Here is a 72,089-nt window from a genome sequence, read left to right as displayed (position 1 = left end):
AACTGCATTATCCCGTTTTCCACGATCAGTTTGAACATTTGTATTATTGTGATTATTTTTGTATATATACATTGAGTTTCATTCCTCATACCTTTTGTTTCCACAGCTGATGAGACATTTTCGCATATATATAATTGTGGAATAAAGGCCGTAGGGCCGCGCGTGTACTTCCTTCTGGTTAGTAGGTTTTAACATTAGGTTAAAGACCGTCGGTTCCTGGGAACTCCTGGGGGTTGACTACTGCTACACAGAACGAAGTGCGTCAAGAAACGTTGCGGACGGTCGTAGGGGATGGCGTTTTCAAAGCTGATGGACTTGGAAGAAGCTCAGGCGCAAAGGTTCAAGTTACAACAACTCAGTCGTACCAAATGTTTTATGTTCCAAATATTCGTATTGCTTTTGACTGTTTCTGCACTATTGGCGGGTGGGGTGCATTATATGATGTCTTGTTTCTTATCTCCTGTTATACCTACTCCTACCCCTGATCCTAAACTTACCACTATTGCATCTCCCCATTCTTTCCACATCTTACCCGAACACGAGCAGGCTAGACGTGCAGAATTCCGCAACAATTCCTTTATTCAGCTCCTTCACCAGCACCAGTTAGTGGTTAACACTACTAATTGTTGGGTGTGTGGGTTGATGCCACATACTACGGATAAGGGAATTCCATATCTGGTGTTACCGTATAGTTCCCAAGGGTCCGCTCGAGCATTTCAAACAATGTTTCGAAGCGCACTAGATTCTTACCCCAATCGAGAGCCACGTTCTCCCTACTCTGGCCCTGGTTCGTATCATAAGCCTTTGTCTATAGCGATAGAAGACTTGGATAGAGATATCTATGAGCCATCGCTCATTCCAGTGGAAGAGGTACAAGCCTATAGGGTCCTGAGTAAGGTCGAGTATAGTGCGCTCACGAGTGATAAACAGCTTAAAAGCTCACCTCCGATATGGGTCGTACCCCACATTGGTAATTTTTGTTTAATGGGTCGTGGCCGAAGACCGAAAGCCCGACTTGGAGAGAGTGCTTGCACCGAAAATTACATGCTGCCGATGATCTCGTCCCCTGTGTTTCTGGCTGCCAAGGGTACCTACTTTGTCTGTCATGATCGTGCGTATGCATGGTTGCCCTCTGACTTCATGGGCTCATGTTTTATCGCAAATTTGTTGCCTCCGATGTTCACTGTAGATGCAGATTATCACAAGACTAGAGTTGTGAGAGGCGTAATTAGCGAAGAGGATACTGCCGGTCAAGAGGCAGGAGACTTTTTCAAGGGTTTCCTCCCGTTTTGGGGACCTATGGTTAATAGTAGGAACCTGAGACAGTTGACTCGAGTGGTAGAATCGACAGCTAATATTACTGCCAGTGCCCTTGGTAATATCACCACAGAACTTCAGGCGGATAGGCTTATGACGTTACAAAACCGTATGGTTTTAGACGTGATCTTAGCAGATCGAGGTGGGGTATGTAAAGTGATCCATTCGAGCTGCTGTATTTTCATTCCTGATAATGCTCCGACCGTCTATCAAGCCATCTCGAAGTTGCATAAAATCTCCGAATCCATACACGTGGATGTAGGGGATTGGACGCTACTTGGGTGGTTTTGGGGCCTGATGTCGACTTGGGGTTGGAAGATTCTGATGATTATCGGAGTTGTTGTGGCGTTCCTGTTCACGTGTTGCCTTTGTGTGCAGTGCGGTCCTGCCTTATGTGGCCTCTGTGTTACAACGTGTATGAGACAGCCGCCTGTTACCAATGGAACTCGGTTGGACAGAGCTATGCTACAGCAACATCTAGATGGTCTGATGAATATCGAGTATGATTCTGACTAGTGCTTGCCTACATGAGGGCAAAAGGAGCGTCTGAGGTTCCGTGACAATTGTAAGTGGTGTTTTCGACTCGCACGAATATGGTCGAGTCTGGTATCTATGAACCGCAAATGACGAGTTTAGTGGGTGTACGCAGTTTCGCTGTGCTAACCTAAACCGTTCGTCTGTTACGTGGGTATTTCTATCTGTACCCACGGGTTCCATCTTAGATACGGCATCCATTTTGTCTCTTGCCCTCAAGTAGCCAGCGAACGGACGTTGTCCGCTTCGCGACCCTGGGACTCCCAAGATATTTGCCGAAGACACATGTCCTTTGTGAGTGTCTTTATGACGAGGGGGATGATACTGTAAGGCAGACGGCGCCGCTCGAGGCCCATCTTGCCGTGCCGGCTTATTGTCTCAGCCGTGCATCTCATTAGGCACGTCCCTTTGATGCCTGTAGCTCGTGTTTCTCGATACCTCCCCTTTTACACCCTTTCCAATCTCCCCACTGTTTCCGTCTTCCTCTGCACCTGTCCTTGTTCCTATTTCGATCTGTTTTACTGCCGATTGGAATGTACTAATGGCGGTAAGATGGGTTTTTACAGTTGGGAACCGCCAAATGTTTCCGCACTTATGTTCCGGACCTTGTGTGTATCAAGGTGACCAAAGCGACCCCTCTGGGGGATAATTGTGGGAACCGGGTCATAAACTTTTGTGTGCTATGCAACGCTATGGGAGAATTGTGTATAAAAGGAGCGATCCACAGAACCAATTTGAAGCAGTCTCCCCGAACTACATTCGTTGTACTTCCTGTGATTTCTGTGCTTCCCTGCAGCAAATAAACCTTGAATCTTTGACGCCTAAGGAAGTGTCCCGTGTCTCTGTGATTCGTACGCCGGAGCAGGTTACCCACGAAGGTTTCAGGTGTTGTCCCCTGGCACCGCTGGGTCCTAAATAACCCAGTCCTTCAGGACCATACGAATTGCCGCCGGTTGCTAATTTTGTTTGCTCGCCTCTGGGAGTGTTCCCCAAGAAGGACCCAGGGGAATTCAGGTTGATACATAACTTGTCAGCTCCGAGGGGTCTCTCGGTGAACGATGCGATTGACCCGGGAGTTTGTTCGGTGCGATACGCATCTTTTGATGAGGCTGTCGCCATGTTGAATCGCCTGGGGCCCGGAGCGCTGATGGCCAAATCAGACATCGAGTCAGCGTTCCGGTTGCTCCCGGTACACCCAGATGATCAGCGTCTCCTTGGTTGGGACGTTATTACATGGATAAATGTATGCCAATGAGTTGCTCCATATCTTGTGCGTATTTTGAGAAATTCAGTAGTTTTCTTCAATGGGCGTTCACAAGAATAACGGGGTTTACGCATGTTATGCACTATCTTGACGATTTTCTGTTCCTGGGGGCAGCTGGGGACTCGGAATGTGCACGGGCTTTGAATCAATTTTGTGATCTCATGAGACATTTTGGCGTGCCATTGGCACCAGGTAAGACGGTGGGGCCGTCTACTTCGCTCGAGTTTCTTGGAATAGAGCTCGATTCCGAAGAGGGGTGCTTCCGGTTGCCCAAGGAAAAGGTAATAAAATTCAAGGCCTCGCTGGAAACATGTATTAGCGAGACAAAGGTAAATTTGCATCAATTGCAACAGACTGTGGGTCAGCTGAATTTTGCCCTTAGAGTGATACCAATGGCTCGCCCTTTTTCCCGCTCGATTGCACAAGCCATGGTTGGCCTTAAAGAAGGGCACCACCACACAAGGCTCTCGGCAGAGGTTCGCCAGGACATGCGCATATGGTTGGCATTCCTGGCGGATTTCAACAGTCGTGTCGTGTGGAACAAACCGGCGGTGTCCTCCGAGGAGCTGGGGTTGTGGACAGACTCGGCAGGGAGTATCGGCTTTGGCGCCATATTTGGTAATCACTGGTCAGCCCGAACATGGCCGTCATGGTGGCATGAGAGTGGGCTTACAGGTAACATTGGGTTTCTTGAATTGTTCCCTATTCTGGTGGCCTTGAAAACATGGCCTGAGGGGTTTCGTGATCACTCTGTGGTGTTCTGGTCTGATAACATGACCGTGGTTGAGTGTATCAATAGTCAGGCAGCACGATGCAAATGAATTTTTGAGATTGCTTAAGGAAATTGTCCTGCTATGTTTGAGACTAAACGTCCATTTTAGGGCAAGACATGTGCCAGGGGTGCTGAATCAGGCAGCTGATGCGCTTTCTCGTTCCCGTATGCAGGCCTTCTGGGGTTTTCTGCCCACAGCGGACCCGGTGGCGGCACCATTTCCCGAAGCTCTCTGGTCTCTCGGTGCCCCGGACTACAAGACCTCGTGGGAGAGAGTCTAGCACCCAGGACAAGGAAGGCATACGAAGGGGCGTTCCGTTCCTATTGGTCCTTTTTGGGTTCTGCTAGGGGGGAGCTTTGGGGCGAAGAAGAGTATGTCCTGAAATTTTTGTTATCGTTACATCAGGCAGGCAAATCAGTAGCTACGGCCCATAGGCACCGGCCGCCATTTCTTTCATGGCACGGGATCATGGTATCCAGGACCCCACAGCGTCTTTTGTGGTACAGAAAGCGCTGCGTGGGTGGCAACGCCTTGAGGGTCGCAGAGTGGATGAAAGGCATCCGATAGGTCTGGAAAGGTTGGCCCTGTTACTGTCCGTACTCCCTGCAACATGTTCATCTCAATCAGAGACAGTGCTATTCCGGGCCGCTTTTGTATTAGCATTCCATGGGGCTATGCGGGTTAGCGAACTGGTAGCAAAGTACAAGCAGGATACGGGGGAGGTCTGTGCCGAGAGCACATACAAATTAAGGGGGAGACGATGGTAGTCTCGTTTGCCAGGTCCAAGACCGATCAGGGAGCGATCGGGGACAGTGTAGCAGTCCAGCGGATTCCCGGATCTCCCATGTGCCCGGTTGCATGCGTTGAGGAGTATTTGGCGCAAAGGGCGGCATCATGGGGGGGAACCTTGCCGAGGCACGCCGACGCCACCCCACTGACTAGGTTTTGGTTCCAGCGGGTGCTTGCAATGACGATTACAGCCGCGGGCTTGAACCCGTGCGAGTTTGGGACCCATTCCTTCCGGATAGGGGCTGCTACAGAGGCTACAGCCAGGGGTCTGAGTGTGGAAAAAGTGAAACAGTTGGGGCGTTGGTCCTCGAATTGTTACAAAAGGTATGTGCGGTTGCACATGTTGTGAAGCTGATATCATGCACTCACGCTTCTTGTTTTTGTTTGGTTTACAGTTTCGCAAGCTTACGAGGCGGGGCGGACTGTGCAGTCGACCCGACACCTGGGAACCAGCGGTCAAAGACCACCGGCTGAGGAGGAGCGTGCCGCGGACGTATGCAAAGCAGGTGACATGATTCACATGGCTGGGAAATACGGGTACAGGGTGACCTTCTACGGAAGGGGCGGGCTCTGTATTGACCAGTTTCAAACTTTTATGGAGGGTTTGTTAGGGCGGACAAGGTCACCGCCATCTATAATCATAGTGCATCTTGGGGGCAATGATTTGGTGACCACTGGTCGACGAGTACTTCTCGAATTGATGCTATCCACTGTAAGTTGGTTGGCGAGAAGGGTTCCGGGGTGCACGATTGCGTGGTCCCATATGATTCCACGGAAGGTGTGGCGAGGGGCTAATTCTGTGTCAGCTATAAATCATTCGGTAAAGAAAGTGAATAACAAGCTTGGTAGACTGTTTCGTACAAGTACATTGCATTCGATTCCTCATGGATGTATCAGGGGGGACCATATGTATCTGGAAGATGGGGTCCATTCGTCCCGGGTGGGGAATTCTTTACTCATAGGAGACCTCGTAGCCTGGTTAAAGAGTTTGCAGTCATGACCTTTAAGTAGGAGTCTTTGTGGGGGGTCCGGATAGCCGGTCAACTATCCGGCCTGTGGCGGTAAGGTCATGATCGGTGAGCAGTAATTGAAAGATCCCTAGGGGTGGGGCGTCACCCATTATGGATGGGAGCGCCCGGGGGAAGGCGGCCATTGGCCCCTCAACGGGGAGGCGGTCCCCTCTAAGGATGGGACGCCGAAAGGGAAGGCGGCCAAGGCCCCTCCCTGGGGAGGAGGGGGTACGGGCCCCTCCTGGGAATTTCCCGGGGCCAGGACATCTGCGACGGCAGATGTGGTAAGTTGTGTGGGGTGGGAGGGGGGGTCTACGCTACCTTCTAGACACCTCACACGAGTCCTCGGACGACCACTAAGATGGCGCCGAGTTAACATGGGGCCCCCGTCAAGACAAGGGAAATTGGAAATAGGCACAAAGGTGCAGTCCTCTGTGCGACCGCCCCTCACAAGTGAGGGGGGAGTTCTGGTTTAGGGATCTGACACCGGTTACGACCTTGCCGTTGGCCGGCCGTAATGTTAGGATGTACAATTTCAATTTTGAGAAAATGCATTTGCAGGATGTTTAGTATCGGCTAGGAGAACCTTTGTATTAGAGATGTGTTAAGGTCAGCCAAGAACATCGTAATGTGGAAATGAAATTGTACATGATATGAAACTGTTATTTTAATGTTTTAATTTTGTTTCATATTTAATAAATACGGCCGGGAGGGTAACTCCCTCCCGCCTTCCAAAAGTTCAGAACCGTTTCCGTATTCCCATTCTTGGGGATTGTGTTGAGAGGGGGTGGCGGGTATCTCAGCCATATGGAAAGGGGCGACCACTCGGTCCCCCCGAACGTATGGTGGAGTACCCCGATCCCCCCGGGAAGCCATCTTGGGCGGGGGGCGAGTCTCGGCTGGTATGCCCGAAGCGGCGTAGCCGGGGCGCGCCTTTTCCCGCCCAAGAGTCGGTTGTCCTAGACACTGAAGCCGCTAGCCACGCCCCGGAGGCGGATTGGAGGTGGGTCCACGCCCGCCCGAAGAAGGATAAAAGGAGCGACAAGCCAAGAAAGCATCCTCTTGTTCCTGTGCTCTGAAGCTGCACCTCCCCGTTGCACGTGAGCTCGAGACGGAAAGAAGAGCCAATTTTGACCCACCCACCAGCCCCTGAGGACAGCGAGTTGTTTTGAATAAAGTCATGCGACGTGGTATTGTTTTTCTTACAGGTTGTTCTGAATAAAGTTGGTGATTTGGTATGCAATAAAGTTGATAATTTTCTTTTTCAGCATGTTTTATTCAACAATGTAATTGCACCAGAGTTGAACAGTGATGTTCTGTAGAGTTTATACTTGGAATTGCTTAAGTATAATTGTATTTTCTCCTCTTTAGTCTTAGATTGTCGTATTTATTTTGGTCGGGCGGTAAGGTCATGATCGTTGAGCAGTAATTGGAAGATCCCTAGGGGTGGGGCGTCACCCATTATGGATGGGAGCGCCCGGGGGGAGGCGGCCATTGGCCCCTCAACAGGGAGGCGGTCCCCTCTAAGGATGGGACGCCGAAAGGGAAGGCGGCCAAGGCCCCTCCCTGGGGAGGAGGGGCTACGGGCCCCTCCTGGGAATTTCCCGGGGCCAGGACATCTGCGACGGCAGATGTGGTAAGTTGTGTGGGGTGGGAGGGGGGTCTACGCTACCTTCTAGACACTTCACACGAGTCCTCGGACGACCACTAAGATGGCGCCGAGTTAACATGGGGCCACCGTCAAGACAAGGGAAATTGGAAATAGGCACAAAGGTGCAGTCCTCTGTGCGACCGCCCCTCACAAGTGAGGGGGGAGTTCTGGTTTAGGGATCTGACACCGGTTACGACCTTGCCGTTGGCCCGTAATGTTAGGATGTACAATTTCAATTTTGAGAAAATGCATTTGCAGGATGTTTAGTATCGGCTAGGAGAACCTTTGTATTAGAGATGTGTTAAGGTCAGCCAAGAACATCGTAATGTGGAAATGAAATTGTACATGATATGAAACTGTTATTTTAATGTTTTAATTTTGTTTCATATTTAATAAATACGGCCGGGAGGGTAACTCCCTCCCGCCTTCCAAAAGTTCAGAACCGTTTCCGTATTCTCATTCTTGGGGATTGTGTTGAGAGGGGGTGGCGGGTATCTCAGCCATATGAACCTGCTGAATGCTTTTTTTGTGTTCGCAAGGATTTCTGCCAGTTCACAAAGATTTCTGCCAGTTCGGGAGGGTTTTGTGTAAGTTCGCAATTGCGAACTTACATGTTGGCTCGCAACGGTCATGATTATGTTGTTTCTACGTCTGGTTCATCATCACAGGTTCCCAGAACCCTCTGTTTCACCCCTGCCACCCTCTGTTTTACCCATGCCATCCTCTGGTGCATCAATGCCACCCTCTGGTTCATCATCACTGTAGATTATGGGGGGGGGGGAAAGCAAGCACACCTGCCTGCTTCAACTGACATGAATTAATTTGGGGTTGATTTATTAATGTGTCACTGTTTCAAAATTCCAGTCTGGCACCTGCTTCCTTATCTGTAATTTGCTTTCTGTTGCAGTGCAATTTTTTTTTCCAGGACCTTTGTGGCCTACTTGTAGCTATTCTATGAGCCTGCTGTGAGGGTCAGAGCAGGGTCATATAATTGTTGCAACTAGCAACTGAACTCTGGAGGGGCCCTTGTCAGGAAGCACTACAGGGAATGGTTACTAATGATGAGTTTGAACTTTTGATCCTGCTGAATGCTTTTTTTGTGTTCGCAAGGATTTCTGCCAGTTCGCAAGGATTTCTGCCAGTTCGCGAGGGTTTTGTGTAAGTTCGCAATTGCGAACTTACATGTCGGCTCGCAAGGGTCACGATTATGTTGTTTCTACGTCTGGTTCAGCAAAAAATCCGCTGCGTGCGAATTTGCGGATTTTGCGGGAAATTCACGGATCTCGCGGATTGCGAATTTACCGAAAATCCGCAAAATCCGCGAGCGTAACGGATTTTCCGCCCATGCTTACTATCTATCTATCTATCTATCTATCTATCTATCTATCTATCTATCTATCTATCTATCTATCTATCTATCTATCTATCTATCTATCTATCTATCTATCTATCTATCTCCTGATGGTTCCACATCTCAAGCCAGTCGAGACGGGCATCAAATGCACTTATCTGTATACTTCCTATACACCATGACCCATCTCCAGCGACAACACAGAAAATAGAGCTGATCTATGAAAAAATCATCTCGCCAGGAAACCAGCCCCTGATCCCAATGGCATTTTCCAATTAGAACAGACAACCCCCCGGTTGCTAGTGTGTTTTCCCACACTAACATCTGCAGAGGTTGAATCATTGATTTACAAGATAAAATCAGGGTCCCCTCTGGACCTTATTCCGGCCAAAGTCGCCACTTTCTTAGCCAACCAATTGTCTCCCTCGATCGAATCTCTCATTAATCTCTCCCTGAGAGGAGGCCATGTACCGTCAGAATGGAAATCCGCGGAGGTCAGGCCAATCCGCAAGAACACTAAAGTCCTTTGGACAGATTTTTCTAATCTCCGCCCCATTTTGCTCCTCCCGTTTCTGAGCAAACTATTGGAGAAACATATCAACAATCATCTCTTCAACCATGTCGAACTTACGGGTTGTTTAGATCCCTCCAAGTCCGGCTTTAGGCCCAAATACAGCATCGAATCAGCTCTGCTAGCGGTCACAGATAACATCAGGATGACCGTAGATAAGGGCCACTCTACGATTCTGGTGCTGTTGGACCTATTTGCCGCGTTCGACACGGTGTCACATCGGATACTGCTCAGAAGACTAAAGGAGATTGGACTACGAATTCGGCCTTGCAGTGGATGAAAAGCTTTCTATCTGCTCGCTCCCAGACCATCAACCTAGGCCTGTACCGTTCGGCCCCTATGGAACTGTCCAAGGCAGTACCTCAGGTCTCATGTTTGAGCCCCACACTGTTTAACATCTATGTTGCTCCCTTGGCCAATCTCCTGAGGGCGCATAGGTTTATCCCCATGTCCTATGCCGACGATACCCAGTTGCTCTTTCCATTTGACAAATTTACTCCATCTGTACAGTTGGCCTTCTCTTCTGGCATGAGAGCTATTTCACACTGGATGAAGAGTAATTTCCTCCAGTGCAATGTGGGGAAAACAGAGATTCTCCTTCTTGGAGAAGCCCCTTCTCTATGGACGCCTGAATGGTGGCCGATCCACTTAGGTCCACATCCTGCCCCCAAATCTACTATTAAGAACTTAGGTATCCATTTGGATCAAGCCCTTACTCTAAAAGAACATGCTGCCCAGACAACTGGCTCCTGCTTCCACACAATGGGCCGGTTGCGTTGAGTTTTTCCTTTGCTTCCTGACCCAACCCCGGAAACTCTGACTCAGGCACTTGTAATAAGCCGCCTGGACTACTGTAACGGTCTGCTGATCTCTGCCAATGATCATTGAAAACAATGGGGTGAACCCAAATAATCAATAGGACCTGGGTAACAGTATATATGTAAAAAGGTGGTCCTAGATATAAGTTTTAAACACAACAAGTGATGTGGATATTACTACTTCACAGTCAACAACAGATCAGACTAAATCTGAAAATACACACAAATGGAGATGTATTATTAGCTTAATTCAGCACAAAAAATGCAAAGAATGCAGGAAACCCAACACAACAGTAATTCAACAAATGCTACTGCAATTTATTTACAAATTCATAAAATTCAGCAAAAAGTAGAAATGAAAGAAAGGGAGTTGGTGCTCAAGTGAAGTAAAGTATAGGTATAGATTTGAAAGTGATTAAGTGCAACAGAAAGGTTATTTATACATTGCACATGTAAAGCCTACCCATTTACAATCTATATACAATATTATACAGGGGGACAAGGAAGGGTAGGTGTAGGCTTTGGAGAAAAAACGGGGGGGGGGGGGGATCGTCGACGTTTCGACCCTGGCGCAATATGGGGAAGTCACGACCTCTGCTACGGGTCTTCTTCAGGATGGTAGTGGGGACAGGGGACATGAAAGCACCTGTAATGGTAAGTATGAATATTTTACAATTTATAATATAGGGCTCCAATCTAAAAATATTAAAAAAGTGTTGGGTACATTACCAATTAAAATTCTCTGCCAATGAGGCCTCTCTCAGCAGACTGCAGGTAGTCCAGAACACGGAGGTGCAACTGGTCCTCAAATCTCCCCCTAGGACTGCTTCCCGCCCTCTCCTCTTGCAACTTCATTGGCTTCCTATCCGCTAACGGGTAAGATTTAAAATCTGCTGCATTGTCCATAAGGCGCTGTTCAATCTAGGTCCCACCTACCTCTCGGAGAAATTTGCACCATACCTACCGTCCAGATCCCTTCGCTCGGGCTTTAAACATCTTCTTGTAGTCCCTCGAGTAAAGAAGGCTAGATTAGGAGGAAAGGCCCTCTCTCATCTTGGCCCCCTTTATTGGAACGAACTCCCCATACCCCTGAGACAATGCACTAGTCCTTTGCTCAGGAAGCTGCTCAAGACTACTCTTTTCAGTCCCTGATTAAGCTGTAGCTGCAACATATTCTTGTGGACCGTCCCAAGCGCAGTTTGGGGCACTGTACCAGTAAATGAATAGGAGGGGAGCTGCTTTTCCTTCACTTGATGCCCATTTAAGAAGTCAATACAGTGTCTTATCCGCCAGCAGTGGTGCCAATTTGCCAGTTCGCTCTGAGTGACACAGCCCTGAAATTACGCAGAGATACAAACAATCCAAACTCATTAACACAATTGCATTAATGCATAACCTGGATCCAGACCAAGTAAAGTGTCAGCATACAGTTTTTTAACAGAAGAAAGTTATGCCACATATTTATTAAACAAGATAATGGGTTATCTTACTGGTGTTCCAAAAGTAGTCAGTGATGATGCAACCCAAAGTGACTACCAGTCTTCTTCAGCCAACAAGCATCACGACAACATACAAGTAATGCAGTACTCAACTGCTTAGAATGGGATTACCTGTCTCTGTAGACCATAGTCCAAGCAATTGTAGTTCTCCCTAACGATGGAGCGAAAACAGGGCAAAAACAGGGCTGCTGCCAGGGCTTGGAACTCTCTCAGGGAATTCTGGAGCACAGTTCCATTTATAGGGGCCAGACACGATTAGAGAGCCCTTGTCACTAGGCCTCCTCTCATGGGCACATTTTCTTGGTTTATTTCAGTTGTTGATTAGATATCCATCCTGAGGATGTCTCGTGTATCTGGTGACAGCTTTGACTTAAACGACTAAACAAATGCCACATTTGCCCTGGATAAATTTGAATACCACATAGTCAAAAAATTTGAAAAGAGTTTATAAACATTGTTTATCTTTATAGAGAAGTAAAACCAATATATATATGCTACATTGTTGTGGGAGTATTGAGTGCCTTTCTGGACATATTTGTGTTCATTCGGATTGGACCCGACTTTTGATATTGAAACGACAGACCCCATAAATCATTAAATGTGTTACTTCAAGCGATGCACACAATCCACGATACGTCCATATATGTACACACTGATTTGCTCCATTATGTGCGTCACAGGGTAAGCTGCTCAGTACATTTACCAATGTGATTCAGTCACACACAACCTCTCGAAGTAAGTTCTACAGGGGTTTCCTTGGAGTGCAATTATGTTGTATGTTGCATGGACCCTGACTGTCAAGAGGCATTCGGGGTACCATTTGTGATATTACCTACAACAAGAACCCTACCATTAATAAAGAGCACGCACAGTAGCCATCTCCTGATAGGCTAAGAGGAAGGGCGGCTTGCGCTGCAACTACCCAAAAAGAGGTCAAGCTGAGAACTGAAATAGAGTTTAAGCCTCCTGACCCAACCCTGGAAGTAACCTAACCCCAGGAAGGGGGGAAAAGGGCACATACTGTGCTCACCTGATTGTCCAGGTACCCCTAAGCCTTTTCCCCTAGAAAAGAAGAGCAGAGGGGCGTACAGGCGTGGGAATGTACTGCGAACATGCTGACCACCAACTGTGTCTCCTCGGCTGAGACATGGGCAGCAACATAGCACTGATACCACATAGTCAAGTTACCAGTCCAAGTTCATTACAACAATATCAGGAGTGCATATACCTCATTCAGATCACACAATAAGAGGTGTGAGCTCCAAAGGAGGTGAGCCTCCTGCCCCATCCCAAAAGTCACCTTGTCATGGATGAGATGAAGGGACCAGTAGTGAGATTCCCTGGTTGCCCATCAGCCCCACCCAATGCTCCTCCTGCAGAAAAGGTTGTGGGTTGAGGCGAGCATGGGAATGACGCTAGGATGCTGTTCATCAACTGTGTCTCTGCGTGAGACACGGGCAGTAGCATTTCTTTGGTTTGACGTTGCCTATTCATATTTATTATTGTTTTATTTGAAATGTTATAGAATACCAACCTTATCGAAGGCTTACAGAGCGCTGTACAACAGGTGAGCAGCAGCGGAACATGTGTTAATGCATGACCATTTACGTGTAGCAACAGGTTCCGCCTCAATGTAGTGATGCAGATAGAACAACACAAAAGAAGTGCTTCTTAAGGTAAATACCATTCATAGATTATGTTAACTCTTTATTACTGACTAGAAATGTCTGAACAAGTGAACATTGATCTTGAGAGAGCAGAAAAAGGGGGATCTGGCAGCTGTTATTGGGTCAGATCCAGGGCCACAATATGCTGTGTTCTGGAGCAATTGCAGACACGAGGATACATTTACCAATCCCCAGTTTGAGTGCTTTGTACTCAGAGTACCAATCTGTTTGAGCAATGTTTCTATGTTTCGATTCCTCCTGAGCCCAACACAAATTGCTCACTTAGAGGTTCATCAGCACTCCTTTTGCTTTCATCTTTTCCTGGCTGGCTGCTAAGTGAAGCCTAAGAAATCGATGCTAATGCGACCAAGCAAACAGACACTCAGCTTGTCTCTTGGATAGTGCTTGGGCTGAACTATGATTTTAGAGGAAGTTTACATTTTTGCTTTGTACAATTTTCCTTTTCCTATATCTAAGAGATTGGTCCCCAATTCAGGTGTGGATAAGTGTGAACCCACAGTGTGGACCCTCTGATCATGACCTCAGCCCAGCCCCATCCCAAGACCCTAACCACTGTCATGGGTTAATAAACAACCATTGCTGACTTTACAGACAGATAGCTTTGGTGGAATTGGCGTTCTTTACAAACACCCTCAGGAACCGGGATGTCCACCAAGGTATCCCCAATACTTCTCTGAAGATGGCAGCTGGGCACCCCCTCCTGGACTGTGCCACCCGAGTTGGTGTGCTGGTGCCTGATGGCATCTAAAACTCCTGAGAACTCCTTGACAAAGGTCAAGAGTACAGTTTGGGAAGCAGACATGACTCTAGATAAAGCGGCAGTGAGATGAGTTGCAGAGCCCTATCTCTTCATTGTGCTCATCGCTGCTTTATGTATACAGGTGAATTTTTGCTTTTAGTTCTGGGCTTTTGAACACCACATACATTTTTTCCCAAACACTTCACACAAAAAATGCATAAAGACATACACCGAGTTGCCTTCGATCTTCATCCACTTTTCTATTCATCTGACATTCACATCTTACTTACGCCAACCACTGCATACCGCAGGTGCCAATCAGTCAGCCCACTTTGATCACTTGCTCTCTTTACTTTGCCTGATGTCACTTTTTTTGTTCACATCTACCTAAAAATAGATACCTACTTCATTTTCTCTTTTGACGGGTCCCCTTTCTTTCTCTGCTTTTTCATTTCTTTTGTTAATCGTGCAGTCACAGAGGCGTCTTTGCCCGGCTCTACACCTCTCAGTGGTTCATGGAAGTCCTTGTAGCTTATTTACCACTTACTGTTTTTGACGCTTGGAAAATATTTTTGCAATGTATCCGTTCTAGTGCTTGAATCCGCAGTCTATGGTTTTGACAGGTAGCAGATTTACCAATAAGCCAGAGAAGCGGCTCACTTTCATCATTCTGTTGTCAATAACTTTCTCAAACTTTTATTCATTGAAATGTTTTGTTTATATTGCTCTATTTAGCAAAAGTGCAGGTGTTTTGCTGGGACAGTAAATCCATCCATACTAATAATATAAAAAGAGAGCCTAAACCTTTGAGGCGGGTAAACTCAAAAAGTACAGCACCAATCACAACACCCAATACAGCGATGGAAAGGGCAGTTGCAGCAGAAGCACATAGGCTATGCAGACGCCCACCATATACATTTAAAAGGCAAAAGAACCGTGCCAGCAAAGTAGTCCCTGTTGGGCGTGTCTGCGTTGTGCTGAGGGCGTGTGCTGGGGGCGTGACAAACGCTGGGGGCGTGTGGTACGTTCCACCCTTCATGCCATATGTCCAGATTTGTGTCCTGTGCTCACTATCTGACTTTAACTGATCTGCACCCAACTGAAGGACCTAATTTCGACTTGAAATTGAAAAAATTGAGAGTGATTTTATTACGAATTCCTGGAACAGCAAAGGAATATTGATGTACAATTCGAGATGAGTTCTAATTTTTACTTCTCTGTGTTAGACCTGTCATCCGTAGGATGGGTGACAGCCACATTTGGGGCGTTCCCTCTAGACAGCCAAAACACAGGAAGATTAGGAGTGTCTGAGCACTCATCTTCCTTCTAATTACTCATCCTGGGAAGGATGGGATCGAGGAACTACCACTTACTCCTGAAAAGGCAATGTCCTGTCCCCACACAAAGGGCTGATTACCCCCTACAGATAGTCTGGAGCCAGGGCTGGGAAGAAATTACTTCTGTGCACTTCAAAGACCCTTCTTGGAAGTCTCCCTTACTTCAAAGGCACAAATGGCAATACATACTGGGTATCTGACCCCCTCAAATCAGGCACTTCTGGACCTACAACAGGATTCTGTCAGAAGAACTGTTTTGCTGCATCAAGGACTGCCACTCTGCTGGACTGCTGACCTGGAAGGATTGTTTTTCTGCTGTGCTGACCTGCTGCCTGCTGCTCTCTGGCCCTGCTGAGGGAGAGCTGGACTCTGCCTTTCACCCCAAGTGTTCTCCAAGGGTGTGATGGCTTGACTCTTATTGTTGAAAATCAGGAAAATCAAAGTCTCTATGCCTGATCTTGTGCCTGGTTCCCTGGAAGGGGGCCCAGCTACTTGCCTCAAAAGCATTGACGCATCTACTTACTGCGTGAGCAGAATTTAACACATAATGCCTGTGGAAGGAGCATAACCTGGTGCATTGCTTTGGAACCTGTGCAGCACATACAGAACTGCGCATTGCCACCACAGCAGTCTTCAGAGATCAACGCATCCCTAGACTGTGTGTAGAAAATCGGTGCATTGCACTCGGAATCAACGCATCCCAGCTTTGGAGCTGCGTGAAGAAAATCACTGCATCACCTTGACTGAGAGCTCAACATCTACACATTGCTCGTCTGCACCATGCATATCACTGTTAGGACCTTGATTGTCCATTTTTCTAACCCTGTGTGGAGTCTTTTTGTGGTGTTTTGATTGTGTTACTTTGTGTTGTGTTGTGTTATGCAAAAATATTTTACCTCTTAATTTAGGCTGACTGCTCTGTGCCAAGGTACCAGATTGTGAGCACAGGTAAACATTTAGTGTGTATATAGCTTACCCTGACTAGAGTGGTTGTCCCTACTTGGGCAAGGTGCATGCCTCCACAAACTGGAGACCTTTTTTAAACCCTCTGGGTACAGTGACCAAATGGAAACTGTTCTGTCTCACAGAATGACTAACTGCATAAAATATTTCTTCTATGTTTAATGTGATGATGGCTATGGTCTTTCTTGACTGTTCAGTTCACATATGAACAAGACATATGCTGGAACACATGGACCTTCTTCTTCTTATCAGCCAGCACTGCTTTCTTTTATATGTCAATTAAAAAAATATTGGTTTGGCATTATTTAGTTAGAATAAAAAGTATTTTTTTTAATAGTTAAAAATAATAGCAGCCTGATAAATTGGACCACTTACAACTCCTAATGGTGGGTAAAGAACCCATGTTCATAACTCATATCTATTCACAAGTACGCTTTGCTAGTGAAAATAAATGTGATCTGAAAATCACATTTTCCCACTATTGTATTAATAAATGTATGTTCACTAATTCATTACTGCAGTGAAGATATCAGACTATGGTACAGTGCAAATAATGGGAGAAAACATGCTTACTGAATTACAGATTGCATGAGGAATGACTTTACAGAGAAAACTACTCTATTATTACCAACAAAGTCTTTTACTGTGATTTTACTACATTTTATATTTGTACCCCCTTGAATTCTGCTTCTGATGAAATACCTGTATGTATAACTGCTACACGTGATACATACCGTGGTCTAAACGTTACATGCAGATCCATTGCGGGTAATATGCTATTGATTACCATTGCTGGCAGAACAGAGGGGCTCCTAGATCTAATCAATGATTTACTTTACCTGAGTCAGGGCCCCTCCCCCACACTCAACAATGTCCATTCACATCACATTAGACTCTACAAAGAAAACTTAGCAGGCAAAGAGTGAAAGGGTACCCGATGTAAGTGTAAGGAATTGTTCTGAAATGGATGCAAGAAAACAAATGCAAAGCATCCCTTTTGGGGAATTTGGCCTATAGTGACCAACTAATAGACGCACTGTTTTGTTTTCAAGCCATGAGAAAGGCCTTGCAGACAGAGGACAAGAAGATGCTGTCAACAAAGAATCTGGTAGACTTAGGACTGGGCATCAGTCTTCTGCTGCTCGCTACATTGATTGCTCGCGTAATACTCTGTAAGTAAGATTTACTATTTTTGAACACTTTAAAAGAGATGTAATGAATTACTAGGAAATTAGACTTTTCCAATGTCTCCTCTACTTCTGCTATTGGACAAAATTGTGATCAAATTAGCATCATCAAATGTCATTTCCAGTCCCTTGTACAACTAAACCGCCCAAATAGGGTCCTGATGTCGGAAACGAAACACCTACTGTCAATACCAAGAAGAAAGAGAGCATGCAGTGGTGGCCGTCTCTTCACTTATAATGTGGCTAAAATCTGGAACAGTCTGTCCCTGCAGATTCATGCCCAACCTAACTACTACGGAGACAGATTACAACATTGCTCTTTCCTTAACTACGGCTCATAGTTCAGTCTGTACGCAGGCAATAGCGTGGGGATGCCCATGGGTAACCAGGCACTTTAGAAATACTGTTTCATTCATTCATTCATTTTGTCACTCCACTCACTGGACTGTTTTCAATACCATTCCATATGTAAGAGAACAATTTGAAACTTTAAGTGAACAGTACTATTTTCAACCCATTCCTAATTCAATAAATGAAAGTGTGTGCCTGTACTTCCTTTTTAAGTACCAGAAATGATTTGACATGAAATAATATCCCTCTAAATAAAATTTAGTTCAAGTCACTCTTACTCTTTTCTCCAATCTTCTTAGATTCAACAGTTACTGCCAGAACCCAGCTTACCCAGGAAAAGTTGGCACAACTAGAGAGCAATCTCAGCCGGGCAATGAAGTACATCAGGTGCAAAGAGAGAACTTCTGGCAACGATTGTGGGCGTAAGTACTCTAGCATGGGCCGGTGTTGGTACTGAGCTACTGGCAGACGAGAGACACAAGCAGGCCTGGAAATGTCTAATGCCAGATCCATACTGAATGAGCAAGTAAGCATCGTAGGAACTCTCCAATAAAGAACTTTCTTTATAAAATGGGACAATTGTTATAAAATGGGACAATTGTTATTTTTTATAGCACATATCCCATAAATATTGAACAAAAATCCAAAGGTTTTTTTCAGGTAGGTCTGAAATGGAATTTATGAAATACCCAATGCTGTTTCAGAAAAGCTTTAAAAATGTCTCCAAATTAATATTCGTCAGGAGTAACAGTGCTAGTCTGAGTGTTCTGCATCCAATAGATCCAAGATACCTTATGTGAATGTGGTGTTCTATGAATCCCATTACAAATAAAAAAAAATAAAAAAAGGCTTCAATACACAGCACCCCAACCAAGTGCATTATTTTGCCACAGGGCACATTTCATAATTGTTTAGAAAAAAGTTGTGCCCCATTCTACAGAGCTGCAATGGAGGTTAAATGGTCTGAGATGGAGTGGGGAAAACTCATGGATTGAGACAAGAAACAGAGGCCGGACATAAGTATTTGGAGCAAAGCATACAGCCATCAGAACGTTGTACCTTCCAAAGAACTCCATTGGATAGTCCTGGTGGATGCTGGGATCATTACAGATCCGCTGTGCCGTGATGAAATAAGGCCCTTGCTCTGATTTTCACTTTTGTACTTTTAACTCCAGACTGGCTGTGTTCTGGGCAGGGCGTGCTGAAATGCACTGGGTACGGTGAGCTTCTCAGAAAGATTGATCATGAGGGTGGGGTGATCTGCTCTTATTTTTTAAGGCTCTTGATAAGCAGTGTTACTGTTTTGGTGTGGGAAATGCCCTTGGTGACAATGTGGGACTTTGTGGAGCAGATTGTTGCCACCATCCAAACACCAGAGGGCGAGGGCTTGACCAGTAGTTCTGAAGTCACCTTCGGGAGGAAACATTTCTCTTTGTTTAGATTAGAAAAAAAAGCTGAGACGAGACACTTTTGGATTCGTGGAGCGGTGTTCCTTGTGGGTGAGGTGCTGGGTATATCTGAGTGGCTTGGCATTGAGAGACACTTGCTGTATGAATAAGTCCAAGCTTATGCCGTTGAGCCAGGGTTTTTGCTAGTGGATGCATGTGTTGTTGGCGCTTAGAGGAATTCCATTTTTAAAGGGCATGAGCTTCAGGGACGTTTGGGTTAGACCTAGCGCATGGAAGGTGTTAATGGTATTGTTCCTGATTACCAGTAGAAAGGAGCTGGTACCTTTGGTTATGGTCGGTGGTATTCTGAGCAGGAGCAATCCTAAACAGCTAAACCAGTTATGCAGGGACAGGCCCCTGAACATGTGGGCCCACATTCAGGGCAGTGGGTGGTGAAGTTAGAATCTCCTATGCTTAGGCTCAGGGCCCTAGAGATACCCCCATCAATAACAGAATATGGGTTGAGTTCCCCATCAGAGCACCTGGGGCCTCACATCTGACACAACAGAGGTATTGTTGTTGGTTGTTCTCACTGTACCTTTGTCTTTCAGAGTTCTTCTACTGGGCCTGCCCCACAGACTGGCTGCCGTACAATGGAAAATGCTATTTCTTTTCTCAAAACAAACTCTCATGGAACGGAAGCAGATCAGAATGTCTGACAAGTCAGGCAGACCTGGTTATCATCAATGACAGGACGGAGCAGGTGAGTTAAGATTCGTGTAATGCTTTGTTGTGATTGCTTAAAAACATATTCGTGATGTATTTCTGCTTGTAAAGTGTTGTAGTCTGCACCATTGTAACCTTAATTGTATTTCAAAATGATTTTTAATTAATTTCAATCTATATATCAATTGTCAATCTATCTGTTTCTCCACCAGCCTGTGTGTCTCTCTATGTAGGTACATACATGCAAATAGAAGGCCTTGCTTGAGTGTGTTAGGGGTTGGAGATGGCTGAGGCAAGGTTATGGGAGGGAAATATGCAAAAGAACCATAACCCGCGCCAAGTGTTTTGACGCTGTATAGTGACGACAAGATCTCCACTAACAAACTCATATTATGAACAGTGTTTCAAGCTCCATCAGGGCAACCGCAGTACAAATGTTTTTCAGTAGCAGTGAAAGGTTCTTTAAAGAGACACAAATACATGAAAGCACAGAACAGTCACAGTGTAAGCTTTCCTCCCACACAAAGATCAAGTACTGCACTGCTCCAACAGCTCAATCTTCTTTCACATAAAAAACACAGCAGCAGTGGGAGCTGCTCTCACAGAAACGCAGAGTAGATCCAACCTGTAACTGCAGTGCAAGCTTCCATCGCACAGTACAGGTGCAGCAGAGATGGCTGCAGGGCATACTACACTCAGACAAAACACATGAAAGCGAATTGTAATGTTGACACACAGTCACCCACACACACACACATACCTGGGGCGACTCCTCCGTATTGGTGGAGAAGCGTTGCCCCATTCGTCAGAGACAGAAAAAATAAAATGATAAAAAAACATCATTTTATTTCTTTGTGGCTGGTTTAGGCACGCCTGTAGGGCGGGGTGGGGGCGGGAGGAGTGATGGACACTTAGAAGTGCGCATGTCAGTTTGGCCGTCCGTCTTAGGCCGCCCAAACAGACAGCTGCATTCCTGTTTTTCCAACCCAAGTGTGCTCACAGCCATGTTGGAGAATGATCGCAGGCTCCCAGGCACTGCCTGAGCGCTCAGACCAATCCTGGTGCTGCTCCCATAGTGAAAGCAGCGTCTGGATTGGGTAGGGAGCCTGTTTTTTCAAAGACTGCTGGGACAGCACCGAGGCGGGCATCAGAGGCAGCAAAGGGAAAGGCAAAAAATAAAAGTTTTATTATTTTCCCCATCCTCCCTTCCCCATCTCTTCCCCGTCCCTCATCTCCGTCTGTCCGTCCCCTGCCCCCACTTTTATTTTATGGCAGCCGCCACCGACACACACTGCTGCTGTTAATGCTTCTTGCACACACAGAATAGTTTCAGCGCAAGCAGCTGTAGAAGAAGCTTTTCTCAAAGTAATAGAATAGTAAGTAACGGAACAGTCACTTACAGGTGTCAGCTACAAAAGCCCGGGTCATACACAAAAGGTAGGGAAGCAGCAGTCCAGACTCCTATGTATATGTACTTCACATACACCACAAGCAACAGAAAGAGGACAAGCTCCTCCCACACAGAACAGGGACAGGATTGGCAGAACAATGGAATATAAAACTCACACATGCATTGCTCCGCACATAATGTACAGTAAAATAAGTTGCTGGAAGTGCTGTCTTTCTCTTTCACACACACACACATACACACACACACATACAGACTCATACACAAACACATGCTTAGAAGCACACACAACAGGTACGTTGGAGGCAGGCAGCAGCCATGCAAGTTTACAGCCTCAACATTGAGAGGAGTAGAGCAAGCTCCCTCGCACAAACAGAACAGGGGCAGCTCATGCAGCAGTAGGGGGTGCTTCCCTAGACACCAAGACTTTAGCTTCAGCCCAAAGATGGGAAAGGAGAAACGAATGAAGGAATCGGGCCAAGTATAGGAAAGGACCACAACAACCACAATGCCCCAGGAGCCCACGGACCCGCCCAACCCAAGTCCGGCCAGCGAGCGGAACCGGGAGGGAAAAAGTCTGGCTAGCCCCAGGAACACCAGGAGAGGATAGCGGGCCAACAACAATGGCCACAACAGGAAAGGGACTCTGTAAGAATCCACAGTGAGCAAACAACAAAAAGGTACCGCTGAGCCCGAGCAAGGCTCCAAGGTTATAGAGGGAACTCGGATGTGGCCTGGAGGGGTCTCGGGGAAGCGGACCCCAAACAGATTATACAAGGAGTTTTCTTGACGCGATGAAACCCGAAGGAAACAGAACAGGGTGACGCGGCAAAGGGAAAGTGACACGGCGGAAGACGCGAACACTAGAACGCGAAGCGCCTCACCTAAGGGAAACCAGGCATTTTTGGTTGCCTGACCTCCTCCCACCTGCGCTGTGCGGGACGGCCATCTGGGATCGAGCCTTGGGACTGGCAATCGTGACAGAATCCAATCAATTCTTTGTGACGCTGGATGTGTGCTCATTGTACACAAGCATACCTCAGGAAGAGGCCATCACAGTGATAAAAGAAGTCTTGGACATCCGCCCAACACCACAGTGGATCTCAACTGAATTCCTAATTCAATTACTAAGGATAGCCATGACCAAAAACTACTTCATATTTCAGAATGCCTTATACTACCAATGCAAGGGAGTAGCCATGGGTGCGGGCTTTGCTCCACGCCTGGCGAACTTGTACATGAATAACTTTGAACACCATCACATGTACCCTGACTATAATCCATACAAAGAGAATGTCACATCCTGCAACCGTTACATTGATGACATCATAATGATATGGACCAGAACAGAAGAAAAAATTCAAGAATTTCTCATATGGTTTAATACTCGCTCCACAGATATTCAGTTTACCATGACACACAGCAATAAATCCATCCCTTTCCTTGATCTCACCTTGGAAACCGAAGATGGAAAAATTATAATGAATCTTTTCAAAAAAACAACGGATCGCAATACATTATTACAATACAACTCACATCACCCTAGGAACCTGAAGGACAATCTGCCATACGGACAATTTCTGCGTGTCCGAAGAAACTGCTCAAGAAGAAAAGACTATTTCAATGAAAGTGACCAACTGATCATCAAGTTAAGGGACAGGGGATATCCCAAAGGACTTCTCAACAGGGCCAGAAAAAGAGCGTGGTATAGACCAAGAGAAACACTACTGGAAATACAACCAAGAGACACCAAAATGGACAGGTTGATATGTGTCACCACATTCAATACCAAAAGCCATGAAATCAACAACCTCATTAAGAAGTACTGGGGTCTGGTAGGCCCCGAGATTGGTATAACAGAGGCACCCATTTTGCCTTTAAAAGGGCAAAAAACGTCAAGGATCACGTCGTCTCCTCATTTCTAGACTCATTGCCTGCTCCAGACACACAGTCACAACTGGGTCTCCCACCGATCACAGGACATCAAAAATGTGTCAATTGCAAAGCCTGCAAATATGCAATAACGGGGAACAAAATCATTCACCGAGCAAAAAACCTACACTTTGAATCATTTCACAAATTGTAACAGCCAAAACGTGATTTATGCAATAAGATGCCCATGTCAATTCATCTATATAGGCCAGACCACTCAGAAAGTTAAGAGCAGAATTACACAGTACCAAAGCAGAATCAAGTGCAAGGTACAAGGTGCGCCATTAGTGGAACATTACAGCTCACTAGGTCACACACCAGATGAGATCGAATGGACTGTGCTTGAAAATGTCATCCTTCACAAAAGAGGAGGCAACATCATCAACCAACTCAATTTCAAAGAATGTCGATGGATACACACTATGGAAACCACCACTCATGGTCTCAACGAGCAGGAAGAGACGTATGTTCAGATGAGCAGACTATAACACTTGCAATATCATGATATGACCCTAGTTTCATTTCCAAGTACGATGACATCATAGGTTGTACACATCAAGGATGTCGCTACTAACAAGACCAGATCTAGACCATCGGTCATATCCGTAGCACCTAGATATCCGATCACACAGTTACCAGTCAACCAACCCCACAATAGTATAACGATACACAGTTTAATGGTGTTCTGCGAAAACATATCTTAGACCTGAGACAATTTCCGAAACATGAGTAATTTTAACGTTTCCTATTATGATGTAATCATGTGTTTTCACGTATTATCCAGCATGTAATCATGTGTTTTCACGCATTATCCAGCATGTAAGCCATTGTCAATTGACTCCAGTAGGGCACTCCCTAAAACTTAGTAAACGCTAAGAGTTAGGGATAATTACAACCAACATAACTTGTTGTTACCGATACATGAATGCAATCAATATGTTCCAACTGTATTTAACGGTTTAATGGTGTTCTGCCAAAAGATATCTTAGACCCGAGACAATTTCCGAAACATGAGGAATCTTAACGTTGACTATTGTGATGTAATCATGTATTTTCACGTATTATCCAGCATGTAATCATGTGTTTTCACGTATTATCCAGCATGTAAGCCATTGTCAATTGACTCCAGTAGGGCACTCCCTTAATCGTAGTAAACGCTAAGAGTTAGGGATAATTGCAACCAACATAACTTGTTTTTACCGACACATGAATGCAATCAATATGTTCCAATTTTATTGAAATCTCTTTCAGTATAATGTGTTGTTAGTAATTAACCACATGGCTGCTGGGCGTTTTCCCCCCCCTGTGCTGGAAAATGCCATTTTAGTGGCACTATGACGAGCTGAGCTCGTCATCAGCACACGACACCCGTGGGTGATGACGAGCTCAGCTCGTCATCAGCATCGAAAGGGTTAACTTACCGATACATTTGAAATAAGCCGACTGATTAAGAAGCACCGCGTACAAATGAAATCAACGTACAAATGTATGTTTTAAGTTCAAACTTATGGGTTCCCTTCACTTTCTATTTCGTCAGTTATTGTATAAATGGATTCATTTACAATAAAAAAAAAACAAGAACAAACATCCTTAGATTTACATTTCGAACTTTGCAGATATATGGTAGGCCTTTTTGATGTATATCAATTCCTTGATATGAACATATGAGACTTCCTCGTAATTTTTGTAAAGTTTCCCACTCCGGAAAGCTACCCAATCATTTACTGTACACGTTCGTCACGCTGCACACGTGCGCGCAGACACCCGGCGCAGGTCAAATAGAACAATTACAGGCACCCATATCGGCATTCACGGCGAACAATCCAAGGAGACGGTCGCTCCTCCAAGTCGCTCGAGTAAGTGTTTTCCTAGACTGCTGATATACTACGATGCGGCGCCCTCACTAATTTTAACTTTAGCATGAGACTGGCCTTAAATCCTCCTTGATAATACACTCGGCGCACTCACAACTTTTAAAAACAATCGAGGGTTGGTTTTTCACCAACGCCGCCCATGTTAAGATAACGGCACACACGGCATGGTTAAATCCTTTTTAGAATCACCAGAAATATTTAGCCGTAATGTAAATATTTATCGTCCCGACCGGCCCTGTATTTATTTGGAGTACGAGAAGGCACAGTCACTGGGTTAGACATACACTCGGGCTTGCTATATCGCACAACGCACCCCGAGTGTTTAACAATGATTTTCAACAACACGGTAGGGTCACTCCTTCTTTAACCATTCTACTCATTTAGCCCCTGTCCATTTGAGTATGAGAAGCCACTGGTGCACTCAATCGGGCTTTGAGTATCACACCTCAAACCCGTAATTTTTTAACAGAAATCCTCATGTCACCTTAAAATCCAGGAACTTTGGAAAGATCCGGAAATTATGATAACAGACACAGCTGATACGGCTCTAGCCAAACTCAACACCTCTATAAAGCTAGCCCTTGACATTGTAGCCCCCTTGAAAAAGCATAAGCAGTATCCTATGTCCAAACAAGATAGCTGGTATACCTCCGAACTGAGAGCAGAAAAACAAAACTGTAGGCGAGCCGAGAAAGCTTGGAGAAAAAGGAAAACCGAGAGTAACAGAACAGCTTTTTTAGACGCTCAATCAAAGTACTACAAAAACATTAAACTTGCCAGGAAACAGCATATCACGCAACAGATATCACAAGCAGGCAATTGTTCTAAGGAGCTTTTTAACATTCTTCAGAATTTTATTAAACCGACTGCGTGTGAGAGCTCAGAGGACTTCTCACAAGATCTATGTGATGAAGTATCGACTTTTTTTGAGGATAAAATAAATAACATCTATGGAAAAATAGTGGCAGCTAACAGCGCTATAAATAAAACTATCAATAGTAATCCTCTGACTCCGACAACAAACAACAATAAAACACTCCTAACAGCCTTTCCCTCAATCACTAACACAGAGCTTCTCTCCCTTTGCGGCCAAATTAAATCAGGGTCCCCAAATGACCTTATTCCCGCCAAAATGATTGGCCCCATGATCTCTCTCCTGGGTCCCTCCATATTAGAATTGGTGAATATTTCACTAACAAAAGGTCAGGTTCCAGCAGACTGGAAAAAGGCGGTGGTGAACCCGATTAGAAAAAAGGCATCTTCCCCATGGACAGGCCTCTCCAATTTACGACCCATCTCCCTCCTACCTTACCTGGGCAAGGTTACGGAGAGGCACGTGAACACCTATCTCTCTCAACATCTTGAGGCGACGGACGGCCTGGACCATTCTCAATCAGGGTTCAGGCCAAACCACAGCACAGAATCAGCTCTTCAGACAGTGACTAACAACATCAAAATGGCACTGGATGATGGCAGCTCAATGATTCTGGTGCTGTTGGACCTCTCCGCCGCTTTTGATACGGTGTCTCACACGGTGCTCCTCAACCGCCTAGGCGAGGTGGGAGTAGAAGGAGTGGCTCTGGCATGGATGAAGAGCTTTTTGACTGACCGTTATCAAGAAGTTAGGCTGGGCTCCCACAAATCCACCCTTAGGGAGCTCAACAAGGGAGTGCCGCAAGGCTCGTGCTTGAGTCCTACACTCTTCAATGTGTATGTGGCCCCCCTAGCCAACTTAGCAAGATCTTTCGGCTTCACCCCTGTGTCGTATGCCGACGACACCCAACTCCTTTTTCCCTTTAAAAATCTTACACCTGCAATAAAAAGATCTTTTGCAGATGGCATGAGAGCCATTGCAGAGTGGATGTCATCTAACTGCCTGCAGTGTAATGTAGGGAAGACAGAGGTCATGTGTTTTGGACAAGCGGCGACACACTGGGCATCCGATTGGTGGCCATTAGAGCTGGGCCCTGTCCCTACTCCCAAGAGTTCAGTCAGGAACCTGGGAGTACTCTTCGATCAGCAGCTCACTTTCAAGGGCCACGTTAACCAAGTTGCTGGAAACTGCTTCCGGGCTATTGGTATGTTAAGGCGTGTCTTCCCCTACATACCGGACCATCATAGAAGGACGCTTGTACAGGCTCTTGTCATCAGCAGGGTTGATTACTGCAATGGTTTGCTCCTCGGAGCAAACGAAGAACAACTCAGTAAACTGCAGGTAATCCAAAATACAGCTGCAAGGATTATCCTGAACGCCCCCCCCAAGGACACCCTCACATCCCCTGCTGATGAGACTCCACTGGCTTCCAGTGAGGAAACGAGTCCAGTTTAAAACACTGTGTACTATTCATAAGAGTATGACAGGGGAGGGTCCAAAATACATGACCACGATTTTTCAGCCCTACGTTCCTGGGCGCCTTCTGCGCTCCAGTCATCAGCAGCTACTGCAAGTACCCAGAGTAAAAAAGACCAGACAAGGTGGCCGTGCATTATCTTATGCCGGACCAATACTCTGGAACTCTCTGCCCCCGGAATTAAGATCTCTCCCCAGCCACCTGACCTTCCGGAAAACTTTAAAAACCTACCTGTACCCTACAAATAATGCTCTGTAGTTTCCTTTTAGGTTGGACACTCAATTTATTCAAAACTCTCCCTGTTGCAGCAATAGCGCGGAGATACCCCTCCGGGGGTCTAGTCTGGCGCTTTACAAGAATATAAAATAAATAAATAAAATAAACTCTTACACGGGAAATTCCCACATCCTGATTAGTGCGTCGCTCTACACGAAGCATCCCCCAGTGTCACATACTGAACTTGAAACACAACCCATTATTATTTTAGGCAGCAGCCAAGGCGTCCTTGAGTAGTAATCCGGCTACCGACTGTTGTTGAAGAACCCATTACACACAGTCCAGGTATGTTCATAATGCCAATCCAGACAGCACTACCTCATTTACGCCTTTCATGCAGATACTAAGGTTCATTGTACATCATTTTTAGGAGCAGTGAGCCAACCACATCCAGTGTGCCTAGTCGACGGACAGGCACCTGAAGCATAACAACAGAAAAAATAGAATCAAGGTATGCACACGATCATGTGCTCCTAAAACCAATTTGGATCCCTCACTGACCCATGGAAAGCCCTGACATTCTGTCATTCTTATCCATAGGCTGTCCAACCCTTTTCCCAGTCCTGATGAAGACCCGCCCCAGATGCACGTAGTCAGCGCATCATCACCAGGGTCGAAACGTCGACGTACCATACTATAGATCTTACTGTAACAAAAGATATCATTTTGCCTAATGACTATTGTGTTGACAGTTGATAACCTTAAATATTTGTAACTTGTATGTATCTGTGTTTTTGTAAATCTGTATTAGTCTTTCACATTTTACGTTGTATAGCACTATATATGTTTTTTTGTATTGTGGACAGCTCAATCAATGCTTGATAAAGTCAAAAGTATTGAGAAAGTGTATTACTAAAGATTTACTTTCTTAGCCATTTGGGGTCAGTGTTTAATGATTTATACTACTATGTCTGTACCCCACCAGGGACACACGAGTTTGATTACAGGTTGAAATACCTTGTTTAAGTACACTTTTTCCTCCCAACAGAACCATTATTGTTTGTCTAATTACCCGCCCAGATTCAGTTACAGGGTCACCCCATTATTTCTAAAAGTACAACCAAGGCAGCATAAGTGCAAGCTACTCACAAACACAGCAGATGTAGCACACGGAGTAGACATGTTTACCACAACAACATTTGTTCAGGACAAGTTGTAATGGTCCAGGCAACCCTCACCCAGTACACAGGTACATTACAGCTGACAGCTGTGTAAACCTCTTCTCATAAAAAGATGTATGGAGATGGTGTAGGGAGAGAGGGGAAGATGTTATCAAATCTAGGATTGAATACAGGATAAAAGGAAGTAGAAAATATGCTGCACTTATGCAAGCAGTGCACACTTCTCTGCTTTGACATTGTGGCACAGTCTGCTAAAGTTGGCAATGGTTACATGCCTGAAGGAATCCAACAGTGTTTTGATAGATCTCAAATCATAAAGAAATTTTATTTAAGGTGTATCCTAGTGAGAGCGGTTGCTGCACCGCAGGTCAAAAGACCTGTTACTCCCAGCGGCCATTTTTCCATACAAAGGGTTTTGGTCAGTAAAGTTTCAGAATCCTTGTGTGCACCCAGCTCCGTTGAATCCATGAGTTGTCTAGCATCAAAAGTGGCCACCTGGGTCTGAGACAGGTCACAAATACCACAAGTACTCTGAGATTTGTAATCTTTTGCAGAACCTGTTCCCTTTGCTCTCCTACAGTTCTTCATCTCAAACACGACAAAGCAGGATATCCACTGGATTGGCCTGACGGATAGGGATCAAGAAGGTGTCTGGAAGTGGGTGAACGGTCTACATTTACAATCAGAAGCGTAAGTCACCTTTCAAGCAAAAAGTACATCATTTATATTTCTGTATATTATAGATTTCTATTTGTACCTTATTTTATTTACCAAACCACCGAATCTAGAACAGTGACGTGTTAACTAAAGGTAATAGGCATGGGCAAGGCCAGTAGGTCTCGTTTATTTTTAAAAGGGCGTCTTCTGTCCTTGGTGAGTTTGTGCGAGCAATAACACATCTTACATGCTTAGCCATTTATCCTTGAACTCATACATCCTATCAGCTATCAAATGATTCATTCTTGTATCATTGACTGTCAAAATTGATGTTGTCAAGAATGGTAGTATGAAAGGAACAAAGGAGTACATCAGATTAAATAAATGTGTTAAACTCAGAAGCTAGAATTGATAGTTTTAGATGAACTGTGTGATAGAAAACATGGGAAATAGCATCCAAATAGGAAATGGCTGAGCAAAAACAAGAGATCGAGATGTAATTTCACAGTTGGGAGAAGAGAAATAGAAAAAAATTCTATGGATCACATACAATTGGGCTGCAATTTGTGCTTGTTTCCATATTCCACCAGAGAATACTGACTGCACATGGGGTGGTATTCACCTGATGTACAATTAGGGGCCCATTTTTAGGTCTCGCGCCTGTGTTGCAGTGCGCAGCAATGCTCGCCCAGTGAGAGACCTCTTGTAGGGGGTTTCAAAACGGACCTAGGAATCGCACACGCTTGTGCGTGTGCTTTTCCTTTTGGCCCACGCTATTGGCCTTTGGGTGCGTTTTTTCTCAAAGACAGCATGCAATTGGCCAAAGACGGGCGCATTGCTCCGCCCATGGCTTATTGGTGTCTATTACGCGTACCGCTGCCATGTGGTTTCAAGTATCGTGCCCAGACACAGGCGCGATAATTGAAACCACATGTCTCGCTGTGGCGCGCGCGCACCACTCTCAGGCTTCTTCTTTTTTGGATCCATTTCACAGGGAAGCAACTAAATGAAAGAAGGAAAGAGAGGTGGGCTGCTCACGCGCACCACTTGTGGACTTGTTTCCATGTGGTAGGACCGTCCCCCAGGCCTCATCCAAAGCCCTCCTTCTCCTTTGCCTGGGGGGTAGGAACATCCCCAAGACCACATCACATGCCATGCTTGTACACTGCACCCTTCCCTGGGGGTAGGAACAATCCCCAGCCCTCAGCTCACGCAGATTTCGCGGGGACTGTCATTACTATATTATTAACGCTTCCCCGAAGACCACAATTACCCCAAAAGCTGTCCTCATTATTAACTTTACGTTCCATCATTTCATATTCAAATATCCCAACAGCTCTAAAAATGGCAAGTTTCCTCCTGAGAAGTCCAGGGTCCCAGACGACCCCCACAGATCCCAGCATAATGCTTATTAATGACATTTGATCTCTTGGTGTAAATAACAATGCCCACTGATGCCATGTGCTCTCTTCAATGTAAAGAAAGGTTCTGCGTGACCTTACCTGGATGGGTCTCCATGCCCCCTCAGCCGGGGGTAGCAGGGCCCTTTTGTCTTCTCTGCTGCCCCCTCCTCAGTGTCAGCACCTCATGCCTGTCGGGTACCCCGCCGGCATGGCCCTCTCTGCCTCTGCAGGGATGCCCTGCTGTCTCCTGCTGTCCATGCGCCTCTCTTTGGATTCATTCATGAACAGAGGGGGGGCGATGCCCGAGCTAATAGAGTTCTTCCAGTGAAGATGCCACCGCCTGAGCTGGGGGTCCTTCTGGGTCACTGCCTCAGCTCTTGAAGTGGGTTGACCAGACCCCCCATGTTGCCTGGAATCATTTTGTTCTTCTTCATACACAGCAATAGTGAAAGCTCCTTCATGCCAGAGATCGGGGTCCCGGGAGTCCCCGAGGCAAGCCCCTGGGTTGCCTGAGTTTCACCAGGGAGCTGAGCTGGAGGAACCCTGGGTGGCTCCATGCAGCTGACTGGGTGCGTCTGAGCGCACTGGCTCGGGTTCCTCCCCTACTTCAACGTGTGCTCTGCTCTGATGCTCACCAGCTCCACCCGTCACACAGCCAGGAGAAGTGATCAGTGGCGCTTCGCTCAAAGTTACCTCTCCACTCCAGATTGTATCACCTCCTGCCACTCAAAACCCGTCTTCTACATCCTATCACCCAGGTCCGTCTTTACCTTTCTAGTTTAGGCAACCTTACACCTTCAAAAACCCAATCTTACTTCCACTTCTCCTTATGCATATATACCCTCATTACACAATCCTCATTACCGTCTGTAACCCAAATACCCACAGCAATCCCTCCTTACAATTCAGTCCTTTACATCCTATCACCCAGATCTCTTTACAACTGTCAGGCGAGCTTCCCTCCACACATTCCATCATACTCACCTCCTTCAAACACACCAACACTTCTATGCATGTCTCTCCATCTCCTTAACCCCCTTTAACTCAATCCCACTGCCTCCCTAATCACACACATATACACCCCGCCCCATTACTCAAATGTCCAGCCACATAGCACAACACATACCAGTACTCCAACATGGTATTTACGTTGACAACACTACATTGATGTTTCTAGGGTTAAGGTACGTGTTAAGGGCACTGTAAGGGGTAGTCTTAGATTTAGGTTTAAGAATCGAATTTGGGTTAAGTTTAATAATAATAATAATAGGGAAGCTTGTAAAGCGCCTGGCTCCGCCCACCGGCGTGTCCCCGCGCTGTGGTGAGTGAGAGATCCCAGAGCCCCCTACCCAGACTAAGGCGCCCAGGCTCTTTAGTGAAGGAACAGGTGTGTTTTGAGCTCTCTTCTGAACCTCGGTATGTTTAGGCAGGTTCAGTGTTTGGCATCAGTGAGCCAGACCTATGCCCAGGGCGGCAGCCTTCAGAGGGGAGAACCGAGCTGCCTCCACTATGGGCATGCATTCAGGGGTCTCATTTAGCTTCAGGGATTCATTTTCTTTTAACCTATTGAAATTTGTTCTAAATTCCCCAGGCACCTAAGTTTAACCCTCACTTAACCTTTTCCCTTGTCCTTCCCCTCCCATCTACCTTCATTCCCATGCCCCTCATCCCATAACCCACTCCTCATCAAAAAATGTGTACCATTGAAGCAGCTGAGCTGTGTGTGATTCAGTAGAGCTGGGGTTGGGGGTTGAGGTGTTTGTGTTCAGAGGCCACTCATTGCTCTAATGTAATCATCCAGTGAGTAGCCTGTGGACACAAAGGAGACCTGTTGCTTCATTTTACACTCACTCAGAAGTGAGGGTGCCAAATTTGGTTCGGCCCAGGGCACTGTCCGACCAAAGGCTGACCCTTTGTTTAGGATTGCAAAATGGTGCGCATTCTTGTTTAGTATTGGGGTTTGTACTAAGGTAGCCTTTAGGGCTATGGTATGCTTAAGATGGAGGGTTAGGGTGGTATTTAGGGATAGGGTATGTATGAAATATAGGCATAGGCCGAGTGGTATAGTAAGCGTTAGGCAGAAACTTCGGGTTGAGGTTAAAATTATATGTGCCTCTATCTCTTTTGAGAACTCGGTCCTTCTTGACCCTATCACTCATTCTTCTACAAATTGAGAGAACGTCTCCCACACCTCTCAGCACACAAACTTGTCATCTATCTTTCCTCATCGCTCATAACACACCCTGTCACTATAATTCTACCGAATCACCCACACATTAACACCCTCCCTTTCCTATGACTCAAACCCACTTACCATCCTACCACTCACACACCACCTTTATCTCTCAAAATCCCGCTCCTCCTTTCCCTATCAGGAAGACTCTCCTAAGCCCTCCCTATCATGCACGTTTCCATAGCTATCTTTGTTACCCAAACCTCCACCTGCACTGCCATATTGCTCAAAGTACCTTCCATCCTTCCCTATCTTACAGACCTCTCTCCTTTCCCCATCACGTAATTTCCACACTTCTCTGTAACAAAGTATGTGATCTACCCCACCCAAACCTCACTCTACTCCTACCTATGTCCATATTTCACTTTGAACGTCCCTACAATACAATACTCCCTTCACCTATCAGTCCACCTGCCACCCAGACCTTCTTTACTCAAGGCCAATTTATGTGCTGGTTTGGGAGCTCAGTGAGACCCAGCACAGACAGTTGTCACGCAGATGTCATCCTAAAGTGCTAGACTAGGTGTATTTCCACACTGCTCCTGTGACAGCACGCATGTGCCTGTGTGTTATTTAGTTTGTTCTTTCCTAAACGGACATAACATTTCCTCCAAAAGCCAAGGAATCGGTGAGCCATTCGAATTGTTGACGGTACCGCCATCTCTTGAGCACATTTCGTGCTGTATAGTCTTTCACTCACACTGATGGAAGAGGATGAGATCATTGATGGGATTGTGATCCCGTATCTCTATTTCCAATGTCCTGAAATAGTCTGTTTTCTTCTCCTAGCTCACACAGTTGCCATTGGGCAGCATGTTTGATGTGTGGGCTTAGATGGGATCCAAGGAGACCTTCTTCAGGTTGTCCTTTTCTTCATTTATTGGGTGATTACTCGCTGAACGTTCTGAAGCTGGGCCTATTTCTCATTTGGTGTGGTGTGACATCATATGCAACAATCACTATGGTGTCCTTTCCTGTCACTGTCCTTAAGTAAAGTGCAATAGGTATTGCAAACTCCCTGGCGGTATATTGGTCGTTAACCTGTATCTGGTCACCTGGTCATTGGTCCATTGTTCAGGCCCTTCTCTTCTTTCTGGTTTTGTTGTTGTTTTTTCTCTTCTTCACTGCATATGGCTAATGGATCGCAGAAAAGGAAGTGTGATATGACACCAGCTATAGAGGACAGCAACATGAAGTGGCCAAGTTCTTATATTCGCTCTGGAGTAAAACAAGCACTGAAAATGCAATAGGTCTCGTTGATGAAACCTATTGGAATTGAGGATGATGTACTAATAGGGGAAGTTGTTTACCATACTGTGCTCTTTCACCTAATCAGATTTCAACAGGTTGTACTGAAACCCTGGAGTGCTCCCTGGTTAAATTCCTGAATTTGGCTGCATTCAGGAGATTGTACCTAAATCAGAATTGTCAATGGAATGAAGGCGTAACCTGTAAGTGGAAGATGATGAAGGGAAGAGAAGAAGTGGAGCTTTGTATTCTTGCGAAAGACTTTTCACATAAAGACAAATCTCACGAAAAAATGTGCAAGGGTAAAGTGAGGACGAATAAGGAAAGAGAAAAGCAGATGGTCAGTAGCAGAGAAGAGTGGGAATGACTGAGAAGAAGAGAACAAAATAGAGGAAATAAGAAGAGTCATGACACAACCAGGGATTGGCAGACAGATAAATCAATAAGATAAGCCAGGCAATTTGCGAATCTTTAATCAGCACAATCTCATTGGAACATAAAAGTACAAAAAGCATTGAAATGCTACAACTAAAGTAAAAATGAATTTAAAAAGACAGGAGAGTGATTGTTCAATAGTAGTAGAAGCTCAGCTAAAGAATGTTAGCTACAAATAGCACCCAAGTGGCTTCCCCAGCATAGAATTACTCCAGCAACACAAATAAAAAAAAATTAAAAAGAAGGGGTAGTGAACCTACAATTATGATAAACAACTCGTGTAAGAAATATCATAAGGCAAATAGCACCCAGACAGGCAACCGCAATATGAAAACAAACTATGCACAGCATTAATGGGAGAACCATCTAAAATAGGCAAAAACTACGTGTAACTAGATTTGTGTTTTCTAGTTTGAAACACACTCCATATATAACAGGCTATTCTAAAGCATGTAGTGTGATCCAATGCACACAGGTACCGTAAAGCAACATTATGATCCCTGATATTATTTTCAACAAAGATTGGTTTCAAGAAAACTTTCCTTGGACCGTCATGAAAACAACAGAATAATAAAAAGTGCTGAGTGCTCTGCTTCGAAACGCCATCACATGGGCACGGTACTGGTCCTCTGTGCCATTGATTCCCAATGGGGACTGTAACAAGGTGGTATTCTATGCCCAGCCGCCGCCTTGTAAGAACTAAGTGGTGTTGAGTGTTGCTCACCCGGGGAAGATGCAGTTGGAGGCCCTCGGGTATAGGGCCTGACAAATAAGAGACAACTGTCGACTTTTGGGGATCAACAAGATCCCTCTTTTCCTTCCAAGCACCTAAAAAAGAGGCCTTATCCTCACATTTGTGTAAAGCAGGGTTTCTGTAGGGAACTTCGAGCATGGAGGTATCAAACAATGATTCAGAGACTTTGTTAATCTAGGATAGCCACTGTCTTTTAAAGACATGGTCTAACGCTAGACAATCCATATTGATGAATTTTGTAAAAGCCGTTTCGGTTTTAGCCCAAATTGAGTGCCAAAGTAAATTGGGCTTAAAGGGATCATGTCCCCCGGGTGGGTTAGCCCCACTTCCATATGCTCAATGGTGGATAATGTAGAGGCAGGGGTAAACAATAGGCACCTAAGGAAAGCATTCTCTTCCACCTGAATAGGACAACAAGATGAATAACCTCCCAGGCCTCCTCCGTACATAGAGGCAGAAAGGGCTCTTGCTTTGTAAATGTCGACTATTTCCCTAATGGGTCGACTACCAAGTTTACGGGAGAACATAAAAATTCCCTCGCACACTGTACTCATTTTTGGTCAAGCGATTTATATATGTTAAGTCCATAAACCATTATTAGTGAAGAAGATATCTAACTACACAAATGAATTGACCTTTACGATGGGAGAGCCCTTGATAAAAAATGTTTTACACTTCTGGCTGCTTCCACCACAGGTCATCGTAAATGTTTTAGCTATATTGATGCTTAATTTCCTAGCTTCCATAAAGTCCTCAAAAGTGCCTATCAGTCTCTGCAGACCGACAGCCCCTCTACATCTTAGGACCATGTCATCTCCATTCAAAAGCCCCGGGGCCGAAAATCCAAGAAATATAGACGAATTGCCCGGCAGAGCCTGTAGGGCACCAACCACTGCATTGATGAAAAAGGGAAAAAGGGAATGGAGCAGGACGTAGGCCTGCCTGAATCCTCTTCTGATATAAAATGAGGGAGACCATTCTTAATTCCATTCTTATCAGGATTTATAAAGCGTGGCTAATCTACCAATAGGGAATCCAGGCTCTTGCAGGTCCCGGAGACGTATTCGAACAGCCAGGTCTTGAGGGCCATTCAGAATTTTGGAAGCGAGGTGATGGTCCGGAGGTAGGGAGGCTGTTGCAGGTCTTTGCTGCGATGTGGGAGAAGTAGGGTCCTCCACATCTGCTTCGGTAGATACAGGGAATATGGTCAAGTGAAAGGGAGGCGGAGCGTAGTCTTCTTGATGGTTTGTGGAAATTCGGGGGTTTGTTAATGTAGGCAGTTCCTTGGTTGTGTAGAGCCTTGTGTGCGTGGGTCAGCAACTTAAATTGCCACTCTTTAGTATGGGGAGCCAGTAGAGTTTCCTGAGGTGGGGTGTGATGTGGGTTTGTCGAGGAAAGCAGAGGATGAGACTGGATGCAGCATTCTGTATGGTCTAAAGTCTCTGTAGGAGGTGTGCTGAAATTTGTACTTTGAGGGCATTGCCGTAGTACAGTCGGCTGTTGATGAGGGCTTGTGTTATAGTGCAGCTTGTGTGTAGGGGTAGCCACTTGAAGATCCTACCTAGCATGCCCAAAGTGAGTTAGCTGGTAGAAGAGACGGCGTTGATCTGTGATTTCATGCTGAGCTTGTTGTCAATGATGATTCTGAGGTTTCTGGCGTGGGTCCTAGGTCTGATGGCCACCAGGAGTCGTTCCAATTGTTGCTGCTGTTGCCAAAGATCAGGGCTTCCGTCTTGTCTGTGGTCAGCTGCAGGCAGTAGTTCTTCAGCAAGTCAATGACGTTTGTCATGCATCTTTGCAAGTTGGCTCTGGTGGTGGTGGGGTTGTCGGTGTGTGAGAGAAGAAGCTGGGTGTTGTCTGGCCAGAAAATTATGTTGAGACCATGTATACTGACCATATGGATAGCGGGGTTATATATGCGTGGCCATAACAAACTTTTGCAGATAAATATCATACAACTGGGACAGGAAATGAATAATATTCTCAGGGACTCTGAGAGAGAGCAATAGGTGTCACAAACCTGAAGGCGCTGCTACGGTTAGCAAAACACAGATGATGGAAATCAGATTTAGCCTTAGTATGTTTACCAATAGGCAGATCCCAATTCACACACTGCTCCACTGTCCCCATACTGGGCCTTCAAAAGACAAAATACCCTGCCAAGCAACTTTGTGGCGGTGTCAAGGAGGGAGATGGGGCGGTAGCACTGGGGATCGTATCTGATCCCCTTTTAAAGATGGGCACTAGAATGGATTAGGCCCGGCTAGATGGCGTTGTGCCATCAGCTGCCGCATTAAGCATTCTGGTCAAAATAGGGGTTCATTTACCTACTTTCTCTCCTCTTAGGACTTCGGGTGTGCCGCTGCGCTTCACAGGAGCTCGCTACACGCTCCGTTTCCTTCCCTTGGGTCGCGCTGCCGCCATGGACGCCTCACTCGGCGCAGCTCTCGCTCCGGAGCAGCCACGGGCCCCAGGGTCGGCTCATTACAGGCAGGGAGTGATCCGACGCTAGATCCTCCGATCACGTCCCCGCTACAAGCATGGAAAGGTGTTCCAATTTTGCTTGACGACGCTCGTGACGGGAGGAGAGACGCTTCAAACCGCCATCTTCCTCGGCGTCCAAGCCACGCCTGAGTTCATGCTATCATCAGTGAGCTGAGTTCTGGCTGACCAACCTCCGAGGTAGCCGAGTGCTGGTTATTTGCTGGTTATTTGCTCCGCGTCAATACCGCGTCAATACCGAAGGGAACTTTCAGGTCAATAATTACAGTTCTTGATAGCACGGAGAAAGAACCGGCGATCACAATGGATACCAAAGACCAAGGAACCTTTAAGAGACTTAAATCTGATCACTCTAACCCGGGATCGCCAAACAAGCCAAAGAAAGTTACCCCGGACGCACTTGACATGATATTGAACAGATTGGATGAGGTGAAGGACCTAGCCAAGGCCACCAAGGAGGAAGTGGCGGCAATCCGTCAAGATATCCGAGACACCAATGCGCGCCTGACAGAAACAGAATCCCGGATCAGTCGACTGGAGGACATAGAGGTCAAAACTACAACGGCTCTGAAACACCTACACATCTCCTCTGACCAGACAACTAGACGACTGGCCGAGTTGGAAGACAGGAATAGGAGGGGGAACCTACGGATTTTTGGAATTCCGGAAGGATCCGAAGAGTCGGAAGGCTCATGCATTCAGTTCTTAGAATCCTGGTTCACTAAAGCCACGAACCTGACTTTTTCCAACCCTCTTGAATTTGATAGGGCACATAGAGTCCCAGGGAGAATCACTAAAACGCAGAAAGGCCCAAGGCCCATCGTCTGTAAACCATTACGCTACCAACACGTGGAGCAGATCCTTGCCTTCGTGCGGAAGCACAATCATATCTTGTGGAAGGACTCTAAGGTCTACATTTCTCAAGACTACAGTAAGGAAACCGTGGAAATAAGGAAGGCCTTCCTTGCCCTTCGTCCACAACTATCGGCGAAAGGATACCAATTTGGTTTTGTAGGTCCAGCGAAATATAGGGTGACAATACGAGGATCGTCTCACTACTTCACGGACCCCAGGAAGCTCAAACGTATGCTTGAAGATGTAGAAGAACGAGACATGGAGCGAGACATGGAAATTAATAACCCGGATGGTCTATTAGCCTCGGCCTCTGCCTCAGGATACAAGTGACCACGTTAGGTTCTGTCATAAAGTTTTCTGCGCTCTGTTCTTACTAAAAGTCAGCTCTGCTTAACTATTGCTGGGTTCTTACAGGATAGGTCTCAAGTCTACGGAAACCTTCCACAACTGGAGGATCTATGATGACCTGGAAGTCTCTTTACTTTACCTCCCTAGTTCAAGCTGGCGTGGTCCAGCTGTTATTGATCTGATCCTTTTGACTAGTGCTGGCTCGCCTTGTTGGCCCCGAAGTGACGGTGGCCGGGATATATAAATCACAACGTGCTGTCTAACTCCAGTCTTTGATATACTGACAGGTTACTCGGAGTAGACCGGATTCGTTCTGACAAAACTGTGACTCTTTGATTATTGATTACTGATGTTCTATTGTTCCTTGTTTAGGTTTTTTCACCACTGATGTGACGACTTGGATACTACTAGCCATTACGTGCCTTTAGTGTAGGATATGACGCTATAATATCTCCTATGGGCCATGAGGTTATATTCTCAAATTTCTGTTCGATAATCATAGTCTAGTAAGCACTCAGGAATTATTCTGATTTAACGAGAATGTATATTGTGTATGCGCTGTTGTTCACATGTCGGTTCTGCTGCATCATTCCAACGTTCCACTGCTTGCATAGTCTTTTATATGCATTTTTCGTTATGTATTGTTGTTCCAATGTCTATACATGACTAAGTTTAGACGGGGGGTTACTGCGGTTTTCCTCACGTCGCCATGCTTCTGTATCACAATTGGGGTGGGTGGGGTGGGGGGTTGCGTGGGATTGGGAGGGATGGGTGCTGTGTTCTATGGTTTGTATTATTTTTCCTTCTTTCTCCTTCATTCTCCTTCTTTCTTTTTCCTCTCCTCTCTGTACCGCTTCTTTCTTTTCGGATCTATCTCTTTGCTCCTGATTGGACAAGTTGTATCATGCATATGATGTGTTTGTATATCCATACTCAGACCAGGCGTGCTATATCCTTGGGTAACCAAATATCTGGTTGTGGTTTTCGACTGTGTTTCAGCTTAAGTAGCAGAACAATATGCCCCTTACATGATGCGCCGAGTGCTATGTTTTCCCTTGGCTCTCTTGGTACAACCATGACACATACACTGTGGTAAATGTCTCATAGAACACTGTCCACTCCACTTGGTACAATCTCTCTTGATCGATTGAAAATTTTATCCATGAATGTTAAGGGTCTGAATCAGCCCGTTAAAAAACAAAAGATATTAGATTATTTGCGGAGACAAAAGGGGGACATCGTTCTGCTGCAAGAAACCAAATTGGATGCTAAACAGTTCTACACTCTGCGCAACAAGTTTTATACAGAGGTTGTAGGATCTAGTGCACTCGGTAAAAAGAATGGGGTTCTGGTATTAATGTCAAAGAAGTCCAAGGTAGAGCTACTATCATCCTCATCAGATGAAAAGGGTCGCTGGGTTACGGTGAAATTCACTAAGGATAACACGGAATTCTTTGTCACTAATGTCTACGCACCTAACACTAATGATTTAGAATTCTGGCAGGATTTAGTCAAGCAGATTGCAACGGTGCCTGATACGGCGATACACATAATTGGGGGTGACTTTAATCTTCCGCATGACCCGGCCTTAGATAGGGACTCTAAGTGTACATTCAAACCAAACAAGTCACATAATGCCTTCATCAAACTATGCCAACAATTCCATTTAATTGATGCGTGGAGGATACAAAACCCTACTGATAGAGACTACACATTCTACTCTTCCCCTCACGACTCGTTCTCCCGTATTGACTACATTTTCATTACACAAAATGGTGTGGCAAGGATAGAGGATACTTCAATTGAACCAAGGGTACTGTCGGACCATTCATGTATATCTCTGTCCATCAGTAACATTAAACCGTCCCCTAAACAAACGTCCTGGAGGCTCAATGAAGAAATCCTGCACAAAGAACAGAATAGGACAAAAATCTTGGAGGCTATTAGATCTTACTTGGAGACTAATGTGAGAGGGGATACTTCAGAACTAGTGAGATGGGAGGCCTTGAAAAGTACAATCAGGGGGGTGTGCATCAAAATCCGTTCAGCAATGAATAGGGATTGTAATGCGAAGTTAGAAGGGTTGGAAGCTGAGATAGCTACTTTAGAGAACAAACACCAAATGACAAGGGACCGGGAAACGTTCAATATCATGACCCACAGAAAATACGAATATAACAAGCTAGTGAGCGAAAGAGCGGGAGTGTGGCTGGATAGGAAGCGAAGGTTTAAGCTATGTGAATCTAACAAAGCCGGTAAGAGCCTGGCAGCATACTTAAAATTTAAAGTACAAAAGAATGCTATTAATGTTATCAGGGACTCGACGGGAGTCGCTCACTCGGACCCCCAAAAGATAACTGAGGTCTTTAAAGACTTTTATGAGGACCTATACTCTAAAAACGAGTTGGTGGCGGAGGACAAAATTCAGGAATATTTACAAGAATGTGTACTACCAAAGTTAAAGCCTGAGGAGCAACTCAGTCTGAATGGGCCGATCTTGGCTAATGAGGTGGAAAAAGCGATCAAGGGGTTAAAATGTAAGAAAGCACCAGGTCCGGACGGCTTCACGGCCAAATTTTATAAAACTTTCGCATCAGACTTGGTTGATCCTCTTCTAAACCTCTTTCACGAATTTACAGAGTCAGGAGAAGTCAAAGGCACGTTGGCTGAGGCGACTATTGCAGTCCTGCCTAAGGACGGCAAAGACCCATCACTTCCAAAGAACTACAGGCCGATTTCCCTGATTAACCTTGATTGTAAATTACTGGCCATGATCTTGTCAGCCCGTCTGCAAAAAGTCCTCCCTACCCTAGTACATCCGTCTCAAGCGGGTTTCTTAAAACATAGACTATCTAGTGATAACACCAGAGTACTGGCCCATGCTCTAGAAAAAGCGAAGCTTTTGACGACCCCCACGGTGGCAGTCACACTAGATGCAGAAAAAGCCTTCGACAAGGTAGATTGGTCCTACCTTGAGGCAGTTTTACGTAACTTCAACCTAGGAGAGACGTTTACTAAACTCGTAATGGCTTTATATGCCGGCCCTACTGCTAAGGTCAGAGCGGGCGGCTCCTTCTCTTCCTCTTTCTGCCTAAAACAAGGGACGAGACAAGGCTGCCCACTATCGCCTTCTCTGTTCTTATTGGCAATAGAACCCTTTTTGTGGCACATCAGACACAATGAAGCCATTGCTGGGGTTCCATTTGGTGATTGCACCGTAAAATTGACTGCATACGCCGACGATGTCCTGATCTTGTCGGAAAAAGCCGACGAGGCCATCCCGGCCTTGATGGACACAATTGAGGGGTTCTCCAGAGTCTCAGGATATAAATTAAACAAGGATAAAACAGAGGTTAAGTTACTAAACAACATCAGGGATAAAGGAATTCTGGGAACATCTGGCCTTACCTGGCAACCGAAAGCTTTTAAATATTTAGGCCTAGACTTTGAGAAGGACTTGATTACGACTCTGAAGTTAAATGAAGACTCAACATTAAAAAAGATATCCACTTTGCTAGACAGCTGGTCACCAAAATTCTTGTCCTGGTGGGGTAGGGTTGAGACTCTAAAAATGATGTGCACGCCTCTAGTTAACTACCTGGCTAGCATGCTCCCCATGACTTTCTCAGACGAATTTATTAAGAAGGTAGACAAGCTGTTCGGAGAGTTCCTATGGCGAGGGAAAAAAGCCAGGATATCACTTAAAAAGCTGCAGCTAGCAAAAGATAAGGGCGGCCTGGGCCTGCCCTCGTTTAGGAACTACCAAACGGCTTTCCTATGTAAGCAAGGGGCCCTTTGGTTGGTTGAGGATACATCCTACACTCCAGTATGGCTAAATATTGAACGTCGTTAATAGCATATGCTCCCCTCTCGTCTCTCCTCACCATGGATCTGGCCCATATACCTCACTCTAAATACATCCTTCTAAATACCAGAAGAGCACTTCTCCGACTTGACCAGTATCATAAGACTGCTCTAGTGATTAAGAGATCCACCCTACTCTCACTATGGCATAACCCTAAGATCCGGATAGAAGGGAAAACCCTTTACTGGGAAGTGTGGGCTGGAAAAGGTGTACACATAGTGAATGACCTCTATGATAATGGCAGACCCCTGCCCTTTTCGACATTGCAAGAAAAGTTTAGCTTACCACCCATAGAATTTTACCAGTTCCTAAAACTGAAGGCCGCTATCTCCAAATGCCCCCTCAACACAGACTTACCCTGGCTTGTGACCCGGCTACGAATACTATACCATGCTGACCATTTTGTATCAAGAATATATAAATTGCTCCTCCCCGTACCCAAGAAACCACATAGGCTGACCGAAATTAAGTGGGAAGCGGAACCTAATTCCACAGGCATTGCATTAGACTGGGAGGTGATACACAACACCGCACTGACAAACAAGATATCCCCGATCCTATGTCAAACTAAATATATGCTGTTAAATAGAGTGTTCTGGACCCCCCAGAGACTGTTTAAATGTAAACTGAGGGATACGCCTACCTGTTGGAACTGCCATGAAGCTCCTGGTGACTTGGCACACATGTTTTTTCATTGTTCCCTATTACGAACATTTTGGAGTAAAATATTTACATACATTCAACAAGTGCTTGGAATCACGCCTGTCCAAGACTTCATATATGTCATTTTAGGTCCTCTGGAAACACAATTGCCGGACATTCATGACAGGCAATTGCTTGACATTATGCTGACATTGGCGTGCAAGGTCATTCTTTACAAATGGAAAAATTTCGACGAAGTCAACTTCAAAATGTGGCTGGAATGGCTCTCATTTTTAAGAGGGGCAGATAATCCTGCACTACAGTCAGCCACTTGGAAGCCCTCGAACAAAAAACTCTGGACATCCCTAGATGCGTCATCCTCCCACTTTGAACCACCATGATATGCATCTCAACAATTGACTTTCCTAGACAGTATCTAGGTGGAATTTGAGGTGTTTGCTTTTGGTTTTGTATACTTACTGCATATTCTCTGCTACGCACACAGTGTGCCAAGTCTGGGTAAACCAACTACTATTGCTCTATGGATACACCTGTCCTCTCTCTTCTCACCTCTCTCTTCTCTTCTCCTCTATCTTTTCCCTTCTCTACCTCTCTTTCTCTTTCTCCCTTTTCTTATCTTCTTCCCTTGATTTGCTTTTTGATTATTGTAAGTGTCATGATACCAAGAATTTGTTCATTTGTACCTTTAAAGATTTATTGTATTGTCTTTATTTTTATCCTTATTCTTCAATAAAAAAGATTTGAAATAAAAAAAAAATAGGGGTTCATTTCTCAACCAGGGCTCTAAATGCATCAACCAGCACCCATTAGGCCTGGGGCTTTTCCTCCAGTGCGCCTTTCTAAGGCTAAAAGGACCTTGTCTAACATAAATGCAAGGGTCCCACTACTAATTCGGGGAATGCTGTTACGTGCGTCTACTAGTGCCTTTTGGCTGTTCTCAGAGTTTGTGCCCACAAAGGGATAAAATGTCTTTGAAAAATGGTCGACCAATGCTTGAAGAAAGACAAACTAGTTCCCCGGTGAATCGTTTTTAAAAAAAAGGTGTGTTACCCATGCCCCAAAACAGGGAAACATTGGTCTCAGCTGCCTGAGACAGGCCTCTTCCCTAAGATCCTTTTTCATAGAGGGGAGCGCTTTTCTATACTGCTTTCTCAGTTGTTTAATGGATAGAAAGTCCCTTGGAGAGCTATTCAGGGCTATCCACAAGCACTTGGATACAACCTTACATGAATGGTTAAACCAGCCTTGTCTTTTGGAATTCCTAGGTCTAAAAGGCCACGTCAGAAAACAATTAATCGACCTGGTGATTGGTTCAAAAGCTTGAATCAACCAATCTTGATCCACCTCGTGGCCCAGGCAGTAGTTAAACTAATTTACATTTGTGGTTAGTAGCTTTCGTGTTATGTGCAAAGGATCAACCCTGTCCATTTGATGAGGACTCCATTTTGCCTTGCATGGCTAGTGACTGTGGAACCTTTAGCTCAAAGGGACAATGATAAAACTAATGGGTTGTGGTCACTCACAGCATCTCAGCTTACACCAAAAATATAAGCAAGGTGACGAGTTGAAGAAGTAATTAGGATATGATAAATTTTGGTATTTGTACCTTTACTAGCGAAAGAATGATTCTGCACACTAATGGAGGTTTTCCGATTCTTCAAAAACAAAAGGTTAAATGAATTTAAGCATTAGGTAATGACCAGGAAATTGATTGTCAGGGGCAAGATGCGCACAGTGCAGGTGACGGTAGAAAAAACCCAGTGGGAGAAGCTTAATGTTTCCGGAATTAAAGAGGCGAGATTAGGATATCTTGCCCGTAGACCTAGAGTATTTAAAATTAATAATAACCCAATCTCCCTTAAAGGTCTTAGATGGGCCAATCCACCCCGTCCTTCGTGCCAACAGAATCTGACCAGCTTGAGACACCGTAAACATATACTTGGCCTGAAGCCAGTGGAGGACTTTGTTCTTTAACTGGTCTGGGGACTCGGTGATATGCGGAGACCGGCGAGGGACGTTCATCATTATCACAACATAAGAATAGCAGTCAGGTGGTAAATTAATGGTGACACCATTCTAAAATTTTCTAATCAATAGAGGGAGGAAGAAGCTCTGATCCATTTGGCTTCCTGTCGAAGGTAAGTAATCAAAAGGGAGAATGGATCACTAGTACCTTTAATACCAGGGTCAGGTGTGGTAACCAACTTAAAAACCCTCATTCATGTACAGGAGTGATGGAGCAGTATTTCGTGGTTCTCCGCTTCTCTTAGAACGTGAAAGCATCATCATTGGGTCTTATTTTGATAGTTATGCTTTCCTCCACCTGGAGGTTGGCCAACTGGTTTTGACAGTAGTGATCAGGAATAGGGTGAACAAAGGAGAAGCGGATTAAAATTGCTAAACTCTCCTTCACAAACAAACTTTATTCGGTAGAAAAGAGGGCAAGGTTAAAAAATATGGTGGTGCATGTGTAGAAGTGCTATTGTTCTACAGCACCTTGTAGTCCAAGCAAAAGGTCAACATGTTTCAGCCCCTACAGATGCCCAAAAGGTCGAGAGGCTTTCTTCAGGACCTGTTTCGAATGTTAGGGTGCTAAGCTGTAAGCATCCTATATAGGTAGATAATTAACTCACCTTTCTTCTCAGGTCAGTAGTACCTATAGCTGGGAAAGAAAAACATACATTACATGTTCAATTCAACTCATTTTTATTGAAAACACAAAAACAAAGGAAAATACATACATAAAATAAAGGAAGATAAGAAAAAAAAGAAAGAAGTGAAATATCAATAATAACGGATCCGAATCAAATAATACATACATGTTAATCATTACATACATGCTGACGTGCTCAAGTACCAGTTAGTTGCAGTCAATGGCTACATGGAGGCCACAGGATGTGAAAACAGCAGTAAACGTATATATATACCATGAGTGACCATATAAATAAGCAGGATGGTATCATGCAAGAGGATTAGATCATCATTATAGCTTACATCTTCATAGTAATGTCGATAAAATGTAGTTACATATATTGCTAGAGTAGGTTGAATTCATGGCGGGTCAAATGAGAATGATGATGCGTCTAGGCACTTCCAGAGTTTCCGGTGAGACTTACGCCATGGAGAGGTATGAAGTGCCGGGTTGTCCGCACCTCTTAGGAAGGACAGCCATTCTTGTCAAGTTCTAAAAGAAACATCCTTAGCATTTTTCCATTTGCATAATTTGACCTTACAGGCTAAGGTGAGCAGGAGGTCCATCAAGTGTCGATCGTTAGCATTGACCAGTGCTGGATCCAGGACGCCTAATAAAATATATGAAAATTGCCTGGGAGGATAGATGTTGAAGATGTGAGCTATACATTTGTAAACTCTATCCCAATATAACTGTAGGGTGGGACAGGTGAAAAGCATGTGAGTGAGGTCTCCGACTGCAGAGTTACAGTTCCAACATGTTGGACTGTCGGTTAGGCGGAGTTGAAAAAGTTTTACCGGAGTCCAGTAAGACCTATTGAGTAACATATACTTAGTCTGTGATAAAATAGGGGATATTTTATTCGAGAAGGCTGTGCTATATAATTTGTCCCATTCAAATGAGATATTTGTGGAATTGGGTTTGGATTCCCATTTGGCCTCGTTTTGTTTATGCAGCTTTCTTGGGTTAGGTAATAGGAGTTTATATATTCTGGAGACGGTGTGACCGGCTTTCAGTATTAGTGATAATTGAGAAGCTAATGATGGATCATAGGATTTAATAGAACGTGTTGAAAGGAGAGCTTCCAATTTTAGGAAGTCATAAAAATCCATGGGGGTTAAATTGTGTTGGTTCTGAAGGATTGAGAAAGGTAACGGGTGGGGCCCTGCATAAAGGTCTTTTACTAGGTTTATTCCTTTTTGAGACCAGAGCTCCCATTGGAGCATACTACCTTCAATCCTTAGAGATGGATTTCGCCATAAAGAGGTCAAATTAGACTTATTTACTTTTAGTTTATATAGGTGGTCTATTCGTAGGAAGGCTCTTTTGGTATTAAGGAGAACATATTGTGAGTGAGGGAGGTGGGAAAGGTCCATGGTGAGAAGGGCAGATAAAGGCATTTTATCGATGAGTGACTTTTCTATATCCAGCCAGACTGGAGTATAGTCCAGGTGTAGGGTCAACCAATTAGCTCCTTGATTGCAGAGAAATGCCGTTTGATAATTCCTAAAGTTAGGTAGACCCAGACCGCATTTTTCTTTAGATAGCCGTAGCTTATTCAGTGATATTCTGGGTTTCTTACCCTGCCAGAGGAACGTGTTGAAGAGCTTGTAGACCTTGTTCAGAAAGTCAGAGGAGAATGTCATTGGTAGTATGCTAGCTAGTTAATTAACCAAAGGAGTCACCATCATTTTCAAAGTTTCAGCCCTACCCCACCATGAGAGATATTTAGGGGACCACCCTTCCAGTAATGTGGATATCTTTTTGTAGACTAAATTTTCATTGGTGTGGAGGGTAGAGATCAGGTCTTTATCAAAGTCAAGGTCCAGATATTTAAAACATTTAGGTTGCCAGGAAAGGCCGGAGTCACCCATGATCTCTTTGCTACAGAGGTTATTTAGGAGTTTTACTTGAGTTTTATCTTTGTTTAGCTTATATCCGGACACCCTAGAGAAGCTATCAATTGAGGACATGAGAGCAGGCCTTATCAGCTTCTTCAGAGACCACCAAAACATCATCGGCGTAAGCGGTAATCTTGACCGTATAATCATTCAAATGGACCCCTGAGATACGATCATTGTTCTTAATGTGATATAAGAAGGGTTCAATGGCTAGTAAAAATAATGAGGGAGAAAGGGGGCAGCCCTGTCTAGTACCCAGTCGTAACTGGAAGGAGGACGAGATCAAACCTCCTGCACGGACCCTAGCCGAGGGGATGAAATACAGAGACATTACAATCCGCGTGAAATGTTCTCCTAGCCCAAATTTATTTAGTGCCGCTTCTAGATATGTCCAGTTCACTTTGTCGAATGCCTTTTCGGCATCGAGCGTGATGGCTTCTGTAGGCGAGTTAGTGAATTTAGCCTTTTCCAACACATGGGCTAAGATCCTGGTATTATCGCTGGATAGTCTATTCTTTAAAAAACCAACCTGTGATGGATGAATAAGTTTAGGCAAGAATATTTGTAGGCGGTTAGCCAGAATCATTGCAAAAAGCTTGCAATCTAATTTAATGAGTGAAATCGGTCTGTAGTTTTTGGGGAGTGTCGGATCTTTCCCGTCCTTAGGTAATACTGCAATGATGGCTTCAGCCAGTGTTCCTGTAACTTTGCCTGTCTTAGTGAATTTGTGGAATATATGTAAGAGTGGGGGAACTAAAAGCGAGGGGAAACACTTATAACATTTGGCACTAAACCCATCGGGTCCAGGAGCCTTCCCATAATTAAGTGATTTAACTGATTTTTCAATTTCCAGATTTCCAGGACGGTTATTGGGCTGTTGAGCTCTGACTGTTCTGAATTTGAAAGAGCTGGGAGGTCACACTTATTTAGATAATCCTGAATTTTAGCATTGTCTACATCTTTGTTCTTAGAATATGAGGTATTATAAAAATCTTTGAAAATTTCAGCAATCTTGTCTGGGTCAGAATGGATAACGTCATTATGATCTTTTATGCTATTAATCATGTTCTTCTGTACTTTAAACTTTAAGTACGCAGCTAGGCTTTTACCTGCCTTATTTGATTCGCAGAGCCTGAATTTCATTTGCCTATTAATCCAAATTCCAGCTCTATAACTTATTATTTTATTATATTCATATTTCTTGTTCACTAATTCATTCATTGTTGATACATCTCTAGATGCTATGTGCTTACTTTCTAGGGTTGAGATCTCCTTTTCTAACTCATCAAGGGCTTTGTTGTATTCCTTATTTATGGCTGATCTGATTTTAATAATGTCACCCCTAACAGTGCTTTTTAGAGCTTCCCAGCGTGTTAGGTCAGACGTGTCATTCCTTTTATTGTTCAGGAGGTAACTCTGCATTGCAGTTTCTATGGTTTTCCTATGCTGTGCTTTTTCTAACCGTTGTTCAGTCTCCAAAGGGACTGACGAGTGGTCGGTTTTATGTTGGATATAGAGAGGGAGATACAGGAATGGTCTGATACCACCCTGGATTCTATTGACGTCTCTACGATTCTAGCAGTGGCATTACTGGTGATAAATAGGTAGTCAATACATGTATAGGAATTGTGAGGTGGTGAGTAAAATGAATATTCCCTACCTGTGGGGTTTTGTAATCTCCAAGAGTCCAGCAGGTTGAACCGGGAACAGAGGTTAGTAAAGGCTTTATGGGAATTGTTGCTGCAATAAGCAGACCGTGAGTCCCTGTCTAGAGCTGGGTCTAGAGGCAGATTTAAATTTCCGGCCAGGATATGCATAGCTGAACCTGGGATAGTTTCAATCTGCTTAGATAGGTTGTTCCAGAAGTCTAATTCGATACTATTAGGTGCGTATACATTGGTAATAAAGAACTCTGCGTTGTCCTTAATCAATTTAGTCGTAATCCACCTCCCATTAGTATCGGCCATGTATGCTCCTATTTCAATGTTTGATTTTTTCGCTATTAGGGCCAGAACCCTGTTTTTCTTACCCACTGTCTCAGAACCAACAACTTCATTGTAAAATCTATTTTTAAGTGTATTGAATTGTTTGGCATCAATCTTTGTCTCTTGTAAGAGGACGACATCCCCTTTCTGTCTCTGGAGATAGTCCAAAATCTTCCTCCGCTTAACCGGATGGTTAAGGCCTTTAACGTTAAGCAAGAGTATTTTCAGGCTATTCAGCGTGGAAATCCCTGAGGGGGTTTTGGGCATAGTGTGTGATGTCATACGTATGTCATAAGTATGATCTATCTAAAACATTATCACTGCTGTTATTGAGGCCTTGAAACCTTTGTCTCATGTGATTTGTCTGTGTGTACGGGCTGTATGGATAAAAGGGGGTATTTAACAGTGAAGTATCGACTAAACATTTGGTGGGAACACTAATTGAAAGCCCACAGCAATCTTTGGACTAAACACGGCATACAAGCTGTAGTTGGTGTGTGCTGGCATTGAAATCGTGCCATAATAACGGGGAATTAGCATAGTAGGGCTCTGAGGCTGGGCAGGAAATTTTCTTACCATTCTTGCAATATGACATATAACCTGAGTGTAGTATGTACAATGCAGATCTGTACATTTCAGTCAGCCAGACAAAATATGCTTCACATTGGGCCACCGGGCTAAGCGAATGTGTACCGGGGCACCCCTTCAAATTGACACATGAGGTTACAGCTAGAAATCGGAAATTGGCACTTGAGCAAAGAAAACAATAGCATCCAGAAAAAAGTAAGCAAAATATGCTAACAATACATAAAAATATCCAAATTGAAGACAACCCCATTCCTTTCCCACCCTCCCCCAAAACCCTCCCACCCCGTCCAGAGAAAAACTAGTAGACATGGTGACAAGGGGAAAATAGCTCCCCTCCCATGGCAATTAACAAAACCATGTTAGGCTATTGAAATCATTTGACATCAATTCACATTTTTACAACATCGGACGTTAACCACATAACTGGTGTCAACTAATTATGAGGCAGTCTTTGACGAAGACTAAAGGCAGCGCCGGAGGCCCCCAAAGTATTACCGCCATTTCTCTGTCTGCTAAAACTGTCAAATATGGATTTTAACAAGAACAATCGTAGGATTGAGGCAAGTAAGCGTCGTTGAGGTAGATAATTAACTCACCCTTCTTCTTAGCAACAGGTCAGTGGTACCTATAGCTGGGAAAGAAAAACATACTTTATATGTTCAATTCAACTCTTTTAATTGAACATGTATTGTATGTTTTCCCACACCACTTGGCCCATAATCTACTCGAGATTGATGATTTTCTAAAAGGTAGTGGTGCAAAATGGGGGTGTGGGCATTTGGCTGTCTACAGAACAATTGGGTGGGCAATAGTGTTAGTTTGGGGGCAACTCAGGGCAAAAGTGCAAAGCCCGGGTGCCAGAGCGTGAGGAAGTTGAGCAGGTATAATATTAGGAGAGGTAGGGAGACTTGATGAACCACTGCAGATATTATTTTTGACAGTCGCCAACTGCAATAGCATTGGAGAAAGCAGAGATTCCACGACCCCCCTCACAGAATCCTGTAATTTTCTTTGGGAGAGCTCCAAGTCCACAGCAATAGGCACAGTAGTGCTCACTGGGCTGGTATCAAAAGCACAGGTTGACGGTTGTAATATAGGGGGCATCGTTCTTGATCCCTGGCATCTTTTTCATTTAGCAAGGTGTCCATGTTATGTGGAAAAGTTTAATCCACTCCAACATTCCACCCAGGGAATGAAATAAAAGATGAATTTGGTCTGATCTTAGTGGGAATCAGGGTTTTATGTTTTGCCATCTCGGGTGCTGGGGGGCAGATCAAACAAGCAATAACAAATCAATAAAGCAATAGCACCTCCAGAAAACTGGAACCAAATGGAGTGGACCAGCCCAGCCTCAGGTATGCCCTTGGCCTGAGCACAGCCCAGCTGCTTACTACACTGTGGGATTCAAAGCGCTACTGAGTGGTAATATGTAGAGTGTGTTTAAGTTGTTTTGAGTATAGTGTAATTATGTGGCTTGTAATTATGTGGTATTTAGTGGTATGTGGAGTGTATTGAAGGTGCATTGAGTAGAGTGTAATTATGTGGAATTTATTGGTTACATGTGGAGTGTGTTTAAGTTGTTTTGAGAATAGTGTAAGTATGTGGCTTGTAATTATGTGGTATTTAGTGGTATGTGGAGTGTATTGAAGTTGCATTGAGTAGAGTGTAATTATGTGGAAATTATTGGTTACATGTGGAGTGTATTTAAATTGCATTGAGTAGAGTGTAATTATGTGGCTTGTATTTATGTGGTATTTAGTGGTATGTGGCATGTATTTATGTTGTTTTGAGTTGAGTGTAATTATGTGGTGTGTAACTATGTCACAGTGAGTGGTGTATATTGCATAGAGTACATTGTAATTATGTGGCTTATATACGTGTGACATAGTGTTATTATGTTGCCTTTAATAGAGTATAATTATGTGACATGTAATTTTGTGGTAGTGCGTGGTATTATGTGGACTTTTTTTATGTTGCATTGAGTATAGTGTAATTATATGGTGTGTAAAAATGTGGTACTGGGTGGTATTATGTGGAGTGTATTTATGTTGTATTGAGTAGAGTGTAATTATGTGCTTTGTAACTATTTGGTATTTAGTGGTATGTGGTGTGTATTAATGTTGCATTTATTTTTGTGTAATTATGTGTTGCGTAACTATGGCAGAGACTGAGTGGTGTTATGTGGAGTGTATATATGTTGAATTGAGTATAGTGTAATGATATGTCATGTATTTATGTGGCATAGTGTTATTATGTGGTGTGTTTTTATGTTGCATTTAATGGAGTGTAATTATGTGATATGTAATTATGTGGTAGTAGGTGGTATTATGTGGAGTGTATATATGTTGCATTGAATAGGATGTATGACGTTACAACACATACTTTTACAACGTATACCTTTGCAACGCATTTTTTACACAGCAACATCCATTACAACGCATTCCATTACAACGCATGCCTCTACAACAAATTCTTTAAAACTACCTTTACAACGCATTCCACTACAACACATACCCTTACAATGCATGTATGGTAAGTATTGGATAGTTTAGGGGTAAAAATTACTATTCTAACTTCAGGGGGTGCAGCAGTAGGGTAAGTGTTGGATAGTGTAGGGGTAAAAATTACTATTCTGACTCCATGGGGTGCACCAGTAGGGTAAGTATTGGATAGTGTAGGGGTAAAAATTACTATTCTAACTCCAGGTGGTGCAACAGTAGGGTAAGTGTTGGATAGTGTAGGTATGTGTTGTAATGGTATGCGTTGTAATGACTGCATTGTAATGACATGCGTTGTAGTGGTATGCATTGTAGTGACATGCGTTGTAATGGTTGCGTTGTAATGGTATGCGTTGTAATGGATGTTGCATTGTAAAAGTTTCGTTGTAAAGGTAGTGCGTTGTAAAAGTTGCGTTGTAAGTGTTGTTTCCCCATTGAATATAGTGTTATTATATGGTGTGTATATATGTGGCATAGTGTTATTATGTGGTGTGTTTTTATGTTGTATTGAGTACAGTGTAATTATGTGGTGTGTAAATATGTGGTACTGAGTGGTAATATGTGAAGTGTATTTATGTTGCATTGAGTAGAGTTTAATTATGTGGCATGGAAATATGTGGTATTGAGTTGTATTATGGGGAGTGTATGTTGTAGTTAGTAGAGTGTAATTATGCTTGGCGATAATTGTAAGATATGTTATGTAATATGTGGCTAGAAGTTTGTCTCAGATATTACCAGCTTCACCAGTTTACAGCAAATGTACAAACAGCATTAAAGTGAAAATGTAAGTGGCATTGCAAAAAACATGATATAGAGTAGTAATCTTTTTGGTGCTATTGTGGGTCAAAATATGATCATACTTTTACCCTGCAATCGCATGGGACTATGTTGGAGTGCGTACATGAACGGGTGGATAAGGAAAGCCAAGCTCTGTCTAGAATAACAGATGGATACCTATAGGACCAGACGAATGCCTTGGATGATGAAACAGTTGAATTTATGGATGTATGGATGATTGATGCATGGGTGGTTAAATGGTAAAGTGAGTGCGGATGGATGGATAAATGCTCCCTGTCTGTGCCTATTGGTGGATGCCTATTTAGGAGAGTGTGTCTGGAAGGATGTTTGGATGAATGCATGCTCAAAATAATAGACAAATGGATGGGTGGGAGAATGGATGAATGGATGGATAGATGAATGGATTCAAAATTGCATATCTATGAATGATGTTCTGGTGAATGCATACATGGATATTTTGTTTTTTAAAAAAAAGGTTCCGGCGCCCAAAGTCACAACATCGCTTAACAATATCGTTGCTGGCGGTTTAGTCGGATAACAGGTCTGGGGCCTCAGTGCTCAAAACAACACACGCTAAAAGGTCACAGGGCCTTTGGGGCGGGCTCGCGTCCAGGATGCAGGCTGGGAAAGTGATATTTTCGCAGTGCTCTTTCATCATCCTAATGTAGTTAAATGAAAGGGTGGGTTGGGGTAGAAAAGAAAAATGTGCACATGTGCTAATATTACTGACATTTGCCTGGGCAATCCTGGTAAATCTGGGACACCTGGTGTAGTCTCCATTTTTAAAGACTTAGCCCGAGGCAGTGTTCATAGCTGCCACAAGGTTTATTCTTAAGGAAAAAAGGGAAAAACACGAGCACCATCTGTTTCCAATTAACGCCAACGCGATAATTGGAAACAGATGGCATTAATGATCGCTCCCAAGCACCATAGGTCAGGGGACAAAGAAGGCAGGACAATCACCCACCTTGGACCAATTGCGTGCTGTCTTTTTAAGAAAGACGCAGGCACAGGCCAATTGCGGGCTAATAAAAAAAACACAAGCACGAGCGTATGTTCAGAGCTCAAAAGCTCTCAATAAATGCCTCGCAGAGCAGTGCATGCGCACTGGCTCAGGCGAGACCTAAAAATGGTAGGTTGTGAAAATAAGTCAAATTAGAGGAACGGGGGGGATAGAGTTCTGTGGTGATAGATTTGGCTGAGCCTAACAATTTCTTCAGGCTTTCCTCAGTGTTCTGTGTACAACATTGTGAGGAAGATCACTCTGTCAACAGGGCTCCTTTCTTGATTTCCTCCATTGTACACACTCTCTCTCTCTCTCTCTCTCTCTCTCTCTCTCTCTCTCTCTCTCTCTCTCTCTCTCTCTCTCTCTCTCCTTCCAAATTCATCCCTTTTGAGACATCCTAGAGTTGTCCAAACCATAACATGACATCCTGAGCAGGATTGAAATGTAAAACATAATGCAATGCAACACAATAGAACACAACACATAAGATAGAACAACAAAACCCATTACACAAATCACACAGCAGTTGCCACATAGCATAACATGGCTGGCTTATGCGGGTGCAAGTTTTTTTTCCATTAGGTTGACCTGTGGCAATACTGTGTGGTGAAAAAACCTCTTAGTCATCAGGAAATAGAAATAATGAGACTTAGATATCTAAATCAGGAGTGTACATCTTTTGTACTCAGTAGATGTAATGCCCACTTCCCTTCAGAAACCTGGGTTTCGCCTCATGGCCACAGGTTTGCATCCTTTTCAGGTTCACTCAGCCCTTCATCCTTCTGAGGCCGATGAAATGGGCACCGCTGGCTAGATGAAATGGGTACAGCTGGCTAACAGGCAGATATTCCAACATTTTTGTAAATTGAAACAAATTCCTTCATCCTTATGTTTTTTTAGATTTTGGGACTGTAAGCAACCTGATAGCTTTGGAGCCTTAGAGGATTGCGCCACAGTGGGCTCTAGAAGACCACCGTGCACAGGAACTTTGAGTCTCTGGAATGATGACTATTGTGGAAATGGATACAACTTCATCTGCGAAAAAGAGGCGGAGGACAGGAAGATGGATTTCACCCCATGAAATACCCAGCCAGACAATGGATCGCTTTTAGTAAAACTCTTTTATGTTAACAAACAACAGGCCACATTTACATACAGCGACTGAATGCACAATTCTCATGGGGCAACAGGGGTTAGTTTGTCAAAATTTGAATAATAGTGATGCCTAATTCCCATGTATATGAGAAAGAGAAATATCTTGCCTAACTAGATTTCTAAAATGTTTTCATTTTAATTTTGCGTTTTTAGAAACAGTGAATGCAATGTATTGTAAATAGATGAAAAAAATGATTGAAAGAAAAGTCTTCTAAAGGCCAGAACCGGTGATAGTGTAAAATATGAAGAAATGGGGTGGGAGTTGGAAGAAAAGGCCCACTGCAGTAAGTTAAATAATTTGCAACATTTATGATAAGAAGGAGTTCTTCAGGAATTATTATGTAAAACAGTACAGTACAAGAAAGTGTGTTATCTTTGGAGCGGCATTCTCAATGTACATCTTGAGTGTATGTACTAGGGCCTTCTAAGCAATAATTTCACATCCCTTGAGACTGAACATTTACTGTGCTTTTACTACTTTTGAGGTCGAGCCGGGTATGGAATAGAATCCCCGCCCACTCTCTGCCCATATTTGTGATTGGCTCGTGTCAGTGCCCTTCGTAAATGCTGGCTTCTGATTCGTTAATAGGCTTGTTAGTCCGCCTTGTCTTCATTTGTAACCTCCCATGAGGACTGGCCCTTTAACTTCGGTTGTTGCACAATACATCTAATTTAGTTTCAGAGCACTAAAGTTTCTCCTACTGCAGGCACGACCTGCTTTCCTGCAACATTCAGGGCGCCATGAGTACTCCGAACAGCCCGGGACAATAGCGGCCGCTTCTTTGAATAGGTCTCGCATTAACAAGAGTTTGAGCTATTGGCATTGTAAATGACAATGCCTTTTATTAATGTACTAATTAGCAAAACAGATAAATAAAAGGCATTGTCGTTCACAATGCCAATAGCTTAAACTCTCACAAATGCCAGACCTATTGCATTGCAAATGCTTGCACCATTTGCAATGGAGAAGGTTTGTGGACGTCAATGGTACCGCATCAATCTCCACATGTAAATTCTGAATTGAGAACCATTTTCTGTGACAAATTCCAGGTTTGACCACTTCTTGTATTAGTGCAAAAAACACACAAATGCCTAGACCACTCTTTTTTTTAAAAACAAGAACAATTAATGAAGGTCAAGAATACTCTTTATTGAATTCTGACCATGTACTTATATTTTATACCTTTGACTTCTTTTTTAATTTTCAAAGTTTTTTTACATATATATTCATTAGCAAAGATAGGACAAACTGTACATATATTTACAATACTATACAAACCAATTTATAAACAAAACATGTCACAATGTATCTACACAAACTCAAAAAATCATCATCACAACAAAAAACACATTAAATTGATGTGTACTTAATCTCAATAAATGAGAGACAAAATCAAAAGGAGGAAAAGAAAGGCAGGAAGGAAGGAGAGCGTAAGGAATAGAGTCAAATTAATGATACTCTTTCATGGTGTTAAAGCTAACAAATAGTTCTTGTGAGTAAATTATTCCTTCAAATGTGCCTCCAAGTATGCTTGTGCCTCCAAGTGTGCCGACGCGTTTCGATTACAGGAAACCAGTTCCTGGAATCTCATCGATTCAGGGCCTTTTTTCTTTTGTCTGTATGATGTGAACAACAAATCAATAAAGTTTTGTGTTTAAAAATCTCATTATCTCCATTACAGTTGCACAAATGACCAATGCAATGTCTCTGACTTAAGACTACATACCAGATTTAGGAGGTGGACTGTGGAAGAACCTCTTGTTATGCTCGGACATTTTTCTGTATTTAATTCCCCAACGTTTTGGCAGTGAAAAGTGCAGGGGGCTGTTAAGAAAATGCGAAGTGTAAATTATTCAAACCTAGAGCCTCTCTATCCTAGTGTGAAAGCCATTTTGTGGCCTACCTTTGTATTCGTTGTTAGCAGATTCCTTTCTGAGTCTTCGCGTTGTATGTGGAGTTTACTCAACACATGTACACTTTCAAACACTCCATGTCGTGAAAATACAGAGCTGCAAAACATTTACAAATGTTTTAATGCTGCTGTCCTGCCTTTCAAACAATTCTAGCTTATTGGGGGGCTCCATTGGAGCAATGAGGCCCTTACCTGATCATCTAAAGGGATTTATACGGCGGTTTTCTGCCACACATGTTCGAGTACTGTAAAAGACAAAAGGGGAACATTGTAACCCCTTTGGATAGCGCGCTTAGTCAAGCTGGTTTTACCACAAATCTGGCAAAGCGCTTACCTATTTCTCGAGTCACTCTGGATGTAACACACGTCCCGGTCGATCTCAACAAAGATGGCCGCTCATTTTGTGGGCGTGCTTTATGTCATGCTCAGACCCGAGGATTGTGGTACTTGTACTGAAATCTATCTTTTCAATTAAAATCCCTGATTGCAGTGTGGGATATGGATTAAAGGTATGTGTGGCTAGAGAAATGTCGCAAGCTAGTCATGTAGTTATTCATTATGCCCAAGGACATGTTGTGTTTGCGCCTACCGTGTGGGCCTACCACTAAAACGCAGTATGTAAGTTGAAGGGCTTCCTGTGCGTAGTGGCTAGTGCCTTAATCCGCACAGCCCCAAGGTCACCGTTTTTCATTAAGGAAGAGGGCTCAAACCCAAAGATTAAAATGAGATGAGGGTCAGTGGTCACTAACTGCCAATTCGGTCCAAGTGAAGACGAAATTTCATACTCTTGCAACTTCAGATAGGTTATTCAACCCTGTCTGAGTGCTATTGAATTTTAGAATGAGGTAAGCTTCCTTTTGTAAAAGGACTCTTTCTACATCAAGGCAGCGATTGGTTTGCTTGGCCGTGAACAGGATAGACCATTTGAAGTCATTTTCATCGTGGCCTTTCTCGACAAAGTGCTCAACCATGGGTGCGGTCATAACTTTCTTCTTGATGCGTGAGCGATGTTGGCTGTTTCGCATATTTACCTGTTGGCTTATTTTGCTAATGTAAATCAATATGCACGGACACTGTATCACATAGATAACATGCTTAGTTCTGCAATTTGAGAAATCCTGATGTTTCCATTTTATTCCTGAATGGCAAAATTCTTTCCCTTCGATGGTATTGGGACATGCCACACAATTCCCACATTTATGGTGGCCCTCGATAGGTTTCATTTTCCACTGAGTTAGCAAGTCATTTTTGGGTTTTGGCACTGTAATATAAGCCCTAATTAGTTGTTGCCCTATGCTCTGGTTTTTCTTGTAAGCAAATATTGTTTTGGGAAAGAGACAATCTAGACCTTCCAACAAGTGCCAATTCTTCAATACAGCCTGTCTCATTTTATGTGTATCTGGACAAAAAGTTGTTACACACACTAATTTGTCAAGTGCTGCTCGCTTTTGTACTTGTAGGAGGCATTCGCAGGGCGTGAAGCGTGCTCTTTTAAAAGAATGTTTCAGAAATTTTGCCTTAACATTTCTAGGGTGTGTACAGTTTTTCCTATCTTTGCTAATAAATATATATGTAAAAAAACTTTGAAAATTAAAAAAGAAGTCAAAGGTATCAAATATAAGTACATGGTCAGAATTCAATAAAGAGTATTCTTGACCTTCATTAATTGTTCTTGTTTTTAAAAAAAAGAGTGGTCTAGGCATTTGTGTGTTTTTAGGTCTCGTGGCGAACAGCGCGTAAGCGCTGTCTCCGCCAGAGATCTATTGTCACTGGGTCCGCTTCCCGGGAGACAGCACCTGGCCGCACGCATCTCGCTAAAGGCGATCGGCACAGGCCACACGCGCGCGAACGCGCTCGCCGTGTCTGTCTCCTGGGAAGCGCATACATACACAGGCACACCTCTCCCTGCACGCATGCGCACACACAGAGACACACATACACAAGCGCACATACACGCACGGAGAGACCCCCCCACCCCTCCCGCCCCGCCCCGCCGTCGCACACAGATACACACACACACACACACGCACACATACAGACAGCCCCCCTTCCCCGCTCACCGGCACTCCGGACTTGAGCAGCCTCCGCGGGGCTCTCCCTCGGGCATGGGAGCCCCGTGTCACCACTGCTACCTCCAGGCAGTCGGTGGGCGCGGGCTTCACAAAACGGAAGTCCTGCCCCACGATAGGTTTCGTTTTGCGCCCGCACGTTTATTGGTGCTCTGCCAGTGAGCCTTACTCTTTCCCAGCAAGCGCAGTGTTTCATCTGACCTCCGCAGCGCTCTGCAGAATGTCTGATATTCAATGGCGGGCGCGCCATAACCTCTGCACATGCCTTACTATCAGCGCACGATGGCCTCTCCTCCTGTCTGTTCAAATGTTTAAAAAAATGTATACATATAAAACACACATTTATAGAGCAGGTCGTATCGCGCATGTCCTTGTTGCCGCCGCACCACTACGGCCCTGTATACCAAAGTTCGCTCCTCCAGCCCAGCTCAGGCTTTTGCTCTGACATTTCCGCTCTCCGTTTCAAAGTGCCACAAGAGGCTCGTATAGCGCCACAACACGCTCGTTGTCAGAAGAGCTGGAGTCAAGAAGTTGGCGTTGGCTCAGAGGGAAGACTCAGACACTTGCTCAACTGCTATAAGGTGACTTTTCCCAGAATCTCGGTGTGTCTTCAAGTTATATTACGGTTTTTTATTTTTCACAAATATATCGATAATACCAGTTTGTTTACTTTCACACGGTGTTGAAAGCAGATATAAAATGTAACAATCTCGACAACAACGCACATAACGTGTAGACGTGAGCGAATCACTTAACTCTCCCTGTGCCTACCCAAAATAAATGTGTCCTGTATTGGTGCTCAAGCGCCAGTGTTGATTAAGTGCCGGAGTGCCAGAGCACCGGAGACCACTTCTCAAATTAAGCACTGTAGCGCCTCCCATGTTAAAAATTAGGGCGGGAGAAAATGGTTCTCTGTGTGGGTAAGTGGAGGAAAAGACTTGAAGATAACAAGATTGTTTTGCACATTTGTCGGGCGTACCCCGCTGGATATTCAACATGGGAGACAGAGAGCAGGAGCGTGGTCGTCATTAGTGTAGCAGTGGGTGCAGAGACATCGGGCCCATGGATGTGGGACACCCTTTTATCCTTCCTTTACTAACCTCACAGAGAGTGGAAGTATAGACCCGTGTCCCTGCCTTGCATTAAGCCAATGGTACTCCTTCTTTGACAGTGTTCCTATCTGAAGCTCTACTTTTTTCAAACATTCCTGTGCCTACTTCAGGTGAAATCCGTGCATGTGGGCATATGGGCCAGTCCACAACTCTTCCTGCCTGAGGATGCAGGGCAGCTCAGAACTCACTAATGTGCTCCCGCTCCCAAGCCCTGGATGCTGCTGTCCTTCTCTTCGACAGGTTATCATTACAGTGACTCATAAATAGCTCCAATTGCACCGGATAAGTGAGAGCAGATCACGATGGGGCACAGCCTTACTAATAAGATTGCATTTAGGGGTTGGCGCCCGCGCTAATGCCTCTCTGTGACCTTGCAGCTAGGGAAGGAAAAGACAGGGAAGATTATCTCTTTCTATGCCATTTTTACAAGCCGTTGGCAGAACATTCTATTTAATTCTTATTTAAAGAAAATTTTTAACGAGGCCTGTTGCAAATGTTCTTTACCACTTCTATTTACTTCTTTGTTACCTTGTCATTATTTCCTTACTACTTTTAACCGCAGTGTCTTGCTTCTCCTCCATCCATCCATCTATCCACCTCATAGTCCTCCCTCTAAGCAGTTATTACACCTTCTTTTACTCCCTTTTACATTCTTCCTCTTTTTCCCTCCTTAATTCCACCCTTTCTCTCTCACGTCCCTTCATTCGTTGCTGTGCCGTTCTCACTTTCCTTTCTTCTCACTGTCTTCCTCCCCTTCCATCTCATACCTGTCCCTCCTTTGCAGGTATTTCATTTATAAAAAATCCCAGCTTGCTTTTGTCCTTAAAGCCGTCTTTATTTCATTCTTTGCTGTCACTCTTGCCTTCCTTCTTTCATGCATACGTTATTGCCTCGTTCTCCATCTCGTCCTCTACGTCAGCCCCGTGCCTAAGGTGCATCATAAGAGCTGTGTGAATAATACCTACCGGCATCCCCATGTTGAGGTGCATCATCAGAGCTGTGTGAATATTAACTGTCAGCCCCATGCCTGAGGTGCATTATCAGAGCTGTGTGAATAATAACAGCTGTGAGCCCCGTGCTGAGGTGCATCATCAGAGCTGTGTGAATAATAACTGTGTCAGCCCCGTGCCTGAGGTGCGTCATAAGAGCTGTGTGAATAATAACTGCCGGCATTCCCGTGCTCAGGTGCATCATCAGAGCTGTGTGAATAATAACAGCTGTGAGCCCGTATCTGAGGTGCATCATCAGAGCTGTGTGAATAATAACTGCGTCAGCCCCATGCGTGAGGTGCATCATCAGAGCTGTGTGAATAATAACAGTTGTGAGCAACAGCATACTCTTGCACACACGCTCACTGCTCACCAATTCAAAGTTTGCTAAAAATTTTATGCAAAGCATTGTCATACACAATGCCAATAACTCAAACTTTAATGCTGCGAGACCTATTGCATTGTAAATGCTTGTTTGCATTTCTATATGGTCCAGCCTTGTCCACGTCCAAAAATGGACTTGTTGGAAGGTCTAGATTGTCCCTTTCCCAAACCAATATTTGCTTACAAGAAAAACCAGAGCATAGGGCAACAACTAATTAGGGCTGATATTACAGTGCCAAAACCCAAAAATGACTTGCTAACTCAGTGTAACATGAAACCTATTGAGGGCCACCATAAATGTGGGAATTGTGTGGCATGCCCCAATACCATTGAAGGGAAAGAATTTTGCCATTCAGGAATAAAATGGAAACATCAGGATTTCTCAAATTGCAGAACTAAGCATGTTATCTATGTGATACAGTGTCCATGCATGTTGATTTACATTGGCAAAACAAGCCAACAGGTAAATATGCGAATCAGCCAACATCGCTCACCCATCAAGAAGAAAGTTATGACCGCACCCATGGTTGAGCACTTTGTCGAGAAAGGCCATGATGAACATGACTTCAAATGGTCTATCCTGTTCACGGCCAAGCAAACCAATCGCTGTCTTGATGTAGAAAGAGTCCTTTTACAAAAGGAAGCTTACCTCATTCTAAAATTCAATAGCACTCAGACAGGGTTGAATAACCTATCTGAAGTTGCAAGAGTATGAAATTTCGTCTTCACTTAGACCGAAGTGGCAGTTAGTGACCACTGACCCTCATCTCATTTTAATCTTTGGGTTTGAGCCCTCTTCCTTAATGAAAAATGGTGACCTTGGGGCTGCGCGGATTAAGGGACCAGCCTCTACGCACAGGAAGCCCTTCAATTCACATACTGCGTTTTAGTGGTAGGCCCACACGGTAGGCGCAAACACAACATGTCCTTGGGTATAATGAATAACTAAATGACTAGCTTGCGACATTTCTCTAGCCACACATACCTTTAATCCATATCCCACACTGCAATCGGGGATTTTAATTGAAAAGATAGATTTCACTACAAGAACAACGTCCTCGCATCTGAGCATGACATAAAGCACGCCCACAAAACGAGCGGCCATCTTTGTTGAGATCGACCGGGACGTGTGTTACGTCCAGAGTGACTCGAGAAATAGATAAGCGCTTTGCCGGATTTGTGGTAAAACCAGCTTGACTAAGCACGCTATCCAAAGGGGTTACAATGTTCCCCTTTTGTCTTTTACAGTACTCGAACGTGTGTGGCAGAAAACCGCCGTATAAATCACTTTAGATGATCAGGTAAGGGCCTCATTGCTCCAATGGAGCCCCCCAATTAGCTAGAATTGTTTGAAAGGCAGGACAGCAGCATTGAAACGTTTTTAAATGTTTTGCAGCTCTGTATTTTCACGACATGGAGTGTTTGAAAGTGTACATGTGTTGAGTAAACTCCACATACAACGCGAAGAATCAGAAAGGAATCTGCTAACAACGAATACAAAGGTAGGCCACATAATGGCTTTCACACTAGTCTAGAGAGGCTCTAGGTTTGAATAATTTACACTTCGCATTTTCTAAACAGCCCCCTGCACTTTTCACTGCCAAAACGTTGGGGAATTAAATAAAGAAAATTTTCCGAGCATAACAAGAGATTCTTCCACAGTCCACCTCCTAAATCTGGTATGTAGTCTTAAGTCAGAGACATTGCATTGGTCATTTGTGCAACTGTAATGGAGATAAACAATGAGATTTTTAAACACAAAACTTTATTGTTTTGTTGTTCACATCATACAGACAAAAGAAAAAAGGCCCAGATGAGATTCCAGGAACTGGTTTCCTGTAATCGAAACGCGTCGGCATACTTGGAGGCACAGGCATACTTGGAGGCACATTTGAAGGAATAATCTACTCACAAGAACTATTTGTTAGCTTTAACACCATGAAAGAGTATCATTAATTTGACTCTATTCCTTACGCTCTCCTTCCTTCCTGCCTTTCTTTTCCTCCTTTTGATTTTGTCTCTCATTTATTGAGATTAAGTACACATCAATTTAATGTGTTTTTTGTTGTGATGATGTTTTTTTGAGTTTGTGTAGATACATTGTGACATGTTTTGTTTATAAATTGGTTTGTATAGTATTGTAAATATATGTACAGTTTGTCCTACCTTTGCTAATGAATATATATGTAAAAAAACTTTGAAAATTAAAAAAGAAGTCAAAGGTATAAAATGTAAGTACATGGTCAGAATTCAATAAAGAGTATTCTTGACCTTCATTAATTGTTCTTGTTTTTAAAAAAAAGAGTGGTCTAGGCATTTGTGTGTTTTTTGCATTTATACATGGTCCAGCCTTGTCCACGTCGAAAAAGGACCTAACTCCTTTGGGTAATAAATTTCTTGTATTGGAGCATGGAAAACTAGTATATTTCATGTAATATGGAATCAAGCTGAATTACTGTTGTGACCCAAATTGCATAACAGTGAAACGTAGAACTAGACCTGAGTACTTGGCAGTGTAAATTAACTGTTTACATTGGTACAATTGGACATTGTCAGTAGTATGGCCATATATCAGCCATCTTTGTTTGGCCTGTAACTGGGCTGCGTCTCACGCAAATAGATATAGGTTATAAACTGAGATATATTTATATAGCCGTTTGTCGATACTAAACATCTCTGACAATTTCTAAGTAACTGTTATCCAAAATAAAAACAAACAGGATATGCTTTTAATATTTTCACTCTAAGGCATAACCTGTGGAAGAGAAAAGAACTTCATAGGTTAGATAGTCTCTGTGGCGCAATGAGAATATTCTCAAAACAGGCCTGACTAAATCATCAACTGGTTATACAGCAATATGAAATATATGTCTCTTTGCTGAATCGACATTGGGTCCATGCCTCTTAAGAATGGATTACACCTGAAAGTTACTCCCAACAGTTGTCTTTTGATGTTGAATAAGTGAACACTGGCCCTCTGATGCTTGAGAAGCATGACCAACCCGTCTGTGGCAATGATTACTATCAGTAAGTACAAAAAGAGAACTGGAATTAAAAAGGAGTAATCATGTGTGGTAGAGCTGGGAAAGCTGGGATATTTTATGAAGCCTGTGGTCCATAGAAGCAACGCAGGAGAGGGTTTGACCGCTTGAGAACATCCCAAGTAAAAAGATTGAACAAAGAAAAATGCAGGACTTATTCGCTTTTCTGTCTTGTGAGGAAAAGAAGAAAAACTACATTGTAATATTGTGCTTTGCACATGTACAGCAAGAAGTATTTAGGAAGGGGTGTAGCGTGCGCTGAGGCATGACATCTTGCAAAATAGGTCATTGGTGGACATCATTCTGCTTGACAAAAAGACAATGTAGTGAAACACAAGAAGCACAAGAAAGGAAGAAAGTGAAGTAGAACAAAAGGAGGAAAGAGAGAGTGAGCAGCAGGAGGAAAAGAATGACAATAAAGAGAGTGAGCACTAGTAAGAGATGAAGGTGAAGAAAATGGAGGAGATGAAGAGAGAGAGAGAGAAAGAGAGAGAGAAGGGGAAAAGGAAAACAGGGACGTTGGAGAAGGTGGAAAGGGAGATGGGGAGTGGAAGCAGGGTGAGGATAGATTGAGAGGCAGGAGGAGAAGTATGAATGTGAAAATGAGGATGGGTTACAGAAGAATAAAGAGTATAGGCCCAATGTAGACCCGTAATAGACAAAAGAGAAGGAGGAAAGTGGAAACAGCAGATGGGGGGGGGAGATAAGGAGGAAGGAGAGAGGGAGAAAGAAGAAAGAAAGAAAGAAAGAAAGAAAGAAAGAAAGAAAGAAAGAAAGAAAGAAAGAAAGAAAGAAAGAAAGAAAGAAAGAAAGAAAGAAAGATACATTAAGAAGAACATGGCAAGGGAGAAGGAGGCACAGAATACTGAGAAAAGGAGAGCAAAAAAGAGGGGGGAAAGACACATTGAAAATAGGAGGAGAAATGGAGAAGGAATAGAAGGAGGAGGGAAAGGATAATGGGAAGGATAAAGAAAAGACTGCAGAAAAGTAGAAGAAGCAAAAGGAGAATGTTGAGATGGAGAAAATACAGAAACATGTGTATACGGAGTAGAAGAAGGAAAGAAAGGGTCAGTGGAAGAGAAGCAGGAGATGGGTGGAACAATAAGGGAAAGGAGCAAAAGGAAGGATGGAGACACAAGATGCTTTCACTAGATCACAGAAAGTGACAATATTTTGGTTTAGTTCATCAACTTTCATGATTGTAATGAGCTGAATAGTAAAGATGGTGGGACCACGGCCACCTATTGCAGTAATGGTGAAAGGACAGTGTCTGTGAATTATCAAGAACATATTGAGAGTTAAACTACAGATGAAATCATAAATATGTATTACCATTTGATAAATGTTGTGGTGTGACATGTCATGGTCAAATAATGTTGCTGTTTATTTTTTAACTTTAAGGAAGTATCAAATTGCTCTTAAACATGTGTCATCAGGTTAAGAATTAATTTCACTCTAAAAAGTTAGTAACTATTTTATTTTGGAAGCGGCTGGTCACCAAAGAGATCTCATTCAGAGCGTTGATGTGAAAATCCTCTTGCAATGCAAATTTTACTTTGGTGGTAAATCCATAATGGGGATATAACCCCCTCATGTAAATAAAATAATGTAACTCTCATGAATGTTAATCACTTTATCCTCAGCTTCTGGTACATGATGTATATGAACCTGAATTGAAATAGAAAATTGCCAATTCAAAAGTAACACAATTGAAAAATATTTCTCAATATCTACAGACCTGTGGATATGACTGTTTAAGTGTTGAAATGACTGAAAAAAGACGCCTCCAGTTTTCATCTGTCTCCATTACAGGGTAAGAGGCCTCCTAGTTTCAGGAGAGGCCTCCTTGAATCCTGTGACTCAGAGAAATGACCTGATTTGTCTTGAAGGTAAACTTTGTCCTGGAAATATATTGAATGTGGGTCAACCTTTCTTAACCTGGAGCACAGAACACTGAGCTCACAACTCTTATTTTTAACCAACCTATGAGCAGAAGCTCAAATTAAAATAGGCATAAATCATTTTTTGCTCTTTTTAGCACTTGCACCACTGAGAAAGTCGGGGGATGGCTGTGCTTACTTGTTCAATGATTCCACCACATTGACTTATGTTCCTATGACGTATGTATTGTGATGAAGAGGGCGTGTCAGGTGTGTGACAGGTAATCAGAGGATAGCGTATTGTAACTGGTTCTATACTCTCTTTGGTCATGAATCCCAAAAGCGTTTTCCAGATTTGGCTATGAGGAAAGATATATATTGTTCAAGTGTTAATCTGCAGAAGTATTTGCACTTGGGTGCATAATGTGTGAGTGTGCAAGTATTGAGGGTGTGAAGAGAAGGAAGGGCTAAAGTTTCCACCTGGTTGCACTGCATCTCCACTAGGGGAGGATTGAACAGGCACGGGGTTCTGAAAAGGAAGACACAAGTAGACAGGGGGCAAAAAAAGGTCCTGTCCACTGCTCATGAATTACATGAGCGGTGATGGACCAAATTACATTCCCACCATAATTTATTTGTACTTTTGTATTTGCATGTGATATTTCATTAGCGTGAACCTATCTGAAAGGCGGTGGATCTCTATACAGGGTCGAGGTCGAGTGATGGCGGGCGTTAATGCATTGTAATGAAGTGTTCTTTACAAAGGTGCATCTTCAACTCTTTCCGAAATTGAGCAGCATTTGGGCATTTCTGATGGATATAGGGATATTGTTCCAGATCCTGGGTACATAGATTTTAAAGACTAACAGTCTAATGATGTCCTGAATCTGGGGTGCCGACAACCACCAGTGTCTGCAAGGTAAGTGTGGTGCCAGTCATGATGGCTTTGTAAACGATGCAGCTGGTTTTCAAGATGGGTTCGGCTGGCAATGAGAGCCAATGGAATTCCATGAGGCTGGAGGTGATGTGATCCTTTTTTCGTCAGGCCCTGGATGACGTGGTGCACCATCTACGATGATTCTAAGGGGGTGGCAGTGTAAAGTGCTGGTGGCCATAGATAAGGGCATGACCACCACCCAGATACCAGAATACTGGAGCTTGAAAAACAGATGTAAAGTCACTTTCAGAAAAAAATGTTTCACCCTCTTTAGAAGAGAAAGTTGGTACCAGGCTGTCCTTGTTTTTTTTTGCCAATGTGTTTATTAAGGGTAAGATTGGTGTTCAGGGTCAATTCAAGTGGCATTCAGTGAAAGATGGGGTTCGAAGCACTAAAAGTTCATGTCCATCACCAGGTTTTAAGAAGTCACTAATTGGTTGTTCTTGGCAAATAACAGGAACTCTGGAGATTTAGAGCAAAGGTGTGACACGTACATCCTTTAAAGTACAGGCATGTCCACCCCAGGAAGGCTTTAGGTGCATAGATGCAAGCCTACCGATATCAGCAGGCTCTGCCACCATGCCCATGTTGTTTAAGGGAACCAATGCATAATAATGCAGTAGACACATAACTTTAAGGACAGGGCTGAAAATGCAAGCCCAGACTCTCCAATCGAAGCCTGGTCCTCCTACTGACTGTAAATCCCAATCATGAATGTTGTAGGGGAAGAATGACTTTTTGAATGATATTCCTGGAATCAGATCACTCAACTGACATGTAAAGGTGCTGGACTGAGTAGGCTCAGACTGAATTGTCTATTTTCTTCAGGTGAGAATTCCAGTTTTTGAAGCATTGACTTTGGGATGGTTCCAGCACATCCAATTTTATATGGCCAAGAAGCAGTGCCAGAACAGGGAATGCTTGTTTTCTGATGTTTTCCCTCATTTTACAATGACTTCAGCTTGGTAATCAAAGTTGGAGTGAGTGCATCCAAAAACTTTCATTATCGTCAATAAGTATTAATCAGAACAGGTCTTATCATGGATCCTATTATGCACTTGAGTGAACAAGCATCAATTGGAATGGAAATGTAGGTGGGAGAACATGCAAATTCACCCCGAAATAAAAGGCGGAAGAGATTCATTCCTATTATGGGATGGGGTAGCGAAGAAACTACTCCAATGGGTAGAGGTAGAGTAGATCTATGTATTAATACTTTAAAAGCCACCTCCTATGCTTTTCTCTCAGGTAGATCTCCTCACAATTCTCTCATTGGGATTCCAACTACCAACAATCGATGACATCATCGGGGTTAAGGAAAGTGGCATCATAGGGTGTAAGTGAGTTTACCACGAGCAAGTAGAGATAATAATAAACGTTTGCTAATAATTAATAACAAATATAACACATTGTTCCCTTTATGTGGTGTGAAACCATTAATACAGAGTGCATTATATTAAAGTGACACGAATGAAGTAAGAAAATATGACGAGAAAAAAATACATAACAAGGTATTGAGGTAATAAAAATATCATTATCTTTATTTCTAATATATAATACAATACATCATGGCTAGTGACGTTCATATTGTGCAGGATGTTTAATAAACGCTGAATAAACATGTGCGATGGAACTACATCTCAAATCATTACATAGTCCTTGTACCATACGGAATTTTGGCCTTGCCTAGAAACCTTTGAAGGAAAGGTAGGAGATTCAGCATTTACTCTTGATAAGTTGGAATGTCTGTCCCCATAAACGATGGGACAATGTGCCGATCTATCCAAACTCCAAGTGTAGACCCTTGCATCAGAACTACATTATGTTTTTTCTTAGATATTTTCATAGGATGAGATGAGACGAGATGAAGCAAGACAAAATGAGATGAGATAAGCTGATTGATCATCGTGTTGGCTTGGACTTTTAAGAATCACCAATTCACCTACAGTCCAAAGTTGATCCTTTAATCCTTGTTTAGAGTCATGACTTTCTTTGTTTTTATTTTGATGTTGTCAGACGCTTTCCTTCATGGATATTCTGTGAACCCACACAGGATCACCCCCATTGGGTTAATTGAGAGTGTGAATGGTACCTGGATGTCTACCAGCCAATGAAATAACAGGAGACTTCTCTGTTGCCAAGTTAACAGCAGCGGTTTCCAGGTACCAAGCCTACTTGTCGTTCTGGCCTTCTCAACTGAAATATGCAGCGTTAGAGTAAAGCGATTGAGGGCAAGGGGCTCCATTGAGTCGAACAAGATATGTGGTATTTGAAACTATTAAATGTCGAGACCTATAGCAAACAACTTTAATAAATCCTTTCTGCGCCATGTCGATAATGGCAGTTTCAGATGAGTGGTAAACGATCATTATCCAGAACTAAAGAAGAAAGTGTAGAGCTTTAGTTTATGCTGAAAAAGGAACTAATGTCTTGAGGAGTGAAGAGGAAGCATCATTCATGCAGGATCTAAACGGTGGACACTGTAAGCCATAACAATCTTGTGGGAATCCAGACCCAATCATAATAAGTTAATAGTGGATAGAAGGTTATGCAGGATAATCAAGTGGTAGTTGAGTACATACCACCAGTGTGAATATACTGACTTAATAGGAAATAACTGATCAGTGAGGAAGAGATGAAGGCCCAGGAGAAAAGGCAAAACAGTTGTCTCCCGCATAGACCGATTGATCCTCGTCACTGTTCGGTAGAGAAGATGGATTTATTAAGACTTCAAAAGCCACCCCCTAAGATCTTCTCTTAGCTGGTCTCCTCGCACTTCTCTCAGCAGCATTCCAACTACCAGCAGTCGATGACATCATCTGAGAACAATGAAAGTGGCAACATAGGGGGTATGGGATGTACCAATCAACCAGATGGGGTAAGTAAAGGTGATAATAAAAATGAACAAATAATTAACAACCATTATAACAGAAATCAGTCACCCAATTTTCACCAGCATTTTTAAGGTCATCCCAAATGAGGATTAATGCGGATGCAGCTTCACGCTGGGGTCTGATATCAACTTCGGCATCTGAAAGAGATAATTTCCTGCAAATCACTCTAATAGCAGGAGATCGGTTTCTCTTTCATCGTCCTTTTCCTTTAGGTCTGTAGTTGCCAATTTTCAAAGGTCTAGACTTTGCTTTTTGAGCATGTCTGGGCTGTAAGATGTTATGAGCCCCACAGGGAACTGCTGCTGAAAGTGGATATCAGTTGGAGCAGATAGAGGGAAAGGTCCAGGAGGACAAGACCTCTCCGGA

The 72,089-nt window shown here is 43.8% G+C and overlaps 1 protein-coding gene across 1 annotated transcript; it reads left to right on the top strand.

Annotated features, from left to right (window-relative positions):
- Nucleotides 1-17,358: 17,358 nt before the first annotated feature.
- Nucleotides 17,359-56,726, top strand: LOC147673377 (hepatic lectin-like). The gene is made up of 5 exons (XM_086945495.1): nucleotides 17,359-17,476; nucleotides 18,142-18,264; nucleotides 19,842-19,993; nucleotides 29,499-29,608; nucleotides 56,250-56,726. The coding sequence occupies exons 1-5, from the start codon at nucleotides 17,359-17,361 to the stop codon at nucleotides 56,428-56,430; spliced, it is 684 nt and encodes a 227-aa protein (XP_086801621.1). The 3' UTR covers nucleotides 56,431-56,726.
- The last annotated feature ends 15,363 nt before the right edge of the window (nucleotides 56,727-72,089 follow it).

The sequence above is a fragment of the Lissotriton vulgaris genome, chromosome 12, assembly GCF_964263255.1.
Source record: "Lissotriton vulgaris chromosome 12, aLisVul1.2, whole genome shotgun sequence".
In the NCBI taxonomy this organism is placed as follows: domain Eukaryota; kingdom Metazoa; phylum Chordata; class Amphibia; order Caudata; family Salamandridae; genus Lissotriton; species Lissotriton vulgaris.
Note: the sequence above shows the minus strand (reverse complement) of the source record. Positions and strands in the feature narration are given on the sequence as shown.

Coding starts and splice junctions, on each gene's coding strand:
- LOC147673377 (XM_086945495.1), top strand. CDS start 17,359: ATGAGAAAGGCCTTGCAGACAGAGGACAAGAAGATGCTGTCAACAAAG. Junction 18,265..19,841: donor TTCTGGCAACGATTGTGGGC/GTAAGTACTCTA, acceptor TTTGTCTTTCAG/AGTTCTTCTACTGGGCCTGC. Junction 19,994..29,498: donor TCAATGACAGGACGGAGCAG/GTGAGTTAAGAT, acceptor GCTCTCCTACAG/TTCTTCATCTCAAACACGAC.